This window comes from Leiobunum rupestre, chromosome 3, assembly GCF_980474605.1.
Source record: "Leiobunum rupestre chromosome 3, qqLeiRupe1.1.hap1, whole genome shotgun sequence".
Lineage (NCBI taxonomy): Eukaryota > Metazoa > Arthropoda > Arachnida > Opiliones > Sclerosomatidae > Leiobunum > Leiobunum rupestre.
The window spans coordinates 6,129,899-6,201,987 of NC_143386.1; positions in this window are offsets into that span (position 1 = coordinate 6,129,899).

The following is a 72,089-nucleotide window of genomic DNA, read 5'->3' on the forward strand; positions in this document are numbered from 1 at the left end:
AATCGTCGTTTTCATCGCTAAACGCTCTTTTTGTCGCATCTCGATTGCTTCGTTCTGCGAAGCCGTGTTTACATATTTTTCAATCGTCGTTTCCATCGCGAAGCGCTCATTTCTTCGCATTTCGATTGCTTCTTTCTGCGAAGACGTGTTTACATTTTTTTCCATCGTCGTTTCCATCGCTAAACGCTCTTTTTGTCGCATCTCGATTGCTTCTTTCTGCGAAGACGTGTTTACATATTTTTCAATCGTCGTTTCCATCGCGAAACGCTCATTTCATCGCATCTCGATTGCTTCTTTCTGCGAAGACGTGTCTACATATTTTTCAATCGTCGTTTCCATCGCTAAACGCTCTTTTCGTCGCATCTCGATTGCTTCTTTCTGCGAAGACGTGTTTACATATTTTTCAATCGTCGTTTCCATCGCTAAACGCTCTTTTCGTCGCATCTCGATTGCTTCTTTTTGCGAAGACGTGTTTAAATATTTTTCAATCGTCGTTTCTATCGCTAAACGCTCTTTTCATCGCATCTCGATTGCTTCTATCTACGAAGACGTGTTTACATATTTTTCAATCGTCGTTTCCATCGCGAAACGCTCATTTCTTCGCATCTCGATTGCTTCTTTCTGCGAAGACGTGTCTACATATTTTTCAATCGTCGTTTCCATCGCTAAACGCTCTTTTCGTCGCATCTCGATTGCTTCTTTCTGCGAAGACGTGTTTACATATTTTTCAATCGTCGTTTCCATCGCTAAACGCTCTTTTCGTCGCATCTCGATTGCTTCTTTTTGCGAAGACGTGTTTACATATTTTTCAATCGTCGTTTCCATCGCTAAACGCTCTTTTCGTCGCATCTCGATTGCTTCTTTCTGCGAAGACGTGTTTACATATTTTTCAATCGTCGTTTTTATCGCTAAATGCTCTTTTCGTCGCATCTCGATTGCTTCTTTCTGCGAAGCCGTGTTTACATATTTTTCAATCGTCGTTTCCATCGCTAAACGCTCTTTTCGTCGCATCTCGATTGCTTCTTTCTGCGAAGACGTGTTAACATATTTTTCAATCGTCGTTTCCATCGCTAAACGCTCTTTTCGTCGCATCTCGATTGCTTCTTTCTGCGAAAACGTAATTACATATTTTTCAATCGTCGTTTCCATCGCTAAACGCTCATTTCTTCGCATCTCGATTGCTTCTTTCTGCGAAGACGTGTCTACATATTTTTCAATCGTCGTTTCCATCGCTAAACGCTCTTTTCGTCGCATCTCGATTGCTTCTTTCTGCGAAGACGTGTTTACATATTTTTCAATCGTCGTTTCCATCGCTAAACGCTCATTTCTTCGCATCTCGATTGCTTCTTTCTGCGAAGACGTGTTTACATATTTTTCAATCGTCGTTTCCATCGCTAAACGCTCATTTCTTCGCATCTCGATTGCTTCTTTCTGCGAAGACGTGTTTACATATTTTTCAATCGTCGTTTCCATCGCGAAACGCTCATTTCTTCGCATCTCGATTGCTTCTTTCTGCGAAGACGTGTCTACATATTTTTCAATCGTCGTTTCCGTCGCTAAACGCTCTTTTCGTCGCATCTCGATTGCTTCTTTCTGCGAAGACGTGTTTACATATTTTTCAATCGTCGTTTCCATCGCTAAACGCTCTTTTCGTCGCATCTCGATTGCTTCTTTCTGCGAAGACGTGTTTACATATTTTTCAATCGTCGTTTCCATCGCTAAACGCTCTTTTCTTCGTATCTCGATTGCTTCTTTCTGCGAAGACGTGTTTACATATTTTTCAATCGTCGTTTCCATCGCTAAAAGCTCTTTTCGTCGCATCTCAATTGCTTCTTTTTGCGAAGCCGTGTTTACATATTTTTCAATCGTCGTTTCCATTGCTAAAAGCTCTTTTCGTCGCATCTCAATTGTTCTTTTTGCGAAGCCGTGTTTACATATTTTTCAATCGTCGTTTCCATCGCTTAACGCTCTTTTCGTCGCATCTCGATTGCTTCTTTCTGCGAAGACGTGTTAACATATTTTTCAATCGTCGTTTCCATCGCTAAACGCTCTTTTCGTCGCATCTCGATTGCTTCTTTCTGCGCAGACGTGTTTACATATTTTTCAATCGTCGTTTCCATCGCGAAGCGCTCATTTCTTCGCATTTCGATTGCTTCTTTCTGCGAAGACGTGTTTACATATTTTTCAATCGTCGTTTCCATCGCTAAACGCACTTTTCGTCGCATCTCGATTGCTTCTTTCTGCGAAGACGTGTTTACATATTTTCCATCGTCGTTTCCATCGCTAAACGCTCTTTTCGTCGCATCTCGATTGCTTCTTTCTGCGAAGACGTGTTTACATATTTTTCAATCGTCGTTTCCATCGCTAAACGCTCTTTTCGTCGCATCTCGATTGCTTCTTTCTGCGAAGACGTGTTTACATATTTTTCAATCGTCGATTCCATCGCTAAACGCTCTTTTCGTCGCATCTCGATTGCTTCTTTCTGCGAAGACGTGTCTACATATTTTTCAATCGTCGTTTCCATCGCTAAACGCTCTTTTTGTCGCATCTCGATTGCTTCTTTCTGCGAAGCCGTGTTTACATATTTTTCAATCGTCGTTTCCATCGCGAAGCGCTCATTTCTTCGCATTTCGATTGCTTCTTTCTGCGAATACGTGTTTACATTTTTTTCCATCGTCGTTTACATCGCTAAACGCTCTTTTCGTCGCATCTCGATTGCTTCTTTCTGCGAAGACGTGTTTACATATTTTTCAATCGTCGATTCCATCGCTAAACGCTCTTTTCGTCGCATCTCGATTGCTTCTTTCTGCGAAGCCGTGTTTACATATTTTTCAATCGTCGTTTCCATCGCTAAACGCCCTTTTCGTCGCATCTCGATTGCTTCTTTCTGCGAAGAAATTTTTACATATTTTTCAATCGTCGTTTCCATCGCTAAACGCTCTTTTCGTCGCATCTCGATTGCTTCTTTCTGCGAAGAAATTTTTACATATTTTTCAATCGTCGTTTCCATCGCTAAACGCTCTTTTCGTCGCATCTCGATTGCTTCTTTCTGCGAAGACGTAATAACATATTTTTCAATCGTCGTTTCCATCGCTAAACGCTCTTTTCGTCGCATCTCGATTGCTTCTTTCTACGAAGACGTGTTTACATATTTTTCAATCGTCGTTTCCATCGCTAAACGCTCATTTCTTCGCATCTCGATTGCTTCTTTCTGCGAAGACGTGTCTACATATTTTTCAATCGTCGTTTCCATCGCTAAACGCTCTTTTCTTCGCATCTCGATTGCTTCTTTCTGCGAAGACGTGTTTACATATTTTTCAATCGTCGTTTCCATCGCTAAAAGCTCTTTTCGTCGCATCTCAATTGCTTCTTTTTGCGAAGCCGTGTTTACATATTTTTCAATCGTCGTTTCCATTGCTAAAAGCTCTTTTCGTCGCATCTCAATTGTTCTTTTTGCGAAGCCGTGTTTACATATTTTTCAATCGTCGTTTCCATCGCTTAACGCTCTTTCGTCGCATCTCGATTGCTTCTTTCTGCGAAGACGTGTTAACATATTTTTCAATCGTCGTTTCCATCGCTAAACGCTCTTTTCGTCGCATCTCGATTGCTTCTTTCTGCGCAGACGTGTTTACATATTTTTCAATCGTCGTTTCCATCGCGAAGCGCTCATTTCTTCGCATTTCGATTGCTTCTTTCTGCGAAGACGTGTTTACATATTTTTCAATCGTCGTTTCCATCGCTAAACGCACTTTTCGTCGCATCTCGATTGCTTCTTTCTGCGAAGACGTGTTTACATATTTTCCATCGTCGTTTCCATCGCTAAACGCTCTTTTCGTCGCATCTCGATTGCTTCTTTCTGCGAAGACGTGTTTACATATTTTTCAATCGTCGTTTCCATCGCTAAACGCTCTTTTCGTCGCATCTCGATTGCTTCTTTCTGCGAAGACGTGTTTACATATTTTTCAATCGTCGATTCCATCGCTAAACGCTCTTTTCGTCGCATCTCGATTGCTTCTTTCTGCGAAGACGTGTCTACATATTTTTCAATCGTCGATTCCATCGCTAAACGCTCATTTCTTCGCATTTCGATTGCTTCTTTCTGCGAAGACGTGTTTACATTTTTTTCAAACGTCGTTTCCATCGCTTAACGCTCTTTTTGTCGCATCTCGATTGCTTCTTTCTGCGAAGACGTGTTAACATATTTTTTAATCGTCGTTTCCATCGCTAAACGCTCTTTTTGTCGCATCTCGATTGCTTCTTTCTGCGAAGTGGTGTTTACATATTTTTCAATCGTCGTTTCCATCGCTAAACGCTCTTTTTGTCGCATCTCGATTGCTTCTTTCTGCGAAGCCGTGTTTACATATTTTTCAATTGTCGTTTCCATCGCGAAGCGCTCATTTCTTCGCATTTCGATTGCTTCTTTCTGCGAATACGTGTTTACATTTTTTTCCATCGTCGTTTCCATCGCTAAACGCTCTTTTCGTCGCATCTCGATTGCTTCTTTCTGCGAAGACGTGTTTACATATTTTTCAATCGTCGATTCCATCGCTAAACGCTCTTTTCGTCGCATCTCGATTGCTTCTTTCTGCGAAGCCGTGTTTACATATTTTTCAATCGTCGTTTCCATCGCTAAACGCCCTTTTCGTCGCATCTCTATTGCTTCTTTCTGCGAAGAAATTTTTACATATTTTTCAATCGTCGTTTCCATCGCTAAACGCTCTTTTCGTCGCATCTCGATTGCTTCTTTCTGCGAAGACGTAATAACATATTTTTCAATCGTCGTTTCCATCGCTAAACGCTCTTTTCGTCGCATCTCGATTGCTTCTTTTTACGAAGACGTGTTTACATATTTTTCAATCGTCGTTTCCGTCGCTAAACGCTCATTTCTTCGCATCTCGATTGCTTCTTTCTGCGAAGACGTGTTTACATATTTTTCAATCGTCGTTTCCATCGCTAAACGCTCTTTTCGTCGCATCTCGATTGCTTCTTTCTGCGAAGACGTGTTTACATATTTTTCAATCGTCGTTTCCATCGCTAAACGCTCTTTTCTTCGTATCTCGATTGCTTCTTTCTGCGAAGACGTGTTTACATATTTTTCAATCGTCGTTTCCATCGCTAAAAGCTCTTTTCGTCGCATCTCAATTGCTTCTTTTTGCGAAGCCGTGTTTACATATTTTTCAATCGTCGTTTCCATTGCTAAAAGCTCTTTTCGTCGCATCTCAATTGTTCTTTTTGCGAAGCCGTGTTTACATATTTTTCAATCGTCGTTTCCATCGCTTAACGCTCTTTTCGTCGCATCTCGATTGCTTCTTTCTGCGAAGACGTGTTAACATATTTTTCAATCGTCGTTTCCATCGCTAAACGCTCTTTTCGTCGCATCTCGATTGCTTCTTTCTGCGCAGACGTGTTTACATATTTTTCAATCGTCGTTTCCATCGCGAAGCGCTCATTTCTTCGCATTTCGATTGCTTCTTTCTGCGAAGACGTGTTTACCTATTTTTCAATCGTCGTTTCCATCGCTAAACGCACTTTTCGTCGCATCTCGATTGCTTCTTTCTGCGAAGACGTGTTTACATATTTTCCATCGTCGTTTCCATCGCTAAACGCTCTTTTCGTCGCATCTCGATTGCTTCTTTCTGCGAAGACGTGTTTACATATTTTTCAATCGTCGTTTCCATCGCTAAACGCTCTTTTCGTCGCATCTCGATTGCTTCTTTCTGCGAAGACGTGTTTACATATTTTTCAATCGTCGATTCCATCGCTAAACGCTCTTTTCGTCGCATCTCGATTGCTTCTTTCTGCGAAGACGTGTCTACATATTTTTCAATCGTCGTTTCCATCGCTAAACGCTCTTTTTGTCGCATCTCGATTGCTTCTTTCTGCGAAGCCGTGTTAACATATTTTTCAATCGTCGTTTCCATCGCGAAGCGCTCATTTCTTCGCATTTCGATTGCTTCTTTCTGCGAATACGTGTTTACATTTTTTTCCATCGTCGTTTCCATCGCTAAACGCTCTTTTCGTCGCATCTCGATTGCTTCTTTCTGCGAAGACGTGTTTACATATTTTTCAATCGTCGATTCCATCGCTAAACGCTCTTTTCGTCGCATCTCGATTGCTTCTTTCTGCGAAGCCGTGTTTACATATTTTTCAATCGTCGTTTCCATCGCTAAACGCCCTTTTCGTCGCATCTCGATTGCTTCTTTCTGCGAAGAAATTTTTACATATTTTTCAATCGTCGTTTCCATCGCTAAACGCTCTTTTCGTCGCATCTCGATTGCTTCTTTCTGCGAAGAAATTTTTACATATTTTTCAATCGTCGTTTCCATCGCTAAACGCTCTTTTCGTCGCATCTCGATTGCTTCTTTCTGCGAAGACGTAATAACATATTTTTCAATCGTCGTTTCCATCGCTAAACGCTCTTTTCGTCGCATCTCGATTGCTTCTTTCTACGAAGACGTGTTTACATATTTTTCAATCGTCGTTTCCATCGCTAAACGCTCATTTCTTCGCATCTCGATTGCTTCTTTCTGCGAAGACGTGTCTACATATTTTTCAATCGTCGTTTCCATCGCTAAACGCTCTTTTCTTCGCATCTCGATTGCTTCTTTCTGCGAAGACGTGTTTACATATTTTTCAATCGTCGTTTCCATCGCTAAAAGCTCTTTTCGTCGCATCTCAATTGCTTCTTTTTGCGAAGCCGTGTTTACATATTTTTCAATCGTCGTTTCCATTGCTAAAAGCTCTTTTCGTCGCATCTCAATTGTTCTTTTTGCGAAGCCGTGTTTACATATTTTTCAATCGTCGTTTCCATCGCTTAACGCTCTTTTCGTCGCATCTCGATTGCTTCTTTCTGCGAAGACGTGTTAACATATTTTTCAATCGTCGTTTCCATCGCTAAACGCTCTTTTCGTCGCATCTCGATTGCTTCTTTCTGCGCAGACGTGTTTACATATTTTTCAATCGTCGTTTCCATCGCGAAGCGCTCATTTCTTCGCATTTCGATTGCTTCTTTCTGCGAAGACGTGTTTACATATTTTTCAATCGTCGTTTCCATCGCTAAACGCACTTTTCGTCGCATCTCGATTGCTTCTTTCTGCGAAGACGTGTTTACATATTTTCCATCGTCGTTTCCATCGCTAAACGCTCTTTTCGTCGCATCTCGATTGCTTCTTTCTGCGAAGACGTGTTTACATATTTTTCAATCGTCGTTTCCATCGCTAAACGCTCTTTTCGTCGCATCTCGATTGCTTCTTTCTGCGAAGACGTGTTTACATATTTTTCAATCGTCGATTCCATCGCTAAACGCTCTTTTCGTCGCATCTCGATTGCTTCTTTCTGCGAAGACGTGTCTACATATTTTTCAATCGTCGATTCCATCGCTAAACGCTCATTTCTTCGCATTTCGATTGCTTCTTTCTGCGAAGACGTGTTTACATTTTTTTCAAACGTCGTTTCCATCGCTTAACGCTCTTTTTGTCGCATCTCGATTGCTTCTTTCTGCGAAGACGTGTTAACATATTTTTTAATCGTCGTTTCCATCGCTAAACGCTCTTTTTGTCGCATCTCGATTGCTTCTTTCTGCGAAGTGGTGTTTACATATTTTTCAATCGTCGTTTCCATCGCTAAACGCTCTTTTTGTCGCATCTCGATTGCTTCTTTCTGCGAAGCCGTGTTTACATATTTTTCAATTGTCGTTTCCATCGCGAAGCGCTCATTTCTTCGCATTTCGATTGCTTCTTTCTGCGAATACGTGTTTACATTTTTTTCCATCGTCGTTTCCATCGCTAAACGCTCTTTTCGTCGCATCTCGATTGCTTCTTTCTGCGAAGACGTGTTTACATATTTTTCAATCGTCGATTCCATCGCTAAACGCTCTTTTCGTCGCATCTCGATTGCTTCTTTCTGCGAAGCCGTGTTTACATATTTTTCAATCGTCGTTTCCATCGCTAAACGCCCTTTTCGTCGCATCTCTATTGCTTCTTTCTGCTAAGAAATTTTTACATATTTTTTAATCGTCGTTTCCATCGCTAAACGCTCTTTTCGTCGCATCTCGATTGCTTCTTTCTGCGAAGACGTAATAACATATTTTTCAATCGTCGTTTCCATCGCTAAACGCTCTTTTCGTCGCATCTCGATTGCTTCTTTTTACGAAGACGTGTTTACATATTTTTCAATCGTCGTTTCCATCGCTAAACGCTCATTTCTTCGCATCTCGATTGCTTATTTCTGCGAAGACGTGTCTACATATTTTTCAATCGTCGTTTCCATCGCTAAACGCTCTTTTCTTCGCATCTTTATTGCTTCTTTCTGCGAAGACGTGTTTACATATTTTTCAATCGTCGTTTCCATCGCTAAAAGCTCTTTTCGTCGCATCTCGATTGCTTCTTTCTGCGAAGACGTGTTTACATATTTTTCAATCGTCGTTTCCATTGCTTAACGCTCTTTTCGTTGCATCTCGATTGCTTCTTTCTGCGAAGACGTGTTAACATATTTTTTAATCGTCGTTTCCATCGCTAAACGCTCTTTTTGTCGCATCTCGATTGCTTCTATCTGCGAAGACGTGTTTACATATTTTTCAATCGTCGTTTTCATCGCTAAACGCTCTTTTTGTCGCATCTCGATTGCTTCTTTCTGCGAAGCCGTGTTTACATATTTTTCAATCGTCGTTTCCATCGCGAAGCGCTCATTTCTTCGCATTTCGATTGCTTCTTTCTGCGAAGACGTGTTTACATTTTTTTCCATCGTCGTTTCCATCGCTAAACGCTCTTTTTGTCGCATCTCGATTGCTTCTTTCTGCGAAGACGTGTTTACATATTTTTCAATCGTCGTTTCCATCGCGAAACGCTCATTTCATCGCATCTCGATTGCTTCTTTCTGCGAAGACGTGTCTACATATTTTTCAATCGTCGTTTCCATCGCTAAACGCTCTTTTCGTCGCATCTCGATTGCTTCTTTCTGCGAAGACGTGTTTACATATTTTTCAATCGTCGTTTCCATCGCTAAACGCTCTTTTCGTCGCATCTCGATTGCTTCTTTCTGCGAAGACGTGTTTAAATATTGTTCAATCGTCGTTTCCATCGCTAAACGCTCTTTTCATCGCATCTCGATTGCTTCTATCTACGAAGACGTGTTTACATATTTTTCTATCGTCGTTTCCATCGCGAAACGCTCATTTCTTCGCATCTCGATTGCTTCTTTCTGCGAAGACGTGTCTACATATTTTTCAATCGTCGTTTCCATCGCTAAACGCTCTTTTCGTCGCATCTCGATTGCTTCTTTCTGCGAAGACGTGTTTACATATTTTTCAATCGTCGGTTCCATCGCTAAACGCTCTTTTCGTCGCATCTCGATTGCTTCTTTTTGCGAAGACGTGTTTACATATTTTTCAATCGTCGTTTCCATCGCTAAACGCTCTTTTCGTCGCATCTCGATTGCTTCTTTCTGCGAAGACGTGTTTACATATTTTTCAATCGTCGTTTTTATCGCTAAACGCTCTTTTCGTCGCATCTCGATTGCTTCTTTCTGCGAAGCCGTGTTTACATATTTTTCAATCGTCGTTTCCATCGCTAAACGCTCTTTTCGTCGCATCTCGATTGCTTCTTTCTGCGAAGACGTGTTAACATATTTTTCAATCGTCGTTTCCATCGCTTAACGCTCTTTTCGTCGCATCTCGATTGCTTCTTTCTGCGAAGACGTAATTACATATTTTTCAATCGTCGTTTCCATCGCTAAACGCTCATTTCTTCGCATCTCGATTGCTTCTTTCTGCGAAGACGTGTCTACATATTTTTCAATCGTCGTTTCCATCGCTAAACGCTCTTTTCGTCGCATCTCGATTGCTTCTTTCTGCGAAGACGTGTTTACATATTTTTCAATCGTCGTTTCCATCGCTAAACGCTCATTTCTTCGCATCTCGATTGCTTCTTTCTGCGAAGACGTGTTTACATATTTTTCAATCGTCGTTTCCATCGCTAAACGCTCATTTCTTCGCATCTCGATTGCTTCTTTCTGCGAAGACGTGTTTACATATTTTTCAATCGTCGTTTCCATCGCGAAACGCTCATTTCTTCGCATCTCGATTGCTTCTTTCTGCGAAGACGTGTTTACATTTTTTTCAAACGTCGTTTCCATCGCTTAACGCTCTTTTTGTCGCATCTCGATTGCTTCTTTCTGCGAAGACGTGTTAACATATTTTTTAATCGTCGTTTCCATCGCTAAACGCTCTTTTTGTCGCATCTCGATTGCTTCTTTCTGCGAAGTGGTGTTTACATATTTTTCAATCGTCGTTTCCATCGCTAAACGCTCTTTTTGTCGCATCTCGTTTGCTTCTTTCTGCGAAGCCGTGTTTACATATTTTTCAATCGTCGTTTCCATCGCGAAGCGCTCATTTCTTCGCATTTCGATTGCTTCTTTCTGCGAATACGTGTTTACATTTTTTTCCATCGTCGTTTCCATCGCTAAACGCTCTTTTCGTCGCATCTCGATTGCTTCTTTCTGCGAAGACGTGTTTACATATTTTTCAATCGTCGATTCCATCGCTAAACGCTCTTTTCGTCGCATCTCGATTGCTTCTTTCTGCGAAGCCGTGTTTACATATTTTTCAATCGTCGTTTCCATCGCTAAACGCCCTTTTCGTCGCATCTCGATTGCTTCTTTCTGCGAAGAAATTTTTACATATTTTTCAATCGTCGTTTCCATCGCTAAACGCTCTTTTCGTCGCATCTCGATTGCTTCTTTCTGCGAAGACGTAATAACATATTTTTCAATCGTCGTTTCCATCGCTAAACGCTCTTTTCGTCGCATCTCGATTGCTTCTTTCTACGAAGACGTGTTTACATATTTTTCAATCGTCGTTTCCATCGCTAAACGCTCATTTCTTCGCATCTCGATTGCTTCTTTCTGCGAAGACGTAATTACATATTTTTCAATCGTCGTTTCCATCGCTAAACGCTCATTTCTTCGCATCTCGATTGCTTCTTTCTGCGAAGACGTGTCTTCATATTTTTCAATCGTCGTTTCCATCGCTAAACGCTCTTTTCGTCGAATCTCGATTGCTTCTTTCTGCGAAGACGTGTTTACATATTTTTCAATCGTCGTTTCCATCGCTAAACGCTCATTTCTTCGCATCTCGATTGCTTCTTTCTGCGAAGACGTGTTTACATATTTTTCAATCGTCGTTTCCATCGCTAAACGCTCTTTTCGTCGCATCTCGATTGCTTCTTTCTACGAAGACGTGTTTACATATTTTTCAATCGTCGTTTCCATCGCTAAACGCTCATTTCTTCGCATCTCGATTGCTTCTTTCTGCGAAGACGTAATTACATATTTTTCAATCGTCGTTTCCATCGCTAAACGCTCATTTCTTCGCATCTCGATTGCTTCTTTCTGCGAAGACGTGTCTACATATTTTTCAATCGTCGTTTCCATCGCTAAACGCTCTTTTCGTCGCATCTCGATTGCTTCTTTCTGCGAAGACGTGTTTACATATTTTTCAATCGTCGTTTCCATCGCTAAACGCTCATTTCTTCGCATCTCGATTGCTTCTTTCTGCGAAGACGTGTTTACATATTTTTCAATCGTCGTTTCCATCGCTAAACGCTCATTTCTTCGCATCTCGATTGCTTCTTTCTGCGAAGACGTGTTTACATATTTTTCAATCGTCGTTTCCATCGCGAAACGCTCATTTCTTCGCATCTCGATTGCTTCTTTCTGCGAAGACGTGTTTACATTTTTTTCAAACGTCGTTTCCATCGCTTAACGCTCTTTTTGTCGCATCTCGATTGCTTCTTTCTGCGAAGACGTGTTAACATATTTTTTAATCGTCGTTTCCATCGCTAAACGCTCTTTTTGTCGCATCTCGATTGCTTCTTTCTGCGAAGTGGTGTTTACATATTTTTCAATCGTCGTTTCCATCGCTAAACGGTCTTTTTGTCGCATCTCGATTGCTTCTTTCTGCGAAGCCGTGTTTACATATTTTTCAATCGTCGTTTCCATCGCGAAGCGCTCATTTCTTCGCATTTCGATTGCTTCTTTCTGCGAATACGTGTTTACATTTTTTTCCATCGTCGTTTCCATCGCTAAACGCTCTTTTCGTCGCATCTCGATTGCTTCTTTCTGCGAAGACGTGTTTACATATTTTTCAATCGTCGATTCCATCGCTAAACGCTCTTTTCGTCGCATCTCGATTGCTTCTTTCTGCGAAGCCGTGTTTACATATTTTTCAATCGTCGTTTCCATCGCTAAACGCCCTTTTCGTCGCATCTCGATTGCTTCTTTCTGCGAAGAAATTTTTACATATTTTTCAATCGTCGTTTCCATCGCTAAACGCTCTTTTCGTCGCATCTCGATTGCTTCTTTCTGCGAAGACGTAATAACATATTTTTCAATCGTCGTTTCCATCGCTAAACGCTCTTTTCGTCGCATCTCGATTGCTTCTTTCTACGAAGACGTGTTTATTTATTTTTCAATCGTCGTTTCCATCGCTAAACGCTCATTTCTTCGCATCTTGATTGCTTCTTTCTGCGAAGACGTGTTTACATATTTTTCAATCGTCGTTTCCATCGCTAAAAGCTCTTTTCGTCGCATCTCAATTGCTTCTTTTTGCGAAGCCGTGTTTACATATTTTTCAATCGTCGTTTCCATTGCTTAACGCTCTTTTCGTTGCATCTCGATTGCTTCTTTCTGCGAAGACGTGTTAACATATTTTTTAATCGTCGTTTCCATCGCTAAACGCTCTTTTTGTCGCATCTCGATTGCTTCTATCTGCGAAGACGTGTTTACATATTTTTCAATCGTCGTTTTCATCGCTAAACGCTCTTTTTGTCGTATCTCGATTGCTTCTTTCTGCGAAGCCGTGTTTACATATTTTTCAATCGTCGTTTCCATCGCGAAGCGCTCATTTCTTCGCATTTCGATTGCTTCTTTCTGCGAAGACGTGTTTACATTTTTTTCCATCGTCGTTTCCATCGCTAAACGCTCTTTTTGTCGCATCTCGATTGCTTCTTTCTGCGAAGACGTGTTTACATATTTTTCAATCGTCGTTTCCATCGCGAAACGCTCATTTCATCGCATCTCGATTGCTTCTTTCTGCGAAGACGTGTCTACATATTTGTCAATCGACGTTTCCATCGCTAAACGCTCTTTTCGTCGCATCTCGATTGCTTCTTTCTGCGAAGACGTGTTTACATATTTTTCAATCGTCGTTTCCATCGCTAAACGCTCTTTTCGTCGCATCTCGATTGCTTCTTTCTGCGAAGACGTGTTTAAATATTGTTCAATCGTCGTTTCCATCGCTAAACGCTCTTTTCATCGCATCTCGATTGCTTCTTTCTGCGAAGACGTGTTTACATATTTTTCAATCGTCGTTTCCATCGCGAAACGCTCATTTCTTCGCATCTCGATTGCTTCTTTCTGCGAAGACGTGTCTACATATTTTTCAATCGTCGTTTCCATCCCTAAACGCTCTTTTCGTCGCATCTCGATTGCTTCTTTCTGCGAAGACGTGTTTACATATTTTTCAATCGTCGTTTCCATCGCTAAACGCTCTTTTCGTCGCATCTCGATTGCTTCTTTCTGCGAAGACGTGTTTACATATTTTTCAATCGTCGTTTCCATCGCTAAACGCTCTTTTCGTCGCATCTCGATTGCTTCTTTCTGCGAAGACGTGTTTACATATTTTTCAATCGTCGTTTTTATCGCTAAACGCTCTTTTCGTCGCATCTCGATTGCTTCTTTCTGCGAAGCCGTGTTTACATATTTTTCAATCGTCGTTTCCATCGCTAAACGCTCTTTTCGTCGCATCTCGATTGCTTCTTTCTGCGAAGACGTGTTAACATATTTTTCAATCGTCGTTTCCATCGCTAAACGCTCTTTTCGTCGCATCTCGATTGCTTCTTTCTGCGAAGACGTAATTACATATTTTTCAATCGTCGTTTCCATCGCTAAACGCTCTTTTCGTCGCATCTCGATTGCTTCTTTCTGCGAAAACGTGTTTACATATTTTTCAATCGTCGTTTCCATCGCTAAACGCTCATTTCTTCGCATCTCGATTGCTTCTTTCTGCGAAGACGTGCTTACATATTTTTCAATCGTCGTTTCCTTCGCTAAACGCTCTTTTCTTCGCATCTCGATTGCTTCTTTCTGCGAAGACGTGTTTACATATTTTTCAATCGTCGTTTCCATCGCTAAACGCTCTTTTCGTCGCATCTCGATTGCTTCTTTCTGCGAAGACGTGTTTACATATTTTTCAATCGTCGTTTCCATCGCTAAACGCTCTTTCGTCTCATCTCGATTGCTTCTTTCTGCGAAGACGTGTTTACATATTTTTCAATCGTCGTTTCCATCGCAAAACGCTCATTTCTTCGCATCTCGATTGCTTCTTTCTGGGAAGACGTGTCTACATATTTTTTAATCGTCGTTTCCATCGCTAAACGCACTTTTCGTCGCATCATGATTGCTTCTTTCTGCGCAGACGTGTTTACATATTTTTCAATCGTCGTTTCCATCGCGAAGCGCTCATTTCTTCGCATTTCGATTGCTTCTTTCTGCGAAGACGTGTTTACATATTTTTCAATCGTCGTTTCCATCGCTAAACGCTCTTTTCGTCGCATCTCGATTGCTTCTTTCTGCGAAGACGTGTTTACATATTTTCCATCGTCGTTTCCATCGCTAAACGCTCTTTTCGTCGCATCTCGATTGCTTCTTTCTGCGAAGACGTGTTTACATATTTTTCAATCGTCGTTTCCATCGCTAAACGCTCTTTTCGTCGCATCTCGATTGCTTCTTTCTGCGAAGACGTGTTTATATATTTTTCAATCGTCGATTCCATCGCTAAACGCTCTTTTCGTCGCATCTCGATTGCTTCTTTCTGCGAAGCCGTGTTTACATATTTTTCAATCGTCGTTTCCATCGCTAAACGCTCTTTTCGTCGCATCTCGATTGCTTCTTTCTGCGAAGAAATTTTTACATATTTTTCAATCGTCGTTTCCATCGCTAAACGCTCTTTTCATCGCATCTCGATTGCTTCTTTCTGCGAAGACGTAATAACATATTTTTCAATCGTCGTTTCCATCGCTAAACGCTCTTTTCGTCGCATCTCGATTGCTTCTTTCTACGAAGACGTGTTTACATATTTTTCAATCGTCGTTTCCATCGCTAAACGCTTATTTCTTCGCATCTCGATTGCTTCTTTCTGCGAAGACGTGTCTACATATTTTTCAATCGTCGTTTCCATCGCTAAACGCTCTTTTCTTCGCATCTCGATTGCTTCTTTCTGCGAAGACGTGTTTCCATATTTTTCAATCGTCGTTTCCATCGCTAAAAGCTCTTTTCGTCGCATCTCAATTGCTTCTTTTTGCGAAGCCGTGTTTACATATTTTTCAATCGTCGTTTCCATTGCTAAAAGCTCTTTTCGTCGCATCTCAATTGTTCTTTTTGCGAAGCCGTGTTTACATATTTTTCAATCGTCGTTTCCATCGCTTAACGCTCTTTTCGTCGCATCTCGATTGCTTCTTTCTGCGAAGACGTGTTAACATATTTTTCAATCGTCGTTTCCATCGCTAAACGCTCTTTTCGTCGCATCTTGATTGCTTCTTTCTGCGCAGACGTGTTTACATATTTTTCAATCGTCGTTTCCATCGCGAAGCGCTCATTTCTTCGCATTTCGATTGCTTCTTTCTGCGAAGACGTGTTTACATATTTTTCAATCGTCGTTTCCATCGCTAAACGCACTTTTCGTCGCATCTCGATTGCTTCTTTCTGCGAAGACGTGTTTACATATTTTCCATCGTCGTTTCCATCGCTAAACGCTCTTTTCGTCGCATCTCGATTGCTTCTTTCTGCGAAGACGTGTTTACATATTTTTCAATCGTCGTTTCCATCGCTAAACGCTCTTTTCGTCGCATCTCGATTGCTTCTTTCTGCGAAGACGTGTTTACATATTTTTCAATCGTCGATTCCATCGCTAAACGCTCTTTTCGTCGCATCTCGATTGCTTCTTTCTGCGAAGCCGTGTTTACATATTTTTCAATCGTCGTTTCCATCGCTTAACGCTCTTTTCGTCGCATCTCGATTGCTTCTTTCTGCGAAGAAATTTTTACATATTTTTCAATCGTCGTTTCCATCGCTAAACGCTCTTTTCGTCGCATCTCGATTGCTTCTTTCTGCGAAGACGTAATAACATATTTTTCAATCGTCGTTTCCATCGCTAAACGCTCTTTTCGTCGCATCTCGATTGCTTCTTTCTACGAAGACGTGTTTACATATTTTTCAATCGTCGTTTCCATCGCTAAACGCTCATTTCTTCGCATCTCGATTGCTTCTTTCTGCGAAGACGTGTCTACATATTTTTCAATCGTCGTTTCCATCGCTAAACGCTCTTTTCGTCGCATCTCGATTGCTTCTTTCTACGAAGACGTGTTTACATATTTTTCAATCGTCGTTTCCATCGCTAAACGCTCATTTCTTCGCATCTCGATTGCTTCTTTCTGCGAAGACGTGTCTACATATTTTTCAATCGTCGTTTCCATCGCTAAACGCTCTTTTCTTCGCATCTTGATTGCTTCTTTCTGCGAAGACGTGTTTACATATTTTTCAATTGTCGTTTCCATCGCTAAAAGCTCTTTTCGTCGCATCTCAATTGCTTCTTTTTGCGAAGCCGTGTTTACATATTTTTCAATCGTCGTTTCCATTGCTAAAAGCTCTTTTCGTCGCATCTCTATTGCTTCTTTCTGCGAAGACGTGTTTACATTTTTTTCAAACGTCGTTTCCATCGCTTAACGCTCTTTTCGTTGCATCTCGATTGTTTCTTTCTGCGAAGACGTGTTAACATATTTTTTTATCGTCGTTTCCATCGCTAAACGCTCTTTTTGTCGCATCTCGATTGCTTCTATCTGCGAAGACGTGTTTACATATTTTTCAATCGTCGTTTTCATCGCTAAACGCTCTTTTTGTCGCATCTCGATTGCTTCTTTCTGCGAAGCCGTGTTTACATATTTTTCAATCGTCGTTTCCATCGCGAAGCGCTCATTTCTTCGCATTTCGATTGCTTCTTTCTGCGAAGACGTGTTTACATTTTTTTCCATCGTCGTTTCCATCGCTAAACGCTCTTTTTGTCGCATCTCGATTGCTTCTTTCTGCGAAGACGTGTTTACATATTTTTCAATCGTCGTTTCCATCGCGAAACGCTAATTTCATCGCATCTCGATTGCTTCTTTCTGCGAAGACGTGTTTACATATTTTTCAATCGTCGTTTCCATCGCGAAACGCTCATTTCATCGCATCTCGATTGCTTCTTTCTGCGAAGACGTGTCTACATATTTTTCAATCGTCGTTTCCATCGCTAAACGCTCTTTTCGTCGCATCTTGATTGCTTCTTTCTGCGAAGACGTGTTTACATATTTTTCAATCGTCGTTTCCATCGCTAAACGCTCTTTTCGTCGCATCTCGATTGCTTCTTTCTGCGAAGACGTGTTTAAATATTTTTCAATCGTCGTTTCCATCGCTAAACGCTCTTTTCATCGCATCTCGATTGCTTCTATCTACGAAGACGTGTTTACATATTTTTCAATCGTCGTTTCCATCGCGAAACGCTCATTTCTTCGCATCTCGATTGCTTCTTTCTGCGAAGACGTGTCTACATATTTTTCAATCGTCGTTTCCATCGCTAAACGCTCTTTTCGTCGCATCTCGATTGCTTCTTTCTGCGAAGACGTGTTTACATATTTTTCAATCGTCGTTTCCATCGCTAAACGCTCTTTTCGTCGCATCTCGATTGCTTCTTTTTGCGAAGACGTGTTTACATATTTTTCAATCGTCGTTTCCATCGCTAAACGCTCTTTTCGTCGCATCTCGATTGCTTCTTTCTGCGAAGACGTGTTTACATATTTTTCAATCGTCGTTTTTATCGCTAAACGCTCTTTTCGTCGCATCTCGATTGCTTCTTTCTGCGAAGCCGTGTTTACATATTTTTCAATCGTCGTTTCCATCGCTAAACGCTCTTTTCGTCGCATCTCGATTGCTTCTTTCTGCGAAGACGTGTTAACATATTTTTCAATCGTCGTTTCCATCGCTAAACGCTCTTTTCGTCGCATCTCGATTGCTTCTTTCTGCGAAAACGTAATTACATATTTTTCAATCGTCGTTTCCATCGCTAAACGCTCATTTCTTCGCATCTCGATTGCTTCTTTCTGCGAAGACGTGTCTACATATTTTTCAATCGTCGTTTCCATCGCTAAACGCTCTTTTCGTCGCATCTCGATTGCTTCTTTCTGCGAAGACGTGTTTACATATTTTTCAATCGTCGTTTCCATCGCTAAACGCTCATTTCTTCGCATCTCGATTGCTTCTTTCTGCGAAGACGTGTTTACATATTTTTCAATCGTCGTTTCCATCGCTAAACGCTCATTTCTTCGCATCTCGATTGCTTCTTTCTGCGAAGACGTGTTTACATATTTTTCAATCGTCGTTTCCATCGCGAAACGCTCATTTCTTCGCATCTCGATTGCTTCTTTCTGCGAAGACGTGTCTACATATTTTTCAATCGTCGTTTCCATCGCTAAACGCTCTTTTCGTCGCATCTCGATTGCTTCTTTCTGCGAAGACGTGTTTACATATTTTTCAATCGTCGTTTCCATCGCTAAACGCTCTTTTCGTCGCATCTCGATTGCTTCTTTCTGCGAAGACGTGTTTACATATTTTTCAATCGTCGTTTCCATCGCTAAACGCTCTTTTCTTCGCATCTCGATTGCTTCTTTCTGCGAAGACGTGTTTACATATTTTTCAATCGTCGTTTCCATCGCTAAAAGCTCTTTTCGTCGCATCTCAATTGCTTCTTTTTGCGAAGCCGTGTTTACATATTTTTCAATCGTCGTTTCCATTGCTAAAAGCTCTTTTCGTCGCATCTCAATTGTTCTTTTTGCGAAGCCGTGTTTACATATTTTTCAATCGTCGTTTCCATCGCTTAACGCTCTTTTCGTCGCATCTCGATTGCTTCTTTCTGCGAAGACGTGTTAACATATTTTTCAATCGTCGTTTCCATCGCTAAACGCTCTTTTCGTCGCATCTCGATTGCTTCTTTCTGCGCAGACGTGTTTACATATTTTTCAATCGTCGTTTCCATCGCGAAGCGCTCATTTCTTCGCATTTCGATTGCTTCTTTCTGCGAAGACGTGTTTACATATTTTTCAATCGTCGTTTCCATCGCTAAACGCACTTTTCGTCGCATCTCGATTGCTTCTTTCTGCGAAGACGTGTTTACATATTTTCCATCGTCGTTTCCATCGCTAAACGCTCTTTTCGTCGCATCTCGATTGCTTCTTTCTGCGAAGACGTGTTTACATATTTTTCAATCGTCGTTTCCATCGCTAAACGCTCTTTTCTTCGCATCTTGATTGCTTCTTTCTGCGAAGACGTGTTTACATATTTTTCAATTGTCGTTTCCATCGCTAAAAGCTCTTTTCGTCGCATCTCAATTGCTTCTTTTTGCGAAGCCGTGTTTACATATTTTTCAATCGTCGTTTCCATTGCTAAAAGCTCTTTTCGTCGCATCTCAATTGCTTCTTTCTGCGAAAACGTGTTTACATTTTTTTCAAACGTCGTTTCCATCGCTTAACGCTCTTTTCGTTGCATCTCGATTGTTTCTTTCTGCGAAGACGTGTTAACATATTTTTTTATCGTCGTTTCCATCGCTAAACGCTCTTTTTGTCGCATCTCGATTGCTTCTATCTGCGAAGACGTGTTTACATATTTTTCAATCGTCGTTTTCATCGCTAAACGCTCTTTTTGTCGCATCTCGATTGCTTCTTTCTGCGAAGCCGTGTTTACATATTTTTCAATCGTCGTTTCCATCGCGAAGCGCTCATTTCTTCGCATTTCGATTGCTTCTTTCTGCGAAGACGTGTTTACATTTTTTTCCATCGTCGTTTCCATCGCTAAACGCTCTTTTTGTCGCATCTCGATTGCTTCTTTCTGCGAAGACGTGTTTACATATTTTTCAATCGTCGTTTCCATAGCGAAACGCTCATTTCATCGCATCTCGATTGCTTCTTTCTGCGAAGACGTGTCTACATATTTTTCAATCGTCGTTTCCATCGCTAAACGCTCTTTTCGTCGCATCTCGATTGCTTCTTTCTGCGAAGACGTGTTTACATATTTTTCAATCGTCGTTTCCATCGCTAAACGCTCTTTTCGTCGCATCTCGATTGCTTCTTTCTGCGAAGACGTGTTTAAATATTTTTCAATCGTCGTTTCCATCGCTAAACGCTCTTTTCATCGCATCTCGATTGCTTCTATCTACGAAGACGTGTTTACATATTTTTCAATCGTCGTTTCCATCGCTAAACGCTCTTTTCGTCGCATCTCGATTGCTTCTTTCTGCGAAGACGTGTTTACATATTTTTCAATCGTCGTTTCCATCGCTAAACGCTCTTTTCGTCGCATCTCGATTGCTTCTTTTTGCGAAGACGTGTTCAAATATTTTTCAATCGTCGTTTCCATCGCTAAACGCTCATTTCTTCGCATCTCGATTGCTTCTTTCTGCGAAGACGTGTTTACATATTTTTCAATCGTCGTTTCCATCGCGAAACGCTCATTTCTTCGCATCTCGATTGCTTCTGTCTGCGAAGACGTGTTTACATTTTTTTCAAACGTCGTTTCCATCGCTAAACGCTCTTTTCGTCGCATCTCGATTGCTTCTTTCTGCGAAGACGTGTTTACATATTTTTCAATCGTCGTTTTTATCGCTAAACGCTCTTTTCGTCGCATCTCGATTGCTTCTTTCTGCGAAGCCGTGTTTACATATTTTTCAATCGTCGTTTCCATCGCTAAACGCTCTTTTCGTCGCATCTCGATTGCTTCTTTCTGCGAAGACGTGTTAACATATTTTTCAATCGTCGTTTCCATCGCTAAACGCTCTTTTCGTCGCATCTCGATTGCTTCTTTCTGCGAAAACGTAATTACATATTTTTCAATCGTCGTTTCCATCGCTAAACGCTCATTTCTTCGCATCTCGATTGCTTCTTTCTGCGAAGACGTGTCTACATATTTTTCAATCGTCGTTTCCATCGCTAAACGCTCTTTTCGTCGCATCTCGATTGCTTCTTTCTGCGAAGACGTGTTTACATATTTTTCAATCGTCGTTTCCATCGCTAAACGCTCATTTCTTCGCATCTCGATTGCTTCTTTCTGCGAAGACGTGTTTACATATTTTTCAATCGTCGTTTCCATCGCTAAACGCTCATTTCTTCGCATCTCGATTGCTTCATTCTGCGAAGACGTGTCTACATATTTTTCAATCGTCGTTTCCATCGCTAAACGCTCTTTTCGTCGCATCTCGATTGCTTCTTTCTGCGAAGACGTGTTTACATATTTTTCAATCGTCGTTTCCATCGCTAAACGCTCTTTTCGTCGCATCTCGATTGCTTCTTTCTGCGAAGACGTGTTTACATATTTTTCAATCGTCGTTTCCATCGCTAAACGCTCTTTTCTTCGCATCTCGATTGCTTCTTTCTGCGAAGACGTGTTTACATATTTTTCAATCGTCGTTTCCATCGCTAAAAGCTCTTTTCGTCGCATCTCAATTGCTTCTTTTTGCGAAGCCGTGTTTACATATTTTTCAATCGTCGTTTCCATTGCTAAAAGCTCTTTTCGTCGCATCTCAATTGTTCTTTTTGCGAAGCCGTGTTTACATATTTTTCAATCGTCGTTTCCATCGCTTAACGCTCTTTTCGTCGCATCTCGATTGCTTCTTTCTGCGAAGACGTGTTAACATATTTTTCAATCGTCGTTTCCATCGCTAAACGCTCTTTTCGTCGCATCTCGATTGCTTCTTTCTGCGCAGACGTGTTTACATATTTTTCAATCGTCGTTTCCATCGCTAAACGCACTTTTCGTCGCATCTCGATTGCTTCTTTCTGCGAAGACGTGTTTACATATTTTCCATCGTCGTTTCCATCGCTAAACGCTCTTTTCGTCGCATCTCGATTGCTTCTTTCTGCGAAGACGTGTTTACATATTTTTCAATCGTCGTTTCCATCGCTAAACGCTCTTTTCGTCGCATCTCGATTGCTTCTTTCTGCGAAGACGTGTTTACATATTTTTCAATCGTCGATTCCATCGCTAAACGCTCTTTTCGTCGCATCTCGATTGCTTCTTTCTGCGAAGACGTGTCTACATATTTTTCAATCGTCGTTTCCATCGCTAAACGCTCTTTTTGTCGCATCTCGATTGCTTCTTTCTGCGAAGCCGTGTTTACATATTTTTCAATCGTCGTTTCCATCGCGAAGCGCTCATTTCTTCGCATTTCGATTGCTTCTTTCTGCGAATACGTGTTTACATTTTTTTCCATCGTCGTTTCCATCGCTAAACGCTCTTTTCGTCGCATCTCGATTGCTTCTTTCTGCGAAGACGTGTTTACATATTTTTCAATCGTCGATTCCATCGCTAAACGCTCTTTTCGTCGCATCTCGATTGCTTCTTTCTGCGAAGCCGTGTTTACATATTTTTCAATCGTCGTTTCCATCGCTAAACGCCCTTTTCGTCGCATCTCGATTGCTTCTTTCTGCGAAGAAATTTTTACATATTTTTCAATCGTCGTTTCCATCGCTAAACGCTCTTTTCGTCGCATCTCGATTGCTTCTTTCTGCGAAGACGTAATAACATATTTTTCAATCGTCGTTTCCATCGCTAAACGCTCTTTTCGTCGCATCTCGATTGCTTCTTTCTACGAAGACGTGATTACATATTTTTCAATCGTCGTTTCCATCGCTAAACGCTCATTTCTTCGCATCTCGATTGCTTCTTTCTGCGAAGACGTGTCTACATATTTTTCAATCGTCGTTTCCATCGCTAAACGCTCTTTTCTTCGCATCTCGATTGCTTCTTTCTGCGAAGACGTGTTTACATATTTTTCAATCGTCGTTTCCATCGCTAAAAGCTCTTTTCGTCGCATCTCAATTGCTTCTTTTTGCGAAGCCGTGTTTACATATTTTTCAATCGTCGTTTCCATTGCTAAAAGCTCTTTTCGTCGCATCTCAATTGTTCTTTTTGCGAAGCCGTGTTTACATATTTTTCAATCGTCGTTTCCATCGCTTAACGCTCTTTTCGTCGCATCTCGATTGCTTCTTTCTGCGAAGACGTGTTAACATATTTTTCAATCGTCGTTTCCATCGCTAAACGCTCTTTTCGTCGCATCTCGATTGCTTCTTTCTGCGCAGACGTGTTTACATATTTTTAAATCGTCGTTTCCATCGCGAAGCGCTCATTTCTTCGCATTTCGATTGCTTCTTTCTGCGAAGACGTGTTTACATATTTTTCAATCGTCGTTTCCATCGCTAAACGCACTTTTCGTCGCATCTCGATTGCTTCTTTCTGCGAAGACGTGTTTACATATTTTCCATCGTCGTTTCCATCGCTAAACGCTCTTTTCGTCGCATCTCGATTGCTTCTTTCTGCGAAGACGTGTTTACATATTTTTCAATCGTCGTTTCCATCGCTAAACGCTCTTTTCGTCGCATCTCGATTGCTTCTTTCTGCGAAGACGTGTTTACATATTTTTCAATCGTCGATTCCATCGCTAAACGCTCTTTTCGTCGCATCTCGATTGCTTCTTTCTGCGAAGACGTGTCTACATATTTTTCAATCGTCGATACCATCGCTAAACGCTCATTTCTTCGCATTTCGATTGCTTCTTTCTGCGAAGACGTGTTTACATTTTTTTCAAACGTCGTTTCCATCGCTTAACGCTCTTTTTGTCGCATCTCGATTGCTTCTTTCTGCGAAGTGGTGTTTACATATTTTTCAATCGTCGTTTCCATCGCTAAACGCTCTTTTTGTCGCATCTCGATTGCTTCTTTCTGCGAAGCCGTGTTTACATATTTTTCAATCGTCGTTTCCATCGCGAAGCGCTCATTTCTTCGCATTTCGATTGCTTCTTTCTGCGAATACGTGTTTACATTTTTTTCCATCGTCGTTTCCATCGCTAAACGCTCTTTTCGTCGCATCTCGATTGCTTCTTTCTGCGAAGACGTGTTTACATATTTTTCAATCGTCGATTCCATCGCTAAACGCTCTTTTCGTCGCATCTCGATTGCTTCTTTCTGCGAAGCCGTGTTTACATATTTTTCAATCGTCGTTTCCATCGCTAAACGCCCTTTTCGTCGCATCTCGATTGCTTCTTTCTGCGAAGAAATTTTTACATATTTTTCAATCGTCGTTTCCATCGCTAAACGCTCTTTTCGTCGCATCTCGATTGCTTCTTTCTGCGAAGACGTAATAACATATTTTTCAATCGTCGTTTCCATCGCTAAACGCTCTTTTCGTCGCATCTCGATTGCTTCTTTCTACGAAGACGTGTTTACATATTTTTCAATCGTCGTTTCCATCGCTAAACGCTCATTTCTTCGCATCTCGATTGCTTCTTTCTGCGAAGACGTGTCTACATATTTTTCAATCGTCGTTTCCATCGCTAAACGCTCTTTTCTTCGCATCTTGATTGCTTCTTTCTGCGAAGACGTGTTTACATATTTTTCAATCGTCGTTTACATCGCTAAAAGCTCTTTACGTCGCATCTCAATTGCTTCTTTTTGCGAAGCCGTGTTTACATATTTTTCAATCGTCGTTTCCATTGCTTAACGCTCTTTTCCTTGCATCTCGATTGCTTCTTTCTGCGAAGACGTGTTAACATATTTTTTAATCGTCGTTTCCATCGCTAAACGCTCTTTTTGTCGCATCTCGATTGCTTCTATCTGCGAAGACGTGTTTACATATTTTTCAATCGTCGTTTTCATCGCTAAACGCTCTTTTTGTCGCATCTCGATTGCTTCTTTCTGCGAAGCCGTGTTTACATATTTTTCAATCGTCGTTTCCATCGCGAAGCGCTCATTTCTTCGCATTTCGATTGCTTCTTTCTGCGAAGACGTGTTTACATTTTTTTCCATCGTCGTTTCCATCGCTAAACGCTCTTTTTGTCGCATCTCGATTGCTTCTTTCTGCGAAGACGTGTTTACATATTTTTTAATCGTCGTTTCCATCGCGAAACGCTCATTTCATCGCATCTCGATTGCTTCTTTCTGCGAAGACGTGTCTACATATTTTTCAATCGTCGTTTCCATCGCTAAACGCTCTTTTCGTCGCATCTCGATTGCTTCTTTCTGCGAAGACGTGTTTACATATTTTTCAATCGTCGTTTCCATCGCTAAACGCTCTTTTCGTCGCATCTCGATTGCTTCTTTCTGCGAAGACGTGTTTAAATATTGTTCAATCGTCGTTTCCATCGCTAAACGCTCTTTTCATCGCATCTCGATTGCTTCTATCTACGAAGACGTGTTTACATATTTTTCAATCGTCGTTTCCATCGCGAAACGCTCATTTCTTCGCATCTCGATTGCTTCTTTCTGCGAAGACGTGTCTACATATTTTTCAATCGTCGTTTCCATCGCTAAACGCTCTTTTCGTCGCATCTCGATTGCTTCTTTCTGCGAAGACGTGTTTACATATTTTTCAATCGTCGTTTCCATCGCTAAACGCTCTTTTCGTCGCATCTCGATTGCTTCTTTTTGCGAAGACGTGTTTACATATTTTTCAATCGTTGTTTCCATCGCTAAACGCTCTTTTCGTCGCATCTCGATTGCTTCTTTCTGCGAAGACGTGTTTACATATTTTTCAATCGTCGTTTTTATCGCTAAACGCTCTTTTCGTCGCATCTCGATTGCTTCTTTCTGCGAAGCCGTGTTTACATATTTTTCAATCGTCGTTTCCATCGCTAAACGCTCTTTTCGTCGCATCTCGATTGCTTCTTTCTGCGAAGACGTGTTAACATATTTTTCAATCGTCGTTTCCATCGCTTAACGCTCATTTCGTCGCATCTCGATTGCTTCTTTCTGCGAAGACGTAATTACATATTTTTCAATCGTCGTTTCCATCGCTAAACGCTCATTTCTTCGCATCTCGATTGCTTCTTTCTGCGAAGACGTGTCTACATATTTTTCAATCGTCGTTTCCATCGCTAAACGCTCTTTTCGTCGCATCTCGATTGCTTCTTTCTGCGAAGACGTGTTTACATATTTTTCAATCGTCGTTTCCATCGCTAAACGCTCATTTCTTCGCATCTCGATTGCTTCTTTCTGCGAAGACGTGTTTACATATTTTTCAATCGTCGTTTCCATCGCTAAACGCTCATTTCTTCGCATCTCGATTGCTTCTTTCTGCGAAGACGTGTTTACATATTTTTCAATCGTCGTTTCCATCGCGAAACGCTCATTTCTTCGCATCTCGATTGCTTCTTTCTGCGAAGACGTGTCTACATATTTTTCAATCGTCGTTTCCATCCCTAAACGCTCTTTTCGTCGCATCTCGATTGCTTCTTTCTGCGAAGACGTGTTTACATATTTTTCAATCGTCGTTTCCATCGCTAAACGCTCTTTTCGTCGCATCTCGATTGCTTCTTTCTGCGAAGACGTGTTTACATATTTTTCAATCGTCGTTTCCATCGCTAAACGCTCTTTTCGTCGCATCTCGATTGCTTCTTTCTGCGAAGACGTGTTTACATATTTTTCAATTGTCGTTTTTATCGCTAAACGCTCTTTTCGTCGCATCTCGATTGCTTCTTTCTGCGAAGCCGTGTTTACATATTTTTCAATCGTCGTTTCCATCGCTAAACGCTCTTTTCGTCGCATCTCGATTGCTTCTTTCTGCGAAGACGTGTTAACATATTTTTCAATCGTCGTTTCCATCGCTAAACGCTCTTTTCGTCGCATCTCGATTGCTTCTTTCTGCGAAGACGTAATTACATATTTTTCAATCGTCGTTTCCATCGCTAAACGCTCTTTTCGTCGCATCTCGATTGCTTCATTCTGCGAAGACGTGCTTACATATTTTTCAATCGTCGTTTCCTTCGCTAAACGCTCTTTTCTTCGCATCTCGATTGCTTCTTTCTGCGAAGACGTGTTTACATATTTTTCAATCGTCGTTTCCATCGCTAAACGCTCTTTTCGTCGCATCTCGATTGCTTCTTTCTGCGAAGACGTGTTTACATATTTTTCAATCGTCGTTTCCATCGCTAAACGCTCTTTCGTCTCATCTCGATTGCTTCTTTCTGCGAAGACGTGTTTACATATTTTTCAATCGTCGTTTCCATCGCAAAACGCTCATTTCTTCGCATCTCGATTGCTTCTTTCTGGGAAGACGTGTCTACATATTTTTCAATCGTCGTTTCCATCGCTAAACGCTCTTTTCGTCGCATCACGATTGCTTCTTTCTGCGCAGACGTGTTTACATATTTTTCAATCGTCGTTTCCATCGCGAAGCGCTCATTTCTTCGCATTTCGATTGCTTCTTTCTGCGAAGACGTGTTTACATATTTTTCAATCGTCGTTTCCATCGCTAAACGCTCTTTTCGTCGCATCTCGATTGCTTCTTTCTGCGAAGACGTGTTTACATATTTTCCATCGTCGTTTCCATCGCTAAACGCTCTTTTCGTCGCATCTCGATTGCTTCTTTCTGCGAAGACGTGTTTACATATTTTTCAATCGTCGTTTCCATCGCTAAACGCTCTTTTCGTCGCATCTCGATTGCTTCTTTCTGCGAAGACGTGTTTATATATTTTTCAATCGTCGATTCCATCGCTAAACGCTCTTTTCATCGCATCTCGATTGCTTCTTTCTGCGAAGCCGTGTTTACATATTTTTCAATCGTCGTTTCCATCGCTAAACGCTCTTTTCGTCGCATCTCGATTGCTTCTTTCTGCGAAGAAATTTTTACATATTTTTCAATCGTCGTTTCCATCGCTAAACGCTCTTTTCGTCGCATCTCGATTGCTTCTTTCTGCGAAGACGTAATAACATATTTTTCAATCGTCGTTTCCATCGCTAAACGCTCTTTTCGTCGCATCTCGATTGCTTCTTTCTATGAAGACGTGTTTACATATTTTTCAATCGTCGTTTCCATCGCTAAACGCTCATTTCTTCGCATCTCGATTGCTTCTTTCTGCGAAGACGTGTCTACATATTTTTCAATCGTCGTTTCCATCGCTAAACGCTCTTTTCTTCGCATCTCGATTGCTTCTTTCTGCGAAGACGTGTTTACATATTTTTCAATCGTCGTTTCCATCGCTAAAAGCTCTTTTCGTCGCATCTCAATTGCTTCTTTTTGCGAAGCCGTGTTTACATATTTTTCAATCGTCGTTTCCATTGCTAAAAGCTCTTTTCGTCGCATCTCAATTGTTCTTTTTGCGAAGCCGTGTTTACATATTTTTCAATCGTCGTTTCCATCGCTTAACGCTCTTTTCGTCGCATCTCGATTGCTTCTTTCTGCGAAGACGTGTTAACATATTTTTCAATCGTCGTTTCCATCGCTAAACGCTCTTTTCGTCGCATCTTGATTGCTTCTTTCTGCGCAGACGTGTTTACATATTTTTCAATCGTCGTTTCCATCGCGAAGCGCTCATTTCTTCGCATTTCGATTGCTTCTTTCTGCGAAGACGTGTTTACAAATTTTTCAATCGTCGTTTCCATCGCTAAACGCACTTTTCGTCGCATCTCGATTGCTTCTTTCTGCGAAGACGTGTTTACATATTTTCCATCGTCGTTTCCATCGCTAAACGCTCTTTTCGTCGCATCTCGATTGCTTCTTTCTGCGAAGACGTGTTTACATATTTTTCAATCGTCGTTTCCATCGCTAAACGCTCTTTTCGTGGCATCTCGATTGCTTCTTTCTGCGAAGACGTGTTTACATATTTTTCAATCGTCGATTCCATCGCTAAACGCTCTTTTCGTCGCATCTCGATTGCTTCTTTCTGCGAAGCCGTGTTTACATATTTTTCAATCGTCGTTTCCATCGCTAAACGCTCTTTTCGTCGCATCTCGATTGCTTCTTTCTGCGAAGAAATTTTTACATATTTTTCAATCGTCGTTTCCATCGCTAAACGCTCTTTTCGTCGCATCTCGATTGCTTCTTTCTGCGAAGACGTAATAACATATTTTTCAATCGTCGTTTCCATCGCTAAACGCTCTTTTCGTCGCATCTCGATTGCTTCTTTCTACGAAGACGTGTTTACATATTTTTCAATCGTCGTTTCCATCGCTAAACGCTCATTTCTTCGCATCTCGATTGCTTCTTTCTGCGAAGACGTGTCTACATATTTTTCAATCGTCGTTTCCATCGCTAAACGCTCTTTTCTTCGCATCTCGATTGCTTCTTTCTGCGAAGACGTGTTTACATATTTTTCAATCGTCGTTTCCATCGCTAAAAGCTCTTTTCGTCGCATCTCAATTGCTTCTTTTTGCGAAGCCGTGTTTACATATTTTTCAATCGTCGTTTCCATTGCTAAAAGCTCTTTTCGTCGCATCTCAATTGTTCTTTTTGCGAAGCCGTGTTTACATATTTTTCAATCGTCGTTTCCATCGCTTAACGCTCTTTTCGTCGCATCTCGATTGCTTCTTTCTGCGAAGACGTGTTAACATATTTTTCAATCGTCGTTTCCATCGCTAAACGCTCTTTTCGTCGCATCTTGATTGCTTCTTTCTGCGCAGACGTGTTTACATATTTTTCAATCGTCGTTTCCATCGCGAAGCGCTCATTTCTTCACATTTCGATTGCTTCTTTCTGCGAAGACGTGTTTACAAATTTTTCAATCGTCGTTTCCATCGCTAAACGCACTTTTCGTCGCATCTCGATTGCTTCTTTCTGCGAAGACGTGTTTACATATTTTCCATCGTCGTTTCCATCGCTAAACGCTCTTTTCGTCGCATCTCGATTGCTTCTTTCTGCGAAGACGTGTTTACATATTTTTCAATCGTCGTTTCCATCGCTAAACGCTCTTTTCGTGGCATCTCGATTGCTTCTTTCTGCGAAGACGTGTTTACATATTTTTCAATCGTCGATTCCATCGCTAAACGCTCTTTTCGTCGCATCTCGATTGCTTCTTTCTGCGAAGCCGTGTTTACATATTTTTCAATCGTCGTTTCCATCGCTAAACGCTCTTTTCGTCGCATCTCGATTGCTTCTTTCTGCGAAGAAATTTTTACATATTTTTCAATCGTCGTTTCCATCGCTAAACGCTCTTTTCGTCGCATCTCGATTGCTTCTTTCTGCGAAGACGTAATAACATATTTTTCAATCGTCGTTTCCATCGCTAAACGCTCTTTTCGTCGCATCTCGATTGCTTCTTTCTACGAAGACGTGTTTACATATTTTTCAATCGTCGTTTCCATCGCTAAACGCTCATTTCTTCGCATCTCGATTGCTTCTTTCTGCGAAGACGTGTCTACATATTTTTCAATCGTCGTTTCCATCGCTAAACGCTCTTTTCTTCGCATCTCGATTGCTTCTTTCTGCGAAGACGTGTTTACATATTTTTCAATCGTCGTTTCCATCGCTAAAAGCTCTTTTCGTCGCATCTCAATTGCTTCTTTTTGCGAAGCCGTGTTTACATATTTTTCAATCGTCGTTTCCATTGCTAAAAGCTCTTTTCGTCGCATCTCAATTGTTCTTTTTGCGAAGCCGTGTTTACATATTTTTCAATCGTCGTTTCCATCGCTTAACGCTCTTTTCGTCGCATCTCGATTGCTTCTTTCTGCGAAGACGTGTTAACATATTTTTCAATCGTCGTTTCCATCGCTAAACGCTCTTTTCGTCGCATCTTGATTGCTTCTTTCTGCGCAGACGTGTTTACATATTTTTCAATCGTCGTTTCCATCGCGAAGCGCTCATTTCTTCGCATTTCGATTGCTTCTTTCTGCGAAGACGTGTTTACATATTTTTCAATCGTCGTTTCCATCGCTAAACGCACTTTTCGTCGCATCTCGATTGCTTCTTTCTGCGAAGACGTGTTTACATATTTTCCATCGTCGTTTCCATCGCTAAACGCTCTTTTCGTCGCATCTCGATTGCTTCTTTCTGCGAAGACGTGTTTACATATTTTTCAATCGTCGTTTCCATCGCTAAACGCTCTTTTCGTGGCATCTCGATTGCTTCTTTCTGCGAAGACGTGTTTACATATTTTTCAATCGTCGATTCCATCGCTAAACGCTCTTTTCGTCGCATCTCGATTGCTTCTTTCTGCGAAGCCGTGTTTACATATTTTTCAATCGTCGTTTCCATCGCTAAACGCTCTTTTCGTCGCATCTCGATTGCTTCTTTCTGCGAAGAAATTTTTACATATTTTTCAATCGTCGTTTTCATCGCTAAACGCTCTTTTCGTCGCATCTCGATTGCTTCTTTCTGCGAAGACGTAATAACATATTTTTCAATCGTCGTTTCCATCGCTAAACGCTCTTTTCGTCGCATCTCGATTGCTTCTTTCTACGAAGACGTGTTTACATATTTTTCAATCGTCGTTTCCATCGCTAAACGCTCATTTCTTCGCATCTCGATTGCTTCTTTCTGCGAAGACGTGTCTACATATTTTTCAATCGTCGTTTCCATCGCTAAACGCTCTTTTCTTCGCATCTCGATTGCTTCTTTCTGCGAAGACGTGTTTACATATTTTTCAATCGTCGTTTCCATCGCTAAAAGCTCTTTTCGTCGCATCTCAATTGCTTCTTTTTGCGAAGCCGTGTTTACATATTTTTCAATCGTCGTTTCCATTGCTAAAAGCTCTTTTCGTCGCATCTCAATTGTTCTTTTTGCGAAGCCGTGTTTACATATTTTTCAATCGTCGTTTCCATCGCTTAACGCTCTTTTCGTCGCATCTCGATTGCTTCTTTCTGCGAAGACGTGTTAACATATTTTTCAATCGTCGTTTCCATCGCTAAACGCTCTTTTCGTCGCATCTTGATTGCTTCTTTCTGCGCAGACGTGTTTACATATTTTTCAATCGTCGTTTCCATCGCGAAGTGCTCATTTCTTCGCATTTCGATTGCTTCTTTCTGCGAAGACGTGTTTACATATTTTTCAATCGTCGTTTCCATCGCTAAACGCACTTTTCGTCGCATCTCGATTGCTTCTTTCTGCGAAGACGTGTTTACATATTTTCCATCGTCGTTTCCATCGCTAAACGCTCTTTTCGTCGCATCTCGATTGCTTCTTTCTGCGAAGACGTGTTTACATATTTTTCAATCGTCGTTTCCATCGCTAAACGCTCTTTTCGTCGCATCTCGATTGCTTCTTTCTGCGAAGACGTGTTTACATATTTTTCAATCGTCGATTCCATCGCTAAACGCTCTTTTCGTCGCATCTCGATTGCTTCTTTCTGCGAAGCCGTGTTTACATATTTTTCAATCGTCGTTTCCATCGCTAAACGCTCTTTTCGTCGCATCTCGATTGCTTCTTTCTGCGAAGAAATTTTTACATATTTTTCAATCGTCGTTTCCATCGCTAAACGCTCTTTTCGTCGCATCTCGATTGCTTCTTTCTGCGAAGACGTAATAACATATTTTTCAATCGTCGTTTCCATCGCTAAACGCTCTTTTCGTCGCATCTCGATTGCTTCTTTCTACGAAGACGTGTTTACATATTTTTCAATCGTCGTTTCCATCGCTAAACGCTCATTTCTTCGCATCTCGATTGCTTCTTTCTGCGAAGAAGTGTCTACATATTTTTCAATCGTCGTTTCCATCGCGAAACGCTCATTTCTTCGCATCACGATTGCTTCTTTCTGGGAAGACGTGTCTACATATTTTTCAATCGTCGTTTCCATCGCTAAACGCTCTTTTCGTCGCATCTCGATTGCTTCTTTCAGCGAAGACGTGTTTACATATTTTTCAATCGCCGTTTCCATCGCTTAACGCTCTTTTCGTCGCATCTCGATTGCTTCTTTCTGCGAAGCCGTGTTTACATATTTTTCAATCGTCGTTTCCATCGCGAAGCGCTCATTTCTTCGCATTTCGATTGCTTCTTTCTGCGAAGACGTGATTACATTTTTTTCAAACGTCGTTTCCATCGCTCAACGCTCTTTTTGTCGCATCTCGATTGCTTCTTTCTGCGAAGACGTGTTAACATATTTTTTAATCGTCGTTTCCATCGCTAAACGCTCTTTTTGTCGCATCTCGATTGCTTCTTTCTGCGAAGACGTGTTTACATATTTTTCAATCGTCGTTTCCATCGCTAAACGCTCTTTTTGTCGCATCTCGATTGCTTCTTTCTGCGAAGACGTGTTTACATATTTTTCAATCGTCGTTTCCATCGCGAAGCGCTCATTTCTTCGCATTTCGATTGCTTCTTTCTGCGAAGACGTGTTTACATTTTTTTCCATCGTCGTTTCCATCGCTAAACGCTCTTTTCGTCGCATCTCGATTGCTTCTTTCTGCGAAGACGTGTTTACATATTTTTCAATCGTCGATTCCATCGCTAAACGCTCTTTTCGTCGCATCTCGATTGCTTCTTTCTGCGAAGACGTGTTTACATATTTTTCAATCGTCGTTATCATCGCTAAACGCTCTTTTCGTCGCATCTCGATTGCTTCTTTCTGCGAAGAAATTTTTACATATTTTTCAATCGTCGTTTCCATCGCTAAACGCTCTTTTCGTCGCATCTCGATTGCTTCTTTCTGCGAAGACGTAATAACATATTTTTCAATCGTCGTTTCCATCGCTAAACGCTCTTTTCGTCGCATCTCGATTGCTTCTTTCTACGAAGACGTGTTTACATATTTTTCAATCGTCGTTTCCATCGCTAAACGCTCATTTCTTCGCATCTCGATTGCTTCTTTCTGCGAAGACGTGTCTACATATTTTTCAATCAACGTTTCCATCGCTAAACGCTCTTTTCTTCGCATCTTGATTGCTTCTTTCTGCGAAGACGTGTTTACATATTTTTCAATCGTCGTTTCCATCGCTAAAAGCTCTTTTCGTCGCATCTCAATTGCTTCTTTTTGCGAAGCCGTGTTTACATATTTTTCAATCGTCGTTTCCATTGCTAAAAGCTCTTTTCGTCGCATCTCAATTGCTTCTTTCTGCGAAGACGTGTTTACATTTTTTTCAAACGTCGTTTCCATCGCTTAACGCTCTTTTCGTTGCATCTCGATTGCTTCTTTCTGCGAAGACGTGTTAACATATTTTTTAATCGTCGTTTCCATCGCTAAACGCTCTTTTTGTCGCATCTCGATTGCTTCTATCTGCGAAGACGTGTTTACATATTTTTCAATCGTCGTTTCCATCACTAAACGCTCTTTTTGTCGCATCTCGATTGCTTCATTCTGCGAAGCCGTGTTTACATATTTTTCAATCGTCGTTTCCATCGCGAAGCGCTCATTTCTTCGCATTTCGATTGCTTCTTTCTGCGAAGACGTGTTTACATTTTTTTCCATCGTCGTTTCCATCGCTAAACGCTCTTTTCGTCGCATCTCGATTGCTTCTTTCTGCGAAGACGTGTTTACATATTTTTCAATCGTCGTTTACATCGCGGAACGCTCATTTCATCGCATCTCGATTGCTTCTTTCTGCGAAGACGTGTCTACATATTTTTCAATCGTCGTTTCCATCGCTAAACGCTCTTTTCGTCGCATCTCGATTGCTTCTTTCTGCGAAGACGTGTTTACATATTTTTCAATCGTCGTTTCCATCGCTAAACGCTCTTTTCGTCGCATCTCGATTGCTTCTTTCTACGAAGACGTGTTTAAATAATTTTCAATCGTCGTTTCCATCGCTAAACGCTCTTTTCATCGCATCTCGATTGCTTCTATCTTCGAAGACGTGTTTACATATTTTTCAATCGTCGTTTCCATCGCGAAACGCTCATTTCTTCGCATCTCGATTGCTTCTTTCTGCGAAGACGTGTCTACATATTTTTCAATCGTCGTTTCCATCGCTAAACGCTCTTTTCGTCGCATCTCGATTGCTTCTTTCTGCGAAGACGTGTTAACATATTTTGCAATCGTCGTTTCCATCGCTAAACGCTCTTTTCGTCGCATCTCGATTGCTTCTTTCTGCGAAGACGTGTTTACATATTTTTCAATCGTCGTTTTTATCGCTAAACGCTCTTTTCGTCGCATCTCGATTGCTTCTTTCTGCGAAGCCGTGTTTACATATTTTTCAATCGTCGTTTCCATCGCTAAACGCTCATTTCTTCGCATCTCGATTGCTTCTTTCTGCGAAGACGTGTTTACATATTTTTCAATCGTCGTTTCCATCGCTAAACGCTCATTTCTTCGCATCTCGATTGCTTCTTTCTGCGAAGACGTGTTTACATATTTTTCAATCGTCGTTTCCTTCGCTAAACGCTCTTTTCTTCGCATCTCGATTGCTTCTTTCTGCGAAGACGTGTTTACATATTTTTCAATCGTCGTTTCCATCGCTAAACGCTCTTTTCGTCGCATCTCGATTGCTTCTTTCTGCGAAGACGTGTTTACATATTTTTCAATCGTCGTTTCCATCGCTAAACGCTCTTTCGTTTCATCTCGATTGCTTCTTTCTGCGAAGACGTGTTTACATATTTTTCAATCGTCGTTTCCATCGCGAAACGCTCATTTCTTCGCATCTCGATTGCTTCTTTCTGGGAAGACGTGTCTACATATTTTTCAATCGTCGTTTCCATCGCTAAACGCTCTTTTCGTCGCATCTCGATTGCTTCTTTCTGCGAAGACGTGTAAACATATTTTTTAATCGTCGTTTCCATCGCTAAACGCTCTTTTTGTCGCATCTCGATTGCTTCTTTCTGCGAAGACGTGTAAACATATTTTTTTATCATCGTTTCCATCGCTAAACGCTCTTTTCGTCGCATCTCGATTGCTTCTTTCTGCGAAGACGTGTTTACATATTTTTCAATCGTCGTTTTCATCGCTAAACGCTCTTTTCGTCGCATCTCGATTGCTTCTTTCTGCGAAGACGTGTTTACATATTTTTCAATCGTCGTTTCCATCGCGGAACGCTCATTTCATCGCATCTCGATTGCTTCTTTCTGCGAAGACGTGTCTACATATTTTTCAATCGTCGTTTCCATCGCTAAACGCTCTTTTCGTCGCATCTCGATTGCTTCTTTCTGCGAAGACGTGTTTACATATTTTTCAATCGTCGTTTCCATCGCTAAACGCTCTTTTCGTCGCATCTCGATTGCTTCTTTCTACGAAGACGTGTTTAAATATTTTTCAATCGTCGTTTCCATCGCTAAACGCTCTTTTCATCGCATCTCGATTGCTTCTATCTGCGAAGACGTGTTTACATATTTTTCAATCGTCGTTTCCATCGCGAAACGCTCATTTCTTCGCATTTCGATTGCTTCTTTCTGCGAAGACGTGTTTACATTTTTTTCAATCGTCGTTTCCATCGCTAAACGCTCTTTTCGTCGCATCTCGATTGCTTCTTTCTGCGAAGACGTGTAAACATATTTTTTAATCGTCGTTTCCATCGCTTAACGCTCTTTTTGTCGCATCTCGATTGCTTCTTTCTGCGAAGACGTGTAAACATATTTTTTAATCGTCGTTTCCATCGCTAAACGCTCTTTTCGTCGCATCTCGATTGCTTCTTTCTGCGAAGACGTGTTTACATATTTTTCAATCGTCGTTTCCATCGCTAAACGCTCTTTTCGTCGCATCTCGATTGCTTCTTTCTGCGAAGACGTGTTTACATATTTTTCAATCGTCGTTTCCATCGCTTAACGCTCTTTTCGTCGCATCTCGATTGCTTCTTTCTGCGAAGCCGTGTTTACATATTTTTCAATCGTCGTTTCCATCGCTTAACGCTCATTTCTTCGCATCTCGATTGCTTCTTTCTGCGAAGACGTGTTTACATATTTTTCAATCGTCGTTTCCTTCGCTAAACGCTCTTTTCTTCGCATCTCGATTGCTTCTTTCTGCGAAGACGTGTTTACATATTTTTCAATCGTCTTTTCGATCGCTAAACGCTCTTTTCGTCGCATCTCGATTGCTTCTTTCTACAAAGACGTGTTTACATATTTTTCAATCGTCGTTTCCATCGCGAAGCGCTCATTTCTTCGCATCTCGATTGCTTCTTTCTGCGAAGACGTGTCTTCATATTTTTCAATCGTCGTTTCCATCGCTTAACGCTCTTTTCGTCGCATTTCGATTGCTTCTTTCTGCGAAGACGTGTTTACATATTTTTCAATCGCCGTTTCCATCGCTAAACGCTCTTTTCGTCGCATCTCGATTGCTTCTTTCTGCGAAGACGTGTTTACATATTTTTCAATCGTCGATTCCATCGCTAAACGCTCTCTTCGACGCATCTCGATTGCTTCTTTCTGCGAAGCCGTGTTTACATAATTTTCAATCCTCTTTTCCATCGCTTAACGCTCTTTTCGTCGCATCTCGATTGCTTCTTTCTGCGAAGAAATTTTTACATATTTTTCAATCGTCGTTTCCATCGCTAAACGCTCTTTTCGTCGCATCTCGATTGCTTCTTTCTACGAAGACGTGTTTACATATTTTTCAATCGTCGTTTCCATCGCTAAACGCTTATTTCTTCGCATCTCGATTGCTTCTTTCTGCGAAGACGTGTCTACATATTTTTCAATCGTCGTTTCCATCGCTAAACGCTCTTTTCTTCGCATCTCGATTGCTTCTTTCTGCGAAGACGTGTTTACATATTTTTCAATCGTCGTTTCCATCGCTAAAAGCTCTTTTCGTCGCATCTCGATTGTTTTTATTCTGCGAAGACGTGTTTACATATTTTTCAATCGTCGTTTCCATCGCTAAACGCTCTTTCATCTCATCTCGATTGCTTCTTTCTGCGAAGACGTGTTTACATATTTTTCAATCGTCGTTTCCATCGCAAAACGCTCATTTCTTCGCATCTCGATTGCTTTTTTCTGGGAAGACGTGTCTACATATTTTTCAATCGTCGTTTCCATCGCTAAACGCTCTTTTCGTCGCATCTCGATTGCTTCTTTCAGCGAAGACGTGTTTACATATTTTTCAATCGCCGTTTCCATCGCTAAACTCTCTTTTCGTCGCATCTCGATTGCTTCTTTCTGCGAAGCCGTGTTTACATATTTTTCAATCGTCGTTTCCATCGCGAAGCGCTCATTTCCTCGCATTTCGATTGCTTCTTTCTGCGAAGACGTGTTTACATTTTTTTCAATCGTCGTTTCCATCGCTAAACGCTCTTTTCGTCGCATCTCGATTGCTTCTTTCTGCGAAGACGTAATAACATATTTTTCAATCGTCGTTTCCATCGCTAAACGCTCTTTTCGTCGCATCTCGATTGCTTCTTTCTACGAAGACGTGTTTACATATTTTTCAATCGTCGTTTCCATCGCTAAACGCTCATTTCTTCGCATCTCGATTGCTTTTTTCTAAGAAGACGTGTCTACATATTTTTCAATCGTCGTTTCCATCGCTAAACGCTCTTTTCGTCGCATCTCGATTGCTTCTTTCAGCGAAGACGTGTTTACATATTTTTCAATCGCCGTTTCCATCGCTAAACTCTCTTTTCGTCGCATCTCGATTGCTTCTTTCTGCGAAGCCGTGTTTACATATTTTTCAATCGTCGTTTCCATCGCGAAGCGCTCATTTCCTCGCATTTCGATTGCTTCTTTCTGCGAAGACGTGTTTACATTTTTTTCAATCGTCGTTTCCATCGCTAAACGCTCTTTTCGTCGCATCTCGATTGCTTCTTTCTGCGAAGACGTAATAACATATTTTTCAATCGTCGTTTCCATCGCTAAACGCTCTTTTCGTCGCATCTCGATTGCTTCTTTCTACGAAGACGTGTTTACATATTTTTCAATCGTCGTTTCCATCGCTAAACGCTCATTTCTTCGCATCTCGATTGCTTCTTTCTGCGAAGAAGTGTCTACATATTTTTCAATCGTCGTTTCCATCGCGAAACGCTCATTTCTTCGCATCACGATTGCTTCTTTCTGGGAAGACGTGTCTACATATTTTTCAATCGTCGTTTCCATCGCTAAACGCTCTTTTCGTCGCATCTCGATTGCTTCTTTCAGCGAAGACGTGTTTACATATTTTTCAATCGCCGTTTCCATCGCTAAACTCTCTTTTCGTCGCATCTCGATTGCTTCTTTCTGCGAAGCCGTGTTTACATATTTTTCAATCGTCGTTTCCATCGCGAAGCGCTCATTTCCTCGCATTTCGATTGCTTCTTTCTGCGAAGACGTGTTTACATTTTTTTCAATCGTCGTTTCCATCGCTCAACGCTCTTTTCGTCGCATCTCGATTGCTTCTTTCTGCGAAGACGTAATAACATATTTTTCAATCGTCGTTTCCATCGCTAAACGCTCTTTTCGTCGCATCTCGATTGCTTCTTTCTACGAAGACGTGTTTACATATTTTTCAATCGTCGTTTCCATCGCTAAACGCTCATTTCTTCGCATCTCGATTGCTTCTTTCTGCGAAGAAGTGTCTACATATTTTTCAATCGTCGTTTCCATCGCGAAACGCTCATTTCTTCGCATCACGATTGCTTCTTTCTGGGAAGACGTGTCTACATATTTTTCAATCGTCGTTTCCATCGCTAAACGCTCTTTTCGTCGCATCTCGATTGCTTCTTTCAGCGAAGACGTGTTTACATATTTTTCAATCGCCGTTTCCATCGCTTAACGCTCTTTTCGTCGCATCTCGATTGCTTCTTTCTGCGAAGCCGTGTTTACATATTTTTCAATCGTCGTTTCCATCGCGAAGCGCTCATTTCTTCGCATTTCGATTGCTTCTTTCTGCGAAGACGTGATTACATTTTTTTCAAACGTCGTTTCCATCGCTTAACGCTCTTTTTGTCGCATCTCGATTGCTTCTTTCTGCGAAGACGTGTTAACATATTTTTTAATCGTCGTTTCCATCGCTAAACGCTCTTTTTGTCGCATCTCGATTGCTTCTTTCTGCGAAGACGTGTTTACATATTTTTCAATCGTCGTTTCCATCGCTAAACGCTCTTTTTGTCGCATCTCGATTGCTTCTTTCTGCGAAGACGTGTTTACATATTTTTCAATCGTCGTTTCCATCGCGAAGCGCTCATTTCTTCGCATTTCGATTGCTTCTTTCTGCGAAGACGTGTTTACATTTTTTTCCATCGTCGTTTCCATCGCTAAACGCTCTTTTCGTCGCATCTCGATTGCTTCTTTCTGCGAAGACGTGTTTACATATTTTTCAATCGTCGATTCCATCGCTAAACGCTCTTTTCGTCGCATCTCGATTGCTTCTTTCTGCGAAGACGTGTTTACATATTTTTCAATCGTCGTTATCATCGCTAAACGCTCTTTTCGTCGCATCTCGATTGCTTCTTTCTGCGAAGAAATTTTTACATATTTTTCAATCGTCGTTTCCATCGCTAAACGCTCTTTTCGTCGCATCTCGATTGCTTCTTTCTGCGAAGACGTAATAACATATTTTTCAATCGTCGTTTCCATCGCTAAACGCTCTTTTCGTCGCATCTCGATTGCTTCTTTCTACGAAGACGTGTTTACATATTTTTCAATCGTCGTTTCCATCGCTAAACGCTCATTTCTTCGCATCTCGATTGCTTCTTTCTACGAAGACGTGTCTACATATTTTTCAATCGTCGTTTTTATCGCTAAACGCTCTTTTCGTCGCATCTCGATTGCTTCTTTCTGCGAAGACGTGTTTACATATTTTTCAATCGTCGTTTACATCGCGAAACGCTCATTTCTTCGCATCTCGATTGCTTCTTTCTGGGAAGACGTGTCTACATATTTTTCAATCGTAGTTTCCATCGCTAAACGCTCTTTTCGGCGCATCTCGATTGCTTCTTTCAGCGAAGACGTGTTTACATATTTTTCAATCGCCGTTTCCATCGCTAAACGCTCTTTTCGTCGCATCTCGATTGCTTCTTTCTGCGAAGCCGTGTTTACATATTTTTCAATCGTCGTTTCCATCGCGAAGCGCTTATTTCTTTGCATTTCGATTGCTTCTTTCTGCGAAGACGTGTTTACATTTTTTTCAATCGTCGTTTCCATCGCTAAACGCTCTTTTCGTCGCATCTCGATTGCTTCTGTCAGCGAAGACGTGTTTACATATTTTTCAATCGCCGTTTCCATCGCTAAACGCTCTTTTTGTCGCATCTCGATTGCTTTTTTCTGCGAAGACGTGTTTACATATTTTTCAATCGTCGTTTCCATCGCTTAACGCTCATTTCTTCGCATCTCGATTGCTTCTTTCTGCGAAGACGTGTTTACATATTTTTCAATCGTCGTTTCCTTCGCTAAACGCTCTTTTCTTCGCATCTCGATTGCTTCTTTCTGCAAAGACGTGTTTACATATTTTTCAATCGTCTTTTCCATCGCTAAACGCTCTTTTCGTCGCAACCCGATTGCTTCTTTCTGCGAAGACGTGTTTACATATTTTTCAATCGTCGTTTCCATCGCGAAGCGCTCATTTCTTCGCATTTCGATTGCTTCTTTCGGCGAAGACGTCTTTACATATTTTTCAATCGTAGTTTCCATCGCTAAACGCTCTTTTCGTCTCATCTCGTTTGCTTCTTTCTGCGAAGACGTGTTTACATATTTTTCAATCGTCGTTTCCATCGCGAAACGCTCATTTCTTCGCATCTCGATTGCTTCTTTCTGGGAAGACGTGTCTACATATTTTTCAATCGCCGTTTCCATCGCTAAACGCTCTTTTTTTGTCGCATCTCGATTGCTTCTTTCTGCGAAGCCGTGTTTACATATTTTTCAATCGTCGTTTCCATCGCGAAGCGCTTATTTCTTCGCATTTCGATTGATTCTTTCTGCAAAGACGTGTTTACATTTTTTTCAATCGTCGTTTCCATCGCTAAACGCTCTTTTCGTCGCATCTCGATTGCTTCTTTCTGCGAAGACGTGTTTACATATTTTTTAATCGTCGTTTCCATCGCTAAACGCTCTTTTTGTCGCATCTCGATTGCTTCTTTATGCGAAGACGTGTTTACATATTTTTCAATCGTCGTTTCCATCGCTAAACGCTCTTTTTGTCGCATCTCGATTGCTTCTTTCTGCGAAGACGTGTTTACATATTTTTCAATCATCGTTTCCATCGCTAAACGCTCTTTTCGTCACATCTCGATTGCTTCTTTCTGCGAAGACGTAATTACATATTTTTCAATCGTCGTTTCCATCGCTAAACGCTCTTTTCGTCGCATCTCAATTGCTTCATTCTGCGAAGACGTGTTTACATATTTTTCAATCGTCGTTTCCATCGCTAAACGCTCATTTCTTCGCATCTCGATTGCTTCTTTCTGCGAAGACGTGTTTACATATTTTTCAATCGTCGTTTCCATCGCTAAAAGCTCTTTTCGTCGCATCTCAATTGCTTCTTTTTGCGAAGCCGTGTTTGCATATTTTTCAATCGTCGTTTCCATTGCTAAACGCTCTTTTCGCCGCATCTCGATTGCTTCTTTCTGCGAAGACGTGTTTACATATTTTTCAATCGTCGTTTCCATCGCTAAACGCTCTTTTCGTCTCATCTCGATTGCTTCTTTCTGCGAAGACGTGTTAACATATTTTTCAATCGTCGTTTCCATCGCGAAACGCTCATTTCATCGCATCTCGATTGCTTCTTTCTGCGAAGACGTGTCTTCATATTTTTCAATCGTCGTTTCCATCGCTTAACGCTCTTTTCGTCGCATCTCGATTGCTTCTTTCTGCGAAGACGTGTTTACATATTTTTCAATCGTCGTTTCCATCGCTAAAAGCTCTTTTCGTCGCATCTCAATTGCTTCTTTTTGCGAAGCCGTGTTTGCATATTTTTCAATCGTCGTTTCCATTGCTAAACGCTCTTTTCGTTGCATCTCGATTGCTTCTTTCTGCGAAGACGTGTTTACATATTTTTCAATCGTCGTTTCCATTGCTAAACGCTCTTTTCGTCGCATCTCGATTGCTTCTTTCTGCGAAGACGTGTTTACATATTTTTCAATCGTCGTTTCCATCGCTAAACGCTCTTTTCGTCTCATCTCGATTGCTTCTTTCTGCGAAGACGTGTTAACATATTTTTCAATCGTCGTTTCCATCGCGAAACGCTCATTTCATCGCATCTCGATTGCTTCTTTCTGCGAAGACGTGTCTTCATATTTTTCAATCGTCGTTTCCATCGCTTAACGCTCTTTTCGTCGCATCTCGATTGCTTCTTTCTGCGAAGACGTGTTTACATATTTTTCAATCGTCGTTTCCATCGCTAAAAGCTCTTTTCGTCGCATCTCAATTGCTTCTTTTTGCGAAGCCGTGTTTGCATATTTTTCAATCGTCGTTTCCATTGCTAAACGCTCTTTTCGTTGCATCTCGATTGCTTCTTTCTGCGAAGACGTGTTTACATATTTTTCAATCGTCGTTTCCATCGCTAAACGCTCTTTTCGTCTCATCTCGATTGCTTCTTTCTGCGAAGACGTGTTTACATATTTTTCAATCTTCGTTTCCATCGCGAAACTCTCATTTCATCGCATCTCGATTGCTTCTTTCTGCGAAGACTAGTTTACATATTTTTCAATCGCCGTTTCCATCGCTAAACGCTCTTTTCGTCGCATCTCGATAGCTTCTTTCTGCGAAGCCGTGTTTACATATTTTTCAATCGTCGTTTCCATCGCGAAGCGCTCATTTCTTCGCATTGCGATTGCTTCTTTCTGCGAAGACGTGTTTACATTTTTTTCAATCGTCGTTTCCATCGCTAAACGCTCTTTTCGTCGCATCTCGATTGCTTCTTTCTGCGAAGACGTGTTTACATATTTTTCAATCGTCGTTTCCATCGCTAAACGCTCTTTTCGTCGCATCTCGATTGCTTCTTTCTGCGAAGACGTGTTTACATATTTTTCAATCGTCGTTTCCATCGCTAAACGCTCTTTTCGTCGCATCTCGATTGCTTCTTTCTGCGAAGACGTGTTCACATATTTTTCAATCGTCGTTTCCATCGCGAAGCGCTCTTTTCGTCGCATCTCGATTGCTTCTTTCTGCGAAAACGTGTTTACATATTTCTCAATCGTCGTTTCCATCGCGAAGCACTCATTTCTTCGCTTCTCGATTGCTTCTTTCTGCGAAGACGTGTTTACATATTTTTCAATCGTCGTTTCCATCGCTAAACGCTCATTTCTTCGCATCTCGATTGCTTCTTTCTGCGAAGACGTGTCTACATATTTTTCAATCGTCGTTTCCATCGCTAAACGCTATTTTCTTCGCATCTCGATTGCTTCTTTCTGCGAAGACGTGTCTACATATTTTTCAATCGTCGTTTCCATCGCTAAACGCTCTTTTCTTCGCATCTCGATTGCTTTTTTCTGCGAAGACGTGTTTACCTATTTTTAAATCGTCGTTTCCATCGCTAAACGCTCTTTTCGTCGCATCTCGATTGCTTCTTTCTGCGAAGACGTGTTTACATATTTTTCAATCGTCGTTTCCATCGCTAAAAGCTCTTTTCTTCGCATCTCGATTGCTTCTTTCTGCGAAGCCGTGTTTACATATTTTTCAATCGTCGTTTCCATCGCTAAACGCTCTTTTCTTCGCATCTCGATTGCTTCTTTCTGCAAAGACGTGTTTACATATTTTTCAATCGTCTTTTCCATCGCTAAACGCTCTTTTCGTCGCAACCCGATTGCTTCTTTCTGCGAAGACGTGTTTACATATTTTTCAATCGTCGTTTCCATCGCGAAGCGCTCATTTCTTCGCATTTCGATTGCTTCTTTCGGCGAAGACGTCTTTACATATTTTTCAATCGTAGTTTCCATCGCTAAACGCTCTTTTCGTCTCATCTCGTTTGCTTCTTTCTGCGAAGACGTGTTTACATATTTTTCAATCGTCGTTTCCATCGCGAAACGCTCATTTCTTCGCATCTCGATTGCTTCTTTCTGGGAAGACGTGTCTACATATTTTTCAATCGCCGTTTCCATCGCTAAACGCTCTTTTTTTGTCGCATCTCGATTGCTTCTTTCTGCGAAGCCGTGTTTACATATTTTTCAATCGTCGTTTCCATCGCGAAGCGCTTATTTCTTCGCATTTCGATTGATTCTTTCTGCAAAGACGTGTTTACATTTTTTTCAATCGTCGTTTCCATCGCTAAACGCTCTTTTCGTCGCATCTCGATTGCTTCTTTCTGCGAAGACGTGTTTACATATTTTTTAATCGTCGTTTCCATCGCTAAACGCTCTTTTTGTCGCATCTCGATTGCTTCTTTATGCGAAGACGTGTTTACATATTTTTTAATCGTCGTTTCCATCGCTAAACGCTCTTTTTGTCGCATCTCGATTGCTTCTTTCTGCGAAGACGTGTTTACATATTTTTCAATCATCGTTTCCATCGCTAAACGCTCTTTTCGTCACATCTCGATTGCTTCTTTCTGCGAAGACGTAATTACATATTTTTCAATCGTCGTTTCCATCGCTAAACGCTCTTTTCGTCGCATCTCAATTGCTTCATTCTGCGAAGACGTGTTTACATATTTTTCAATCGTCGTTTCCATCGCTAAACGCTCATTTCTTCGCATCTCGATTGCTTCTTTCTGCGAAGACGTGTTTACATATTTTTCAATCGTCGTTTCCATCGCTAAAAGCTCTTTTCGTCGCATCTCAATTGCTTCTTTTTGCGAAGCCGTGTTTGCATATTTTTCAATCGTCGTTTCCATTGCTAAACGCTCTTTTCGTCGCATCTCGATTGCTTCTTTCTGCGAAGACGTGTTTACATATTTTTCAATCGTCGTTTCCATCGCTAAACGCTCTTTTCGTCTCATCTCGATTGCTTCTTTCTGCGAAGACGTGTTAACATATTTTTCAATCGTCGTTTCCATCGCGAAACGCTCATTTCATCGCATCTCGATTGCTTCTTTCTGCGAAGACGTGTCTTCATATTTTTCAATCGTCGTTTCCATCGCTTAACGCTCTTTTCGTCGCATCTCGATTGCTTCTTTCTGCGAAGACGTGTTTACATATTTTTCAATCGTCGTTTCCATCGCTAAAAGCTCTTTTCGTCGCATCTCAATTGCTTCTTTTTGCGAAGCCGTGTTTGCATATTTTTCAATCGTCGTTTCCATTGCTAAACGCTCTTTTCGTTGCATCTCGATTGCTTCTTTCTGCGAAGACGTGTTTACATATTTTTCAATCGTCGTTTCCATCGCTAAACGCTCTTTTCGTCTCATCTCGATTGCTTCTTTCTGCGAAGACGTGTTTACATATTTTTCAATCTTCGTTTCCATCGCGAAACTCTCATTTCATCGCATCTCGATTGCTTCTTTCTGCGAAGACGTGTTTACATATTTTTCAATCGTCGTTTCCATCGCTAAAAGCTCTTTTCGTCGCATCTCAATTGCTTCTTTTTGCGAAGCCGTGTTTGCATATTTTTCAATCGTCGTTTCCATTGCTAAACGCTCTTTTCGTCGCATCTCGATTGCTTCTTTCTGCGAAGACGTGTTTACATATTTTTCAATCGTCGTTTCCATCGCTAAACGCTCTTTTCGTCTCATCTCGATTGCTTCTTTCTGCGAAGACGTGTTAACATATTTTTCAATCGTCGTTTCCATCGCGAAACGCTCATTTCATCGCATCTCGATTGCTTCTTTCTGCGAAGACGTGTCTTCATATTTTTCAATCGTCGTTTCCATCGCTTAACGCTCTTTTCGTCGCATCTCGATTGCTTCTTTCTGCGAAGACGTGTTTACATATTTTTCAATCGTCGTTTCCATCGCTAAAAGCTCTTTTCGTCGCATCTCAATTGCTTCTTTTTGCGAAGCCGTGTTTGCATATTTTTCAATCGTCGTTTCCATTGCTAAACGCTCTTTTCGTTGCATCTCGATTGCTTCTTTCTGCGAAGACGTGTTTACATATTTTTCAATCGTCGTTTCCATCGCTAAAAGCTCTTTTCGTCGCATCTCAATTGCTTCTTTTTGCGAAGCCGTGTTTGCATATTTTTCAATCGTCGTTTCCATTGCTAAACGCTCTTTTCGTTGCATCTCGATTGCTTCTTTCTGCGAAGACGTGTTTACATATTTTTCAATCGTCGTTTCCATCGCTAAACGCTGTTTTCGTCTCATCTCGATAGCTTCTTTTTGCGAAGCCGTGTTTACATATTTTTCAATCGTCGTTTCCATCGCGAAGCGCTCATTTCTTCGCATTGCGATTGCTTCTTTCTGCGAAGACGTGTTTACATTTTTTTCAATCGTCGTTTCCATCGCTAAACGCTCTTTTCGTCGCATCTCGATTGCTTCTTTCTGCGAAGACGTGTTTACATATTTTTCAATCGTCGTTTCCATCGCTAAACGCTCTTTTCGTCGCATCTCGATTGCTTCTTTCTGCGAAGACGTGTTTACATATTTTTCAATCGTCGTTTCCATCGCTAAACGCTCTTTTCGTCGCATCTCGATTGCTTCTTTCTGCGAAGACGTGTTCACATATTTTTCAATCGTCGTTTCCATCGCGAAGCGCTCTTTTCGTCGCATCTCGATTGCTTCTTTCTGCGAAAACGTGTTTACATATTTCTCAATCGTCGTTTCCATCGCGAAGCACTCATTTCTTCGCTTCTCGATTGCTTCTTTCTGCGAAGACGTGTTTACATATTTTTCAATCGTCGTTTCCATCGCTAAACGCTCATTTCTTCGCATCTCGATTGCTTCTTTCTGCGAAGACGTGTCTACATATTTTTCAATCGTCGTTTCCATCGCTAAACGCTATTTTCTTCGCATCTCGATTGCTTCTTTCTGCGAAGACGTGTCTACATATTTTTCAATCGTCGTTTCCATCGCTAAACGCTCTTTTCTTCGCATCTCGATTGCTTTTTTCTGCGAAGACGTGTTTACCTATTTTTAAATCGTCGTTTCCATCGCTAAACGCTCTTTTCGTCGCATCTCGATTGCTTCTTTCTGCGAAGACGTGTTTACATATTTTTCAATCGTCGTTTCCATCGCTAAAAGCTCTTTTCGTCGCATCTCAATTGCTTCTTTTTGCGAAGCCGTGTTTGCATATTTTTCAATCGTCGTTTCCATCGTTAAACGCTCTTTTCGTCGCATCTCGATTGCTTCTTTCTGCGAAGACGTGTTTACATATTTTTCAATCGTCGTTACCATCGCTAAACGCTCTTTTCGTCTCATCTCGATTGCTTCTTTCTGCGAAGACGTGTTTACATATTTTTCAATCGTCGTTTCCATCGCGAAACGCTCATTTCATCGCATTTCGATTGCTTCTTTCTGCGAAGACGTGTCTACATATTTTTCAATTGTCGTTTCCATCGCTAAACGCTCTTTTAATCGCACCTCGATTGCTTCTTTCAGCGAAGACGTGTTTACATATTTTTAAATCGCCGTTTCCATCGCTAAACGCTCTTTTCGTCGCATCTCGATAGCTTCTTTCTGCGAAGCCGTATTAACATATTTTTCAATCGTCGTTTCCATCGCGAAGCGCTCATTTCTTCGCATTGCGATTGCTTCTTTCTGCGAAGACGTGTTTACATTTTTTTCAATCGTCGTTTCCATCGCTAAACGCTCTTTTCCTCGCATCTCGATTGCTTCTTTCTGCGAAGACGTGTTTACATATTTTTCAATCGTCGTTCCCATCGCTAAACGCTCTTTTCGTCGCATCTCGATTGCTTCTTTCTGCGAAGACGTGTTTACATATTTTTCAATCGTCGTTTCCATCGCTAAACGCTCTTTTCGTCGCATCTCGATTGCTTCTTTCTGCGAAGACGTGTTTACATATTTTTCAATCGTCGTTTCCATCGCGAAGCGCTCTTTTCGTCGCATCTCGATTGCTTCTTTCTGCGAAGACGTGTCTACATATTTTTCAATCGTCGTTTCCATCGCTAAACGCTCTTTTCCTCGCATCTCGATTGCTTCTTTCTGCGAAGACGTGTTTACATATTTTTCAATCGTCGTTCCCATCGCTAAACGCTCTTTTCGTCGCATCTCGATTGCTTCTTTCTGCGAAGACGTGTTTACATATTTTTAAATCGCCGTTTCCATCGCTAAACGCTCTTTTCGTCGCATCTCGATAGCTTCTTTCTGCGAAGCCGTATTAACATATTTTTCAATCGTCGTTTCCATCGCGAAGCGCTCATTTCTTCGCATTGCGATTGCTTCTTTCTGCGAAGACGTGTTTACATTTTTTTCAATCGTCGTTTCCATCGCTAAACGCTCTTTTCCTCGCATCTCGATTGCTTCTTTCTGCGAAGACGTGTTTACATATTTTTCAATCGTCGTTTCCATCGCGAAGCGCTCTTTTCGTCGCATCTCGATTGCTTCTTTCTGCGAAGACGTGTCTACATATTTTTCAATCGTCGTTTCCATCGCTAAACGCTCTTTTCCTCGCATCTCGATTGCTTCTTTCTGCGAAGACGTGTTTACATATTTTTCAATCGTCGTTCCCATCGCTAAACGCTCTTTTCGTCGCATCTCGATTGCTTCTTTCTGCGAAGACGTGTTTACATATTTTTCAATCGTCGTTTCCATCGCTAAACGCTCTTTTCGTCGCATCTCGATTGCTTCTTTCTGCGAAGACGTGTTTACATATTTTTCAATCGTCGTTTCCATCGCGAAGCGCTCATTTCTTCGCATCTCGATTGCTTCTTTCTGCGAAGACGTGTCTACATATTTTTCAATCGTCGTTTCCATCGCTAAACGCTCTTTTCTTCGCATCTCGATTGCTTCTTTCTGCGAAGACGTGTTAACATATTTTTCAATCGTCGTTTCCATCGCTAAACGCTCTTTTCGTCGCATCTCTATTGCTTCTTTCTGCGAAGACGTGTCTTCATATTTTTCAATCGTCGTTTCCATCGCTTAACGCTCTTTTCGTCGCATCTCGATTGCTTCTTTCTGCGAAGACGTGTTTACATATTTTTCAATCGTCGTTTCCATTGCTAAAAGCTCTTTTCGTCGCATCTCGATTGCTTCTTTCACCGAAGTCGTGTTTACATATTTTTCAATCGCCGTTTCCATCGCTAAACGCTCATTTCATCGCTTCTCGATTGCTTCTTTCTGCGAAGACGTGTCTACATATTTTTTAATCGTCGTTTCCATCGCTAAACGCTCTTTTAATCGCATCTCGATTGCTTCTTTCACCGAAGTCGTGTTTACATATTTTTCAATCGCCGTTTCCATCGCTAAACGCTCTTTTCGTCGCATCTCGATAGCTTCTTTCTGCGAAGCCGTGTTTACATATTTTTCAATCGTCGTTTCCATCGCGAAGCGCTCATTTCTTCGCATTGCGATTGCTTCTTTCTGCGAAGACGTGTTTACATTTTTTTTAATCGTCGTTTCCATCGCTAAACGCTCTTTTTGTCGCATCTCGATTGCTTCTTTATGCGAAGACGTGTTTACATATTTTTCAATCGTCGTTTCCATCGCTAAACGCTCTTTTTGTCGCATCTCGATTGCTTCTTTCTGCGAAGACGTGTTTACATATTTTTCAATCATCGTTTCCATCGCTTAACGCTCTTTTCTTCACATCTCGATTGCTTCTTTTTTGCGAAGACGTAATTACATATTTTTCAATCGTCGTTTCCATCGCTAAACGCTCTTTTCGTCGCATCACAATTGCTTCTTTCTGCGAAGACGTGTTTACATATTTTTCAATCGTCGTTTCCATCGCTAAACGCTCATTTCTTCGCATCTCGATTGCTTCTTTCTTCGAAGACGTGTTAACATATTTTTCAATCGTCGTTTCCATCGCTAAACGCTCTTTTCGTCGCATCTCTATTGCTTCTTTCTGCGAAGACGTGTCTTCATATTTTTCAATCGTCGTTTCCATCGCTAAACGCTCTTTTCGTCGCATCTCGATAGCTTCTTTCTGCGAAGCCGTGTTTACATATTTTTCAATCGTCGTTTCCATCGCGAAGCGCTCATTTCTTCGCATTGCGATTGCTTCTTTCTTCGAAGACGTGTTAACATATTTTTCAATCGTCGTTTCCATCGCTAAACGCTCTTTTCGTCGCATCTCGATTGCTTCTTTCTGCGAAGACGTGTTTACATATTTTTCAATCGCCGTTTCCATCGCTAAACGCTCTTTTCGTCGCATCTCGATAGCTTCTTTCTGCGAAGCCGTGTTTACATATTTTTCAATCGTCATTTCCATCGCGAAGCGCTCATTTCTTCGCATTGCGATTGCTTCTTTCTGCGAAGACGTGTTTACATTTTTTTTAATCGTCGTTTCCATCGCTAAACGCTCTTTTTGTCGCATCTCGATTGCTTCTTTATGCGAAGACGTGTTTACATATTTTTCAATCGTCGTTTCCATCGCTAAACGCTCTTTTTGTCGCATCTCGATTGCTTCTTTCTGCGAAGACGTGTTTACATATTTTTCAATCATCGTTTCCATCGCTAAACGCTCTTTTCTTCACATCTCGATTGCTTCTTTCTGCGAAGACGTAATTACATATTTTTCAATCGTCGTTTCCATCGCTAAACGCTCTTTTCGTCGCATCACAATTGCTTCTTTCTGCGAAGACGTGTTTACATATTTTTCAATCGTCGTTTCCATCGCTAAACGCTCATTTCTTCGCATCTCGATTGCTTCTTTCTTCGAAGACGTGTTAACATATTTTTCAATCGTCGTTTCCATCGCTAAACGCTCTTTTCGTCGCATCTCTATTGCTTCTTTCTGCGAAGACGTGTCTTCATATTTTTCAATCGTCGTTTCCATCGCTTAACGCTCTTTTCGTCGCATCTCGATTGCTTCTTTCTGCGAAGACGTGTTTACATATTTTTCAATCGTCGTTACCATCGCTAAACGCTCTTTTCGTCTCATCTCGATTGCTTCTTTCTGCGAAGACGTGTTTACATATTTTTCAATCGTCGTTTCCATCGCGAAACGCTCATTTCATCGCATTTCGATTGCTTCTTTCTGCGAAGACGTGTCTACATATTTTTCAATTGTCGTTTCCATCGCTAAACGCTCTTTTAATCGCACCTCGATTGCTTCTTTCAGCGAAGACGTGTTTACATATTTTTAAATCGCCGTTTCCATCGCTAAACGCTCTTTTCGTCGCATCTCGATAGCTTCTTTCTGCGAAGCCGTATTAACATATTTTTCAATCGTCGTTTCCATCGCGAAGCGCTCATTTCTTCGCATTGCGATTGCTTCTTTCTGCGAAGACGTGTTTACATTTTTTTCAATCGTCGTTTCCATCGCTAAACGCTCTTTTCCTCGCATCTCGATTGCTTCTTTCTGCGAAGACGTGTTTACATATTTTTCAATCGTCGTTCCCATCGCTAAACGCTCTTTTCGTCGCATCTCGATTGCTTCTTTCTGCGAAGACGTGTTTACATATTTTTCAATCGTCGTTTCCATCGCTAAACGCTCTTTTCGTCGCATCTCGATTGCTTCTTTCTGCGAAGACGTGTTTACATATTTTTCAATCGTCGTTTCCATCGCGAAGCGCTCTTTTCGTCGCATCTCGATTGCTTCTTTCTGCGAAGACGTGTTTACATATTTTTCAATCGTCGTTTCCATCGCGAAGCGCTCATTTCTTCGCATCTCGATTGCTTCTTTCTGCGAAGACGTGTCTACATATTTTTCAATCGTCGTTTCCATCGCTAAACGCTCTTTTCTTCGCATCTCGATTGCTTCTTTCTGCGAAGACGTGTTAACATATTTTTCAATCGTCGTTTCCATCGCTAAACGCTCTTTTCGTCGCATCTCTATTGCTTCTTTCTGCGAAGACGTGTCTTCATATTTTTCAATCGTCGTTTCCATCGCTTAACGCTCTTTTCGTCGCATCTCGATTGCTTCTTTCTGCGAAGACGTGTTTACATATTTTTCAATCGTCGTTTCCATTGCTAAAAGCTCTTTTCGTCGCATCTCGATTGCTTCTTTCACCGAAGTCGTGTTTACATATTTTTCAATCGCCGTTTCCATCGCTAAACGCTCATTTCATCGCTTCTCGATTGCTTCTTTCTGCGAAGACGTGTCTACATATTTTTTAATCGTCGTTTCCATCGCTAAACGCTCTTTTAATCGCATCTCGATTGCTTCTTTCACCGAAGTCGTGTTTACATATTTTTCAATCGCCGTTTCCATCGCTAAACGCTCTTTTCGTCGCATCTCGATAGCTTCTTTCTGCGAAGCCGTGTTTACATATTTTTCAATCGTCGTTTCCATCGCGAAGCGCTCATTTCTTCGCATTGCGATTGCTTCTTTCTGCGAAGACGTGTTTACATTTTTTTTAATCGTCGTTTCCATCGCTAAACGCTCTTTTTGTCGCATCTCGATTGCTTCTTTATGCGAAGACGTGTTTACATATTTTTCAATCGTCGTTTCCATCGCTAAACGCTCTTTTTGTCGCATCTCGATTGCTTCTTTCTGCGAAGACGTGTTTACATATTTTTCAATCATCGTTTCCATCGCTTAACGCTCTTTTCTTCACATCTCGATTGCTTCTTTTTTGCGAAGACGTAATTACATATTTTTCAATCGTCGTTTCCATCGCTAAACGCTCTTTTCGTCGCATCACAATTGCTTCTTTCTGCGAAGACGTGTTTACATATTTTTCAATCGTCGTTTCCATCGCTAAACGCTCATTTCTTCGCATCTCGATTGCTTCTTTCTTCGAAGACGTGTTAACATATTTTTCAATCGTCGTTTCCATCGCTAAACGCTCTTTTCGTCGCATCTCTATTGCTTCTTTCTGCGAAGACGTGTCTTCATATTTTTCAATCGTCGTTTCCATCGCTAAACGCTCTTTTCGTCGCATCTCGATAGCTTCTTTCTGCGAAGCCGTGTTTACATATTTTTCAATCGTCGTTTCCATCGCGAAGCGCTCATTTCTTCGCATTGCGATTGCTTCTTTCTTCGAAGACGTGTTAACATATTTTTCAATCGTCGTTTCCATCGCTAAACGCTCTTTTCGTCGCATCTCGATTGCTTCTTTCTGCGAAGACGTGTTTACATATTTTTCAATCGCCGTTTCCATCGCTAAACGCTCTTTTCGTCGCATCACAATTGCTTCTTTCTGCGAAGCCGTGTTTACATATTTTTCAATCGTCGTTTCCATCGCGAAGCGCTCATTTCTTCGCATTGCGATTGCTTCTTTCTTCGAAGACGTGTTAACATATTTTTCAATCGTCGTTTCCATCGCTAAACGCTCTTTTCGTCGCATCTCGATTGCTTCTTTCTGCGAAGACGTGTTTACATATTTTTCAATCGCCGTTTCCATCGCTAAACGCTCTTTTCGTCGCATCTCGATAGCTTCTTTCTGCGAAGCCGTGTTTACATATTTTTCAATCGTCATTTCCATCGCGAAGCGCTCATTTCTTCGCATTGCGATTGCTTCTTTCTGCGAAGACGTGTTTACATTTTTTTTAATCGTCGTTTCCATCGCTAAACGCTCTTTTTGTCGCATCTCGATTGCTTCTTTATGCGAAGACGTGTTTACATATTTTTCAATCGTCGTTTCCATCGCTAAACGCTCTTTTTGTCGCATCTCGATTGCTTCTTTCTGCGAAGACGTGTTTACATATTTTTCAATCATCGTTTCCATCGCTAAACGCTCTTTTCTTCACATCTCGATTGCTTCTTTCTGCGAAGACGTAATTACATATTTTTCAATCGTCGTTTCCATCGCTAAACGCTCTTTTCGTCGCATCACAATTGCTTCTTTCTGCGAAGACGTGTTTACATATTTTTCAATCGTCGTTTCCATCGCTAAACGCTCATTTCTTCGCATCTCGATTGCTTCTTTCTTCGAAGACGTGTTAACATATTTTTCAATCGTCGTTTCCATCGCTAAACGCTCTTTTCGTCGCATCTCTATTGCTTCTTTCTGCGAAGACGTGTCTTCATATTTTTCAATCGTCGTTTCCATCGCTTAACGCTCTTTTCGTCGCATCTCGATTGCTTCTTTCTGCGAAGACGTGTTTACATATTTTTCAATCGTCGTTTGCATCGATAAAAGCACTTTTCGTCGCATCTCAATTGCTTCTTTTTTCGAAGCCGTGTTTGCATATTTTTCAATCGTCGTTTCCATTGCTAAACGCTCTTTTCGTCGCATCTCGATTTTTTCTTTCTGCGAATACGTGTTTACATATTTTTCAATCGTCGTTTCCATCGCTAAACGCTCTTTTCGTCTCATCTCGATTGCTTCTTTCTGCGAAGACGTGTTTACATATTTTTCAATCGTCGTTTCCATCGCGAAACGCTCATTTCATCGCATCTCGATTGCTTCTTTCTGCGAAGACGTGTCTACATATTTTTAATCGTCGTTTCCATCGCTAAACGCTCTTTTAATCGCATCTCGATTGCTTCTTTCACCGAAGACGTGTTTACATATTTTTCAATCGCCGTTTCCATCGCTAAACGCTCTTTTCGTCGCATCTCGATAGCTTCTTTCTGCGAAGCCTTGTTTACATATTTTTCAATCGTCGTTTCCATCGCGAAGCGCTCATTTCTTCGCATTGCGATTGCTTCTTTCTGCGAAGACGTGTTTACATTTTTTTTAATCGTCGTTTCCATCGCTAAACGCTCTTTTTGTCGCATCTCGATTGCTTCTTTATGCGAAGACGTGTTTACATATTTTTCAATCGTCGTTTCCATCGCTAAACGCTCTTTTTGTCGCATCTCGATTGTTCTTTCTGCGAAGACGTGTTTACATACTTTTCAATCATCGTTTCCATCGCTAAACGCTCTTTTCTTCACATCTCGATTGCTTCTTTCTGCGAAGACGTAATTACATATTTTTCAATCGTCGTTTCCATCGCTAAACGCTCTTTTCGTCGCATCTCAATTGCTTCTTTCTGCGAAGACGTGTTTACATATTTTTCAATCGTCGTTTCCATCGCTAAACGCTCATTTCTTCGCATCTCGATTGCTTCTTTCTTCGAAGACGTGTTTACATATTTTTCAATCGTCGTTTCCATCGCTAAAAGCTCTTTTCGTCGCATCTCAATTGCTTCTTTTTGCGAAGCCGTGTTTGCATATTTTTCAATCGTCGTTTCCATCGCTAAACGCTCTTTTCGTCGCATCTCTATTGCTTCTTTCTGCGAAGACGTGTCTTCATATTTTTCAATCGTCGTTTCCATCGCTTAACGCTCTTTTCGTCGCATCTCGATTGCTTCTTTCTGCGAAGACGTGTTTACATATTTTTCAATCGTCGTTTGCATCGCTAAAAGCTCTTTTCGTCGCATCTCAATTGCTTCTTTTTGCGAAGCCGTGTTTGCATATTTTTCAATCGTCGTTTCCATTGCTAAACGCTCTTTTCGTCGCATCTCGATTTTTTCTTTCTGCGAATACGTGTTTACATATTTTTCAATCGTCGTTTCCATCGCTAAACGCTCTTTTCGTCTCATCTCGATTGCTTCTTTCTGCGAAGACGTGTTTACATATTTTTCAATCGTCGTTTCCATCGCGAAACGCTCATTTCATCGCATCTCGATTGCTTCTTTCTGCGAAGACGTGTCTACATATTTTTAATCGTCGTTTCCATCGCTAAACGCTCTTTTAATCGCATCTCGATTGCTTCTTTCACCGAAGACGTGTTTACATATTTTTCAATCGCCGTTTCCATCGCTAAACGCTCTTTTCGTCGCATCTCGATAGCTTCTTTCTGCGAAGCCGTGTTTACATATTTTTCAATCGTCGTTTCCATCGCGAAGCGCTCATTTCTTCGCATTGCGATTGCTTCTTTCTGCGAAGACGTGTTTACATTTTTTTTAATCGTCGTTTCCATCGCTAAACGCTCTTTTTGTCGCATCTCGATTGCTTCTTTATGCGAAGACGTGTTTACATATTTTTCAATCGTCGTTTCCATCGCTAAACGCTCTTTTTGTCGCATCTCGATTGTTCTTTCTGCGAAGACGTGTTTACATACTTTTCAATCATCGTTTCCATCGCTAAACGCTCTTTTCTTCACATCTCGATTGCTTCTTTCTGCGAAGACGTAATTACATATTTTTCAATCGTCGTTTCCATCGCTAAACGCTCTTTTCGTCGCATCTCAATTGCTTCTTTCTGCGAAGACGTGTTTACATATTTTTCAATCGTCGTTTCCATCGCTAAACGCTCATTTCTTCGCATCTCGATTGCTTCTTTCTTCGAAGACGTGTTTACATATTTTTCAATCGTCGTTTCCATCGCTAAAAGCTCTTTTCGTCACATCTCAATTGCTTCTTTTTGCGAAGCCGTGTTTGCATATTTTTCAATCGTCTCTTCCATTGCTAAACGCTCTTTTCGTCGCATCTCGATTGCTTCTTTCTGCGAAGACGTGTTTACATATTTTTCAATCGTCGTTTCCATCGCTAAACGCTCTTTTCGTCTCATCTCGATTGCTTCTTTCTGCGAAGACGTGTTAACATATTTTTCAATCGTCGTTTCCATCGCGAAACGCTCATTTCATCGCATCTCGATTGCTTCTTTCTGCGAAGACGTGTCTTCATATTTTTCAATCGTCGTTTCCATCGCTTAACGCTCTTTTCGTCGCATCTCGATTGCTTCTTTCTGCGAAGACGTAATTACATATTTTTCAATCGTCGTTTCCATCGCTAAACGCTCTTTTCGTCGCATCACAATTGCTTCTTTCTGCGAAGACGTGTTTACATATTTTTCAATCGTCGTTTCCATCGCTAAACGCTCATTTCTTCGCATCTCGATTGCTTCTTTATGCGAAGACGTGTTTACATATTTTTCAATCGTCGTTTCCATCGCTAAACGCTCTTTTTGTCGCATCTCGATTGCTTCTTTCTGCGAAGACGTGTTTACATATTTTTCAATCATCGTTTCCATCGCTAAACGCTCTTTTCTTCACATCTCGATTGCTTCTTTCTGCGAAGACGTAATTACATATTTTTCAATCGTCGTTTCCATCGCTAAACGCTCTTTTCGTCGCATCACAATTGCTTCTTTCTGCGAAGACGTGTTTACATATTTTTCAATCGTCGTTTCCATCGCGAAGCGCTCATTTCTTCGCATTGCGATTGCTTCTTTCTGCGAAGACGTGTTTACATTTTTTCTAATCGTCGTTTCCATCGCTAAACGCTCTTTTTGTCGCATCTCGATTGCTTCTTTATGCGAAGACGTGTTTACATATTTTTCAATCGTCGTTTCCATCGCTAAACGCTCTTTTTGTCGCATCTCGATTGCTTCTTTCTGCGAAGACGTGTTTACATATTTTTCATCCATCGTTTCCATCGCTAAACGCTCTTTTCTTCACATCTCGATTGCTTCTTTCTGCGAAGACGTAATTACATATTTTTCAATCGTCGTTTCCATCGCTAAACACTCTTTTCGTCGCATCACAATTGCTTCTTTCTGCGAAGACGTGTTTACATATTTTTCAATCGTCGTTTCCATCGCTAAACGCTCATTTCTTCGCATCTCGATTGCTTCTTTCTTCGAAGACGTGTTAACATATTTTTCAATCGTCGTTTCCATCGCTAAACGCTCTTTTCGTCGCATCTCTATTGCTTCTTTCTGCGAAGACGTGTCTTCATATTTTTCAATCGTCGTTTCCATCGCTTAACGCTCTTTTCGTCGCATCTCGATTGCTTCTTTCTGCGAAGACGTGTTTACATATTTTTCAATCGTCGTTTGCATCGCTAAAAGCTCTTTTCGTCGCATCTCAATTGCTTCTTTTTGCGAAGCCGTGTTTGCATATTTTTCAATCGTCGTTTCCATTGCTAAACGCTCTTTTCGTCGCATCTCGATTTTTTCTTTCTGCGAATACGTGTTTACATATTTTTCAATCGTCGTTTCCATCGCTAAACGCTCTTTTCGTCTCATCTCGATTGCTTCTTTCTGCGAAGACGTGTTTACATATTTTTCAATCGTCGTTTCCATCGCGAAACGCTCATTTCATCGCATCTCGATTGCTTCTTTCTGCGAAGACGTGTCTACATATTTTTAATCGTCGTTTCCATCGCTAAACGCTCTTTTAATCGCATCTCGATTGCTTCTTTCACCGAAGACGTGTTTACATATTTTTCAATCGCCGTTTCCATCGCTAAACGCTCTTTTCGTCGCATCTCGATAGCTTCTTTCTGCGAAGCCGTGTTTACATATTTTTCAATCGTCGTTTCCATCGCGAAGCGCTCATTTCTTCGCATTGCGATTGCTTCTTTCTGCGAAGACGTGTTTACATTTTTTTTAATCGTCGTTTCCATCGCTAAACGCTCTTTTTGTCGCATCTCGATTGCTTCTTTATGCGAAGACGTGTTTACATATTTTTCAATCGTCGTTTCCATCGCTAAACGCTCTTTTCGTCTCATCTCGATTGCTTCTTTCTGCGAAGACGTGTTAACATATTTTTCAATCGTCGTTTCCATCGCGAAACGCTCATTTCATCGCATCTCGCTTGCTTCTTTCTGCGAAGACGTGTTTACATATTTTTCAATCTTCGTTTCCATCGCTAAACGCTCATTTCATCGCATCTCGATTGCTTCTTTCTGCGAAGACGTGTTTACATATTTTTCAATCGCCGTTTCCATCGCTAAACGCTCTTTTCGTCGCATCTCGATAGCTTCTTTCTGCGAAGCCGTGTTTACATATTTTTCAATCGTCGTTTCCATCGCTAAACGCTCTTTTTGTCGCATCTCGATTGTTCTTTCTGCGAAGACGTGTTTACATACTTTTCAATCATCGTTTCCATCGCTAAACGCTCTTTTCTTCACATCTCGATTGCTTCTTTCTGCGAAGACGTAATTACATATTTTTCAATCGTCGTTTCCATCGCTAAACGCTCTTTTCGTCGCATCTCAATTGCTTCTTTCTGCGAAGACGTGTTTACATATTTTTCAATCGTCGTTTCCATCGCTAAACGCTCATTTCTTCGCATCTCGATTGCTTCTTTCTTCGAAGACGTGTTTACATATTTTTCAATCGTCGTTTCCATCGCTAAAAGCTCTTTTCGTCGCATCTCAATTGCTTCTTTTTGCGAAGCCGTGTTTGCATATTTTTCAATCGTCGTTTCCATTGCTAAACGCTCTTTTCGTCGCATCTCGATTGCTTCTTTCTGCGAAGACGTGTTTACATATTTTTCAATCGTCGTTTCCATCGCTAAACGCTCTTTTCGTCTCATCTCGATTGCTTCTTTCTGCGAAGACGTGTTAACATATTTTTCAATCGTCGTTTCCATCGCGAAACGCTCATTTCATCGCATCTCGATTGCTTCTTTCTGCGAAGACGTGTATTCATATTTTTCAATCGTCGTTTCCATCGCTAAACGCTCTTTTCGTCGCATCTCGATTGCTTCTTTCTGCGAAGACGTGTTTACATTTTTTTCAATCATCGTTTCCATCGCTAAAAGCTCTTTTCGTCGCATCTCAATTGCTTCTTTTTGCGAAGCCGTGTTTGCATATTTTTCAATCGTCGTTTCCATTGCTAAACGCTCTTTTCGTCGCATCTCGATTGTTTCTTTCTGCGAAGACGTGTTTACATATTTTTCAATCGTCGTTTCCATCGCTAAACGCTCTTTTCGTCGCATCTCGATTGCTTCTTTCTGCGAAGACGTGTTTACATTTTTTTCAATCATCGTTTCCATCGCTAAAAGCTCTTTTCGTCGCATCTCAATTGCTTCTTTTTGCGAAGCCGTGTTTGCATATTTTTCAATCGTCGTTTCCATTGCTAAACGCTCTTTTCGTCGCATCTCGATTGTTTCTTTCTGCGAAGACGTGTTTACATATTTTTCAATCGTCGTTTCCATCGCTAAACGCTCTTTTCGTCTCATCTCGATTGCTTCTTTCTGCGAAGACGTGTTTACATATTTTTCAATCTTCGTTTCCATCGCTAAACGCTCATTTCTTCGCATTGCGATTGCTTCTTTCTGCGAAGACGTGTTTACATTTTTTTCAATCGTCGTTTCCATCGCTAAACGCTCTTTTCGTCGCATCTCGATTGCTTCTTTCTGCGAAGACGTGTTTACATATTTTTCAATCGTCGTTTCCATCGCTAAACGCTCTTTTCGTCGCATCTCGATTGCTTCTTTCTGCGAAGACGTGTTTACATATTTTTCAATCGTCGTTTCCATCGCGAAGCGCTCATTTCTTCGCATTGCGATTGCTTCTTTCTGCGAAGACGTGTTTACATTTTTTTCAATCGTCGTTTCCATCGCTAAACGCTCTTTTCGTCGCATCTCGATTGCTTCTTTCTGCGAAGACGTGTTTACATATTTTTCAATCGTCGTTCCCATCGCTAAACGCTCTTTTCGTCGCACCTCGATTGCTTCTTTCTGCGAAGACGTGTTTACATATTTTTCAATCGTCGTTTCCATCGCTAAACGCTCTTTTCGTCGCATCTCGATTGCTTCTTTCTGCGAAGACGTGTTTACATATTTTTCAATCGTCGTTTCCATCGCGAAGCGCTCTTTTCGTCGCATCTCGATTGCTTCTTTCTGCGAAGACGTGTTTACATATTTTTTAATCGTCGTTTCCATCGCGAAGCGCTCATTTCTTCGCATCTCGATTGCTTCTTTCTGCGAAGACGTGTCTACATATTTTTCAATCGTCGTTTCCATCGCTAAACGCTCTTTTCTTCGCATCTCGATTGCTTCTTTCTGCTAAGACGTGTTAACATATTTTTCAATCGTCGTTTCCATCGCTAAACGCTCTTTTCGTCGCATCTCGATTGCTTCTTTCTGCGAAGACGTGTTTACATATTTTTCAATCGTCGTTTCCATCGCGAAGCGCTCATTTCGTCGCATCTTGATTGCTTCTTTCTGCGAAGACGTGTTTACATATTTTCCAATCGTCGTTTCCATCGCGAAACGCTCATTTCTTCGCATCTCGATTGCTTCTTTCTGCGAAGACGTGTCTACATATTTTTCAATCGTCGTTTCCATCGCTTAACGCTCTTTTCGTCGCATCTCTATTGCTTCTTTCTGCGAAGACGAGTCTTCATATTTTTCAATCGTCGTTTCCATCGCTTAACGCTCTTTTCGTCGCATCTCGATTGCTTCTTTCTGCGAAGACGTGTTTACATATTTTTCAATCGTCGTTTCCATCGCTAAAAGCTCTTTTCGTCGCATCTCAATTGCTTCTTTTTGCGAAGCCGTGTTTGCATATTTTTCAATCGTCGTTTCCATTGCTAAACGCTCTTTTCGTCGCATCTCGATTGTTTCTTTCTGCGAAGACGTGTTTACATATTTTTCAATCGTCGTTTCCATCGCTAAACGCTCTTTTCGTCTCATCTCGATTGCTTCTTTCTGCGAAGACGTGTTTACATATTTTCCAATCGTCGTTTCCATCGCGAAACGCTCATTTCTTCGCATCTCGATTGCTTCTTTCTGCGAAGACGTGTCTTCATATTTTTCAATCGTCGTTTCCATCGCTTAACGCTCTTTTCGTCGCATCTCTATTGCTTCTTTCTGCGAAGACGTGTTTACATATTTTTCAATCGTCGTTTCCATCGCTAAAAGCTCTTTTCGTCGCATCTCAATTGCTTCTTTTTGCGAAGCCGTGTTTGCATATTTTTCAATCGTCGTTTCCATTGCTAAACGCTCTTTTCGTCGCATCTCGATTGTTTCTTTCTGCGAAGACGTGTTTACATATTTTTCAATCGTCGTTTCCATCGCTAAACGCTCTTTTCGTCTCATCTCGATTGCTTCGTTCTGCGAAGACGTGTTAACATATTTTTCAATCGTCGTTTCCATCGCGAAACGCTCATTTCATCGCATCTCGATTGCTTCTTTCTGCGAAGACGTGTCTTCATATTTTTCAATCGTCGTTTCCATCGCTTAACGCTCTTTTCGTCGCATCTCGATTGCTTCTTTCTGCGAAGACGTGTTTACATATTTTTCAATCTTCGTTCCCATCGCTAAACGCTCTTTTCGTCGCATCTCGATTGCTTCTTTCTGCGAAGACGTGTTTACATATTTTTCAATCGTCGTTTCCATCGCTAAACGCTCTTTTCGTCGCATCTCGATTGCTTCTTTCTGCGAAGACGTGTTTACATATTTTTCAATCGTCGTTTCCATCGCGAAGCGCTCTTTTCGTCGCATCTCGATTGCTTCTTTCTGCGAAGACGTGTTTACATATTTTTCAATCGTCGTTTCCATCGCGAAGCGCTCATTTCTTCGCATCTCGATTGCTTCTTTCTGCGAAGACGTGTCTACATATTTTTCAATCGTCGTTTCCATCGCTAAACGCTCTTTTCTTCGCATCTCGATTGCTTCTTTCTGCGAAGACGTGTTAACATATTTTTCAATCGTCGTTTCCATCGCTAAACGCTCTTTTCGTCGCATCTCGATTGCTTCTTTCTGCGAAGACGTGTTTACATATTTTTCAATCGTCGTTTCCATCGCGAAGCGCTCATTTCGTCGCATCTTGATTGCTTCTTTCTGCGAAGACGTGTTTACATATTTTTCAATCATCGTTTCCATCGCTAAACGTTCTTTTCGTTGCATTTCGATTGCTTCTTTTGGCGAAGCCGTGTTTGCATATTTTTCAATCGTCGTTTCCATCGCTTAACGCTCTTTTCGTCGCATTTCGATTGCTTCTTTCTGCGAAGACGTGTCTACATATTTTTAAATCGTCGTTTCCATCGCTTAACGCTCTTTTCGTCTCATCTCGATTGCTTCTTTCTGCGAAGACGTGTTTACATATTTTTCAATCGTCGTTTCCATCGCGAAACGCTCATTTCTTCGCATCTCGATTGCTTCTTTCTGCGAAGACGTGTCTACATATTTTTCAATCGTCGTTTCCATCGCTTAACACTCTTTTCGTCGCATCTCTATTGCTTCTTTCTGCGAAGACGTGTCTACATATTTTTAAATCGTCGTTTTCATCGCTTAACGCTCTTTTCGTCTCATCTCGATTGCTTCTTTCTGCGAAGACGTGTTTACATTTTTTTCAATCGTCGTTTCCATCGCTAAACGCTCTTTTCGTCGCATCTCGATTGCTTCTTTCTGCGAAGACGTGTTTACATATTTTTCAATCGTCGTTTCCATCGCTAAACGCTCTTTTCGTCGCATCTCGATAGCTTCTTTCTGCGAAGACGTGTTTACATATTTTTCAATCGTCGTTTCCATCGCTAAACGCTCTTTTCGTCGCATCTCGATTGCTTCTTTCTGCGAAGACGTGTTTACATATTTTTCAATCGTCGTTTCCATCGCGAAGCGCTCATTTCTTCGCATTGCGATTGCTTCTTTCTGCGAAGACGTGTTTACATTTTTTTCAATCGTCGTTTCCATCGCTAAACGCTCTTTTCGTCGCATCTCGATTGCTTCTTTCTGCGAAGACGTGTTTACATATTTTTCAATCGTCGTTCCCATCGCTAAACGCTCTTTTCGTCGCACCTCGATTGCTTCTTTCTGCGAAGACGTGTTTACATATTTTTCAATCGTCGTTTCCATCGCTAAACGCTCTTTTCGTCGCATCTCGATTGCTTCTTTCTGCGAAGACGTGTTTACATATTTTTCAATCGTCGTTTCCATCGCGAAGCGCTCTTTTCGTCGCATCTCGATTGCTTCTTTCTGCGAAGACGTGTTTACATATTTTTCAATCGTCGTTTCCATCGCGAAGCGCTCATTTCTTCGCATCTCGATTGCTTCTTTCTGCGAAGACGTGTCTACATATTTTTCAATCGTCGTTTCCATCGCTAAACGCTCTTTTCTTCGCATCTCGATTGCTTCTTTCTGCGAAGACGTGTTAACATATTTTTCAATCGTCGTTTCCATCGCTAAACGCTCTTTTCGTCGCATCTCGATTGCTTCTTTCTGCGAAGACGTGTTTACATATTTTTCAATCTTCGTTTCCATCGCTAAACGCTCATTTCATCGCATCTCGATTGCTTCTTTCTGCGAAGACGTGTTTACATATTTTTCAATCGCCGTTTCCATCGCTAAACGCTCTTTTCGTCGCATCTCGATAGCTTCTTTCTGCGAAGCCGTGTTTACATATTTTTCAATCGTCGTTTCCATCGCGAAGCGCTCATTTCTTCGCATTGCGATTGCTTCTTTCTGCGAAGACGTGTTTACATTTTTTTCAATCGTCGTTTCCATCGCTAAACGCTCTTTTCGTCGCATCTCGATTGCTTCTTTCTGCGAAGACGTGTTTACATATTTTTCAATCGTCGTTTCCATCGCTAAACGCTCTTTTCGTCGCATCTCGATAGCTTCTTTCTGCGAAGACGTGTCTACATATTTTTAAATCGTCGTTTTCATCGCTTAACGCTCTTTTCGTCTCATCTCGATTGCTTCTTTCTGCGAAGACGTGTTTACATTTTTTTCAATCGTCGTTTCCATCGCTAAACGCTCTTTTCGTCGCATCTCGATTGCTTCTTTCTGCGAAGACGTGTTTACATATTTTTCAATCGTCGTTTCCATCGCTAAACGCTCTTTTCGTCGCATCTCGATAGCTTCTTTCTGCGAAGACGTGTTTACATATTTTTCAATCGTCGTTTCCATCGCTAAACGCTCTTTTCGTCGCATCTCGATTGCTTCTTTCTGCGAAGACGTGTTTACATATTTTTCAATCGTCGTTTCCATCGCGAAGCGCTCATTTCTTCGCATTGCGATTGCTTCTTTCTGCGAAGACGTGTTTACATTTTTTTCAATCGTCGTTTCCATCGCTAAACGCTCTTTTCGTCGCATCTCGATTGCTTCTTTCTGCGAAGACGTGTTTACATATTTTTCAATCGTCGTTCCCATCGCTAAACGCTCTTTTCGTCGCACCTCGATTGCTTCTTTCTGCGAAGACGTGTTTACATATTTTTCAATCGTCGTTTCCATCGCGAAGCGCTCATTTCTTCGCATTGCGATTGCTTCTTTCTGCGAAGACGTGTTTACATTTTTTTCAATCGTCGTTTCCATCGCTAAACGCTCTTTTCGTCGCATCTCGATTGCTTCTTTCTGCGAAGACGTGTTTACATATTTTTCAATCGTCGTTCCCATCGCTAAACGCTCTTTTCGTCGCACCTCGATTGCTTCTTTCTGCGAAGACGTGTTTACATATTTTTCAATCGTCGTTTCCATCGCTAAACGCTCTTTTCGTCGCATCTCGATTGCTTCTTTCTGCGAAGACGTGTTTACATATTTTTCAATCGTCGTTTCCATCGCGAAGCGCTCTTTTCGTCGCATCTCGATTGCTTCTTTCTGCGAAGACGTGTTTACATATTTTTCAATCGTCGTTTCCATCGCGAAGCGCTCATTTCTTCGCATCTCGATTGCTTCTTTCTGCGAAGACGTGTCTACATATTTTTCAATCGTCGTTTCCATCGCTAAACGCTCTTTTCTTCGCATCTCGATTGCTTCTTTCTGCGAAGACGTGTTAACATATTTTTCAATCGTCGTTTCCATCGCTAAACGCTCTTTTCGTCGCATCTCGATTGCTTCTTTCTGCGAAGACGTGTTTACATATTTTTCAATCGTCGTTTCCATCGCGAAGCGCTCATTTCGTCGCATCTTGATTGCTTCTTTCTGCGAAGACGTGTTTACATATTTTTCAATCATCGTTTCCATCGCTAAACGTTCTTTTCGTTGCATTTCGATTGCTTCTTTTTGCGAAGCCGTGTTTGCATATTTTTCAATCGTCGTTTCCATCGCTTAACGCTCTTTTCGTCGCATTTCGATTGCTTCTTTCTGCGAAGACGTGTCTACATATTTTTAAATCGTCGTTTCCATCGCTTAACGCTCTTTTCGTCTCATCTCGATTGCTTCTTTCTGCGAAGACGTGTTTACATATTTTCCAATCGTCGTTTCCATCGCGAAACGCTCATTTCTTCGCATCTCGATTGCTTCTTTCTGCGAAGACGTGTCTACATATTTTTCAATCGTCGTTTCCATCGCTTAACGCTCTTTTCGTCGCATCTCTATTGCTTCTTTCTGCGAAGACGAGTCTTCATATTTTTCAATCGTCGTTTCCATCGCTTAACGCTCTTTTCGTCGCATCTCGATTGCTTCTTTCTGCGAAGACGTGTTTACATATTTTTCAATCGTCGTTTCCATCGCTAAAAGCTCTTTTCGTCGCATCTCAATTGCTTCTTTTTGCGAAGCCGTGTTTGCATATTTTTCAATCGTCGTTTCCATTGCTAAACGCTCTTTTCGTCGCATCTCGATTGTTTCTTTCTGCGAAGACGTGTTTACATATTTTTCAATCGTCGTTTCCATCGCTAAACGCTCTTTTCGTCTCATCTCGATTGCTTCTTTCTGCGAAGACGTGTTAACATATTTTTCAATCGTCGTTTCCATCGCGAAACGCTCATTTCATCGCATCTCGATTGCTTCTTTCTGCGAAGACGTGTCTTCATATTTTTCAATCGTCGTTTCCATCGCTTAACGCTCTTTTCGTCGCATCTCGATTGCTTCTTTCTGCGAAGACGTGTTTACATATTTTTCAATCGTCGTTCCCATCGCTAAACGCTCTTTTCGTCGCATCTCGATTGCTTCTTTCTGCGAAGACGTGTTTACATATTTTTCAATCGTCGTTTCCATCGCTAAACGCTCTTTTCGTCGCATCTCGATTGCTTCTTTCTGCGAAGACGTGTTTACATATTTTTCAATCGTCGTTTCCATCGCGAAGCGCTCTTTTCGTCGCATCTCGATTGCTTCTTTCTGCGAAGACGTGTTTACATATTTTTCAATCGTCGTTTCCATCGCGAAGCGCTCATTTCTTCGCATCTCGATTGCTTCTTTCTGCGAAGACGTGTCTACATATTTTTCAATCGTCGTTTCCATCGCTAAACGCTCTTTTCTTCGCATCTCGATTGCTTCTTTCTGCGAAGACGTGTTAACATATTTTTCAATCGTCGTTTCCATCGCTAAACGCTCTTTTCGTCGCATCTCGATTGCTTCTTTCTGCGAAGACGTGTTTACATATTTTTCAATCGTCGTTTCCATCGCGAAGCGCTCATTTCGTCGCATCTTGATTGCTTCTTTCTGCGAAGACGTGTTTACATATTTTTCAAACATCGTTTCCATCGCTAAACGTTCTTTTCGTTGCATTTCGATTGCTTCTTTTGGCGAAGCCGTGTTTGCATATTTTTCAATCGTCGTTTCCATCGCTTAACGCTCTTTTCGTCGCATTTCGATTGCTTCTTTCTGCGAAGACGTGTCTACATATTTTTAAATCGTCGTTTCCATCGCTTAACGCTCTTTTCGTCTCATCTCGATTGCTTCTTTCTGCGAAGACGTGTCTACATATTTTTCAATCGTCGTTTCCATCGCGAAACGCTCATTTCTTCGCATCTCGATTGCTTCATTCTGCGAAGACGTGTCTACATATTTTTCAATCGTCGTTTCCATCGCTTAACGCTCTTTTCGTCGCATCTCTATTGCTTCTTTCTGCGAAGACGTGTCTACATATTTTTAAATCGTCGTTTCCATCGCTTAACGCTCTTTTCGTCTCATCTCGATTGCTTCTTTCTGCGAAGACGTGTTTACATTTTTTTCAATCGTCGTTTCCATCGCTAAACGCTCTTTTCGTCGCATCTCGATTGCTTCTTTCTGCGAAGACGTGTTTACATATTTTTCAATCGTCGTTTCCATCGCTAAACGCTCTTTTCGTCGCATCTCGATAGCTTCTTTCTGCGAAGACGTGTTAACATATTTTTCAATCGTCGTTTCCATCGCTAAACGCTCTTTTCGTCGCATCTCGATTGCTTCTTTCTGCGAAGACGTGTTTACATATTTTTCAATCGTCGTTTCCATCGCGAAGCGCTCATTTCTTCGCATTGCGATTGCTTCTTTCTGCGAAGACGTGTTTACATTTTTTTCAATCGTCGTTTCCATCGCTAAACGCTCTTTTCGTCGCATCTCGATTGCTTCTTTCTGCGAAGACGTGTTTACATATTTTTCAATCGTCGTTCCCATCGCTAAACGCTCTTTTCGTCGCACCTCGATTGCTTCTTTCTGCGAAGACGTGTTTACATATTTTTCAATCGTCGTTTCCATCGCGAAGCGCTCTTTTCGTCGCATCTCGATTGCTTCTTTCTGCGAAGACGTGTTTACATATTTTTCAATCGTCGTTTCCATCGCGAAGCGCTCATTTCTTCGCATCTCGATTGCTTCTTTCTGCGAAGACGTGTCTACATATTTTTCAATCGTCGTTTCCATCGCTAAACGCTCTTTTCTTCGCATCTCGATTGCTTCTTTCTGCGAAGACGTGTTAACATATTTTTCAATCGTCGTTTCCATCGCTAAACGCTCTTTTCGTCGCATCTCGATTGCTTCTTTCTGCGAAGACGTGTTTACATATTTTTCAATCGTCGTTTCCATCGCGAAGCGCTCATTTCGTCGCATCTTGATTGCTTCTTTCTGCGAAGACGTGTTTACATATTTTTCAATCGTCGTTTCCATCGCTAAACGTTCTTTTCGTTGCATTTCGATTGCTTCTTTTTGCGAAGCCGTGTTTGCATATTTTTCAATCGTCGTTTCCATCGCTTAACGCTCTTTTCGTCTCATCTCGATTGCTTCTTTCTGCGAAGACGTGTTTACATATTTTCCAATCGTCGTTTCCATCGCGAAACGCTCATTTCTTCGCATCTCGATTGCTTCTTTCTGCGAAGACGTGTCTACATATTTTTCAATCGTCGTTTCCATCGCTTAACGCTCTTTTCGTTGCATTTCGATTGCTTCTTTCTGCGAAGACGTGTCTACATATTTTTAAATCGTCGTTTCCATCGCTTAACGCTCTTTTCGTCTCATCTCGATTGCTTCTTTCTGCGAAGACGTGTTTACATATTTTCCAATCGTCGTTTCCATCGCGAAACGCTCATTTCTTCGCATCTCGATTGCTTCTTTCTGCGAAGACGTGTCTACATATTTTTCAATCGTCGTTTCCATCGCTTAACGCTCTTTTCGTCGCATCTCTATTGCTTCTTTCTGCGAAGACGAGTCTTCATATTTTTCAATCGTCGTTTCCATCGCTTAACGCTCTTTTCGTCGCATCTCGATTGCTTCTTTCTGCGAAGACGTGTTTACATATTTTCCAATCGTCGTTTCCATCGCGAAACGCTCATTTCTTCGCATCTCGATTGCTTCTTTCTGCGAAGACGTGTCTACATATTTTTCAATCGTCGTTTCCATCGCTTAACGCTCTTTTCGTCGCATCTCTATTGCTTCTTTCTGCGAAGACGAGTCTTCATATTTTTCAATCGTCGTTTCCATCGCTTAACGCTCTTTTCGTCGCATCTCGATTGCTTCTTTCTGCGAAGACGTGTTTACATATTTTTCAATCGTCGTTTCCATCGCTAAAAGCTCTTTTCGTCGCATCTCAATTGCTTCTTTTTGCGAAGCCGTGTTTGCATATTTTTCAATCGTCGTTTCCATTGCTAAACGCTCTTTTCGTCGCATCTCGATTGTTTCTTTCTGCGAAGACGTGTTTACATATTTTTCAATCGTCGTTTCTATCGCTAAACGCTCTTTTCGTCTCATCTCGATTGCTTCTTTCTGCGAAGACGTGTTTACATATTTTCCAATCGTCGTTTCCATCGCGAAACGCTCATTTCTTCGCATCTCGATTGCTTCTTTCTGCGAAGACGTGTCTTCATATTTTTCAATCGTCGTTTCCATCGCTTAACGCTCTTTTCGTCGCATCTCGATTGCTTCTTTCTGCGAAGACGTGTTTACATATTTTCCAATCGTCGTTTCCATCGCGAAACGCTCATTTCTTCGCATCTCGATTGCTTCTTTCTGCGAAGACGTGTCTACATATTTTTCAATCGTCGTTTCCATCGCTTAACGCTCTTTTCGTCGCATCTCTATTGCTTCTTTCTGCGAAGACGAGTCTTCATATTTTTCAATCGTCGTTTCCATCGCTTAACGCTCTTTTCGTCGCATCTCGATTGCTTCTTTCTGCGAAGACGTGTTTACATATTTTCCAATCGTCGTTTCCATCGCGAAACGCTCATTTCTTCGCATCTCGATTGCTTCTTTCTGCGAAGACGTGTCTACATATTTTTCAATCGTCGTTTCCATCGCTTAACGCTCTTTTCGTCGCATCTCTATTGCTTCTTTCTGCAAAGACGAGTCTTCATATTTTTCAATCGTCGTTTCCATCGCTTAACGCTCTTTTCGTCGCATCTCGATTGCTTCTTTCTGCGAAGACGTGTTTACATATTTTTCAATCGTCGTTTCCATCGCTAAAAGCTCTTTTCGTCGCATCTCAATTGCTTCTTTTTGCGAAGCCGTGTTTGCATATTTTTCAATCGTCGTTTCCATTGCTAAACGCTCTTTTCGTCGCATCTCGATTGTTTCTTTCTGCGAAGACGTGTTTACATATTTTTCAATCGTCGTTTCTATCGCTAAACGCTCTTTTCGTCTCATCTCGATTGCTTCTTTCTGCGAAGACGTGTTAACATATTTTTCAATCGTCGTTTCCATCGCGAAACGCTCATTTCATCGCATCTCGCTTGCTTCTTTCTGCGAAGACGTGTCTTCATATTTTTCAATCGTCGTTTCCATCGCTTAACGCTCTTTTCGTCGCATCTCGATTGCTTCTTTCTGCGAAGACGTGTTTACATATTTTTCAATCGTCGTTCCCATCGCTAAACGCTCTTTTCGTCGCATCTCGATTGCTTCTTTCTGCGAAGACGTGTTTACATATTTTTCAATCGTCGTTTCCATCGCTAAACGCTCTTTTCGTCGCATCTCGATTGCTTCTTTCTGCGAAGACGTGTTTACATATTTTTCAATCGTCGTTTCCATCGCGAAGCGCTCTTTTCGTCGCATCTCGATTGCTTCTTTCTGCGAAGACGTGTTTACATATTTTTCAATCGTCGTTTCCATCGCGAAGCGCTCATTTCTTCACATCTCGATTGCTTCTTTCTGCGAAGACGTGTCTACATATTTTTCAATCGTCGTTTCCATCGCTAAACGCTCTTTTCTTCGCATCTCGATTGCTTCTTTCTGCGAAGACGTGTTTACATATTTTTCAATCGTCGTTTCCATCGCGAAGCGCTCATTTCGTCGCATCTTGATTGCTTCTTTCTGCGAAGACGTGTTTACATATTTTTCAATCATCGTTTCCATCGCTAAACGTTCTTTTCGTTGCATTTCGATTGCTTCTTTTTGCGAAGCCGTGTTTGCATATTTTTCAATCGTCGTTTCCATCGCTTAACGCTCTTTTCGTCGCATTTCGATTGCTTCTTTCTGCGAAGACGTGTCTACATATTTTTAAATCGTCGTTTCCATCGCTTAACGCTCTTTTCGTCTCATCTCGATTGCTTCTTTCTGCGAAGACGTGTTTACATATTTTTCAATCGTCGTTTCCATCGCGAAACGCTCATTTCTTCGCATCTCGATTGCTTCTTTCTGCGAAGACGTGTCTACATATTTTTCAATCGTCGTTTCCATCGCTTAACGCTCTTTTCGTCGCATCTCTATTGCTTCTTTCTGCGAAGACGTGTCTTCATATTTTTCAATCGTCGTTTCCATCGCTTAACGCTCTT